Source organism: Papaver somniferum, chromosome 6 (assembly GCF_003573695.1).
Source record: "Papaver somniferum cultivar HN1 chromosome 6, ASM357369v1, whole genome shotgun sequence".
Taxonomy (NCBI): Eukaryota; Viridiplantae; Streptophyta; class Magnoliopsida; order Ranunculales; family Papaveraceae; genus Papaver; species Papaver somniferum.
Window position 1 is genome coordinate 176,655,183 of NC_039363.1, and position 72,089 is coordinate 176,727,271.

The 72,089-nt window shown below is 37.5% G+C and overlaps 3 protein-coding genes and 1 pseudogene across 9 annotated transcripts; 1 reads left to right on the plus strand and 3 right to left on the minus strand.

Annotated features, from left to right (window-relative positions):
- Window positions 1–22,657: 22,657 nt before the first annotated feature.
- On the minus strand, window positions 22,658–30,214 carry LOC113291880 (annotated as a pseudogene).
- Window positions 30,215–40,764: 10,550 nt separating this feature from the next.
- On the plus strand, window positions 40,765–42,811 carry LOC113290217 (glycine-rich cell wall structural protein 1.8-like). Of its 5 annotated transcripts, none has more exons than XM_026539804.1 (3): window positions 40,765–41,440; window positions 41,498–41,602; window positions 41,693–42,811. In XM_026539804.1, the coding sequence occupies exons 1-3, from the start codon at window positions 40,804–40,806 to the stop codon at window positions 42,499–42,501; spliced, it is 1,551 nt and encodes a 516-aa protein (XP_026395589.1). In that variant the 5' UTR covers window positions 40,765–40,803; the 3' UTR covers window positions 42,502–42,811. The 5 variants fall into 5 exon arrangements, with proteins under 5 accessions (XP_026395589.1, XP_026395588.1, XP_026395585.1 ...); XM_026539803.1 differs by having other exon boundaries at window positions 40,765–40,993; window positions 41,060–41,440; window positions 41,498–42,811; XM_026539800.1 differs by having other exon boundaries at window positions 41,498–42,811.
- A 2-nt stretch (window positions 42,812–42,813) lies between these two features.
- LOC113290219 (F-box/kelch-repeat protein At3g06240-like) lies at window positions 42,814–45,695 on the minus strand. 3 transcript variants are annotated; one of them, XR_003331504.1, is made up of 4 exons: window positions 45,565–45,695; window positions 43,401–44,753; window positions 43,134–43,253; window positions 42,814–42,915 (listed from the first exon to the last, which is right to left on the minus strand). XR_003331504.1 is itself a non-coding variant. In XM_026539806.1 (4 exons), exon 3 carries the CDS (start codon window positions 44,518–44,520, stop codon window positions 43,444–43,446), a length of 1,077 nt encoding a protein of 358 aa, XP_026395591.1. In that variant the 5' UTR covers window positions 44,521–44,753; window positions 45,051–45,174; window positions 45,565–45,695; the 3' UTR covers window positions 42,957–43,253; window positions 43,401–43,443. The 3 variants fall into 3 exon arrangements, 2 of the variants coding, with proteins under 2 accessions (XP_026395591.1, XP_026395590.1); XM_026539806.1 differs by lacking the exon at window positions 42,814–42,915 and adding an exon at window positions 45,051–45,174 and having other exon boundaries at window positions 42,957–43,253; XM_026539805.1 differs by lacking the exon at window positions 42,814–42,915 and having other exon boundaries at window positions 42,957–43,253.
- Window positions 45,696–59,847: 14,152 nt separating this feature from the next.
- LOC113291881 (F-box protein CPR1-like) lies at window positions 59,848–61,014 on the minus strand. Its single transcript, XM_026541364.1, has one exon. It carries the CDS (start codon window positions 61,012–61,014, stop codon window positions 59,848–59,850), a length of 1,167 nt encoding a protein of 388 aa, XP_026397149.1.
- Between the last annotated feature and the right edge of the window lie 11,075 nt (window positions 61,015–72,089).

Below are 72,089 nucleotides of genomic sequence, written 5' to 3' on the forward strand. Positions count from 1 at the left end.
AGAATGACCATTATTCTCACTGTGGTCAATTATGTAAGTCATATCTGATTGACTTAGAGGATCCGCAATTATTTAGGTTACTACTTTGTGATTCCAAGTTCTTATTTGAGTTTTTCCAGACTCTAGGACCTAATAATTTGGATCCAACCTATGAAGAAACGCAACCAATGAAAATATTCTATTTAGACCCTTTCATAGAACCTGAACCTCAACCGCAATTAGCGATAGTTTTCAGGAAACTAGGTAAGGGCATGCTTTTCTTGTCAACTTTCTTGGTTCACTGCAGTTTCCTATGGTCAGCTCTTTTTGGTTTTGAAGACCCACAATTATTTCGACTGTTACTTTATGGTTCGAGTTGACCAATCCTTTTCTAAGTCTGGCTGAAGACTTTAAACTTAGCACTTATTGGGAGGTATCCCATGCTCATGCAACACGGTAATATATTTCCTTAATTCTTTCGCTTCAAATGCTAACAGTTTCTCCTTGTTCATGCTTTTAGTTTCATCTTTAGAACATTGAGGACAATGTTAGATTTAAGTTTGGGGGCATGGGAGAAACTTTTTTGTTGCAATAAATAAACTCCAGAGCCTAGAAATTTATGCGTATTGAGGTAGGCACTAACTAATCTAAGTGGATGGAAGCATGTTGGTTGTAGGAGTTGAGGAACCAATCTGATTAGATGGAAACATCTAGAAGAGTCTATTCATAAAAGCACAGAGCTCAGGTGTTAGAAATAACATGATAGTTTCACCATATTTCGTTGAGTCCTTTTCACTTATATTTTTATTTTTTCATTTTAAACTATGTTTCTCTAAGTGATTAGGTGGGGCACACGATTCAAGTTGTTACCACTGCTAGGGTGAATTAGAGTGATTGAGTTACTATAAAAAAAAAAAAAGTTAAGACCGGACCAGTTAGACCAATCGGAATAAGTATTAACACTTGGATAGAAATATGCGTGTGTTCTCCCTGTTTCCGTCGCCTAAGCAAGCGTGGAATGCAGGACCCGTGGGAACTATCGTGTAATCTGCTGACAAGAAGCATGCGCTTGGATCAAAAAGATCTATTCCTGCCGTTAAGTTAAAAAAATAAAAAAAAATAAATGGTTATTGTTATGTGTAGTCAACTGCTTGTTCCCTTGTATTTGCCAGTTTGTTGATCTAGATTTAAGTTATTGACCGCTGGTTCCCTTGTATATGCCAGTAGTGTTGATATTAGTCAGACCGGTATCTCAGTCCATTAGGATAGGTTCATTTTAGCAGTGGCCTTCAGACAGATATGTGAAACATTGATCATTTGGTCAACATCAACACCATCTATGTTTTTCTATTTACATCTCTTAATCTTTCCATGTGATTAGTTTGACTCCGAATATGATGTCCATAGTGCAACTATCTGAGTAGAGCTATGTCACTTATATATGAATTTTAGTATGCTTGAGTGCAAACTCGTGTACATCAATTGGAATTTCGCATTAGGGTACTTCCTCTTGTAGTCAATAAGTATGCCAACCAAGGAGATTCTTTAGTGCCTTCCAAGGTTCGTTGTAGATAGCTAGGGTATGGAGTAATGGTTTTGTGGGCACACCTCTGGTAAACCCTCCCGAGATTAACTCGGTTTTATTTATTTTTTATTAGTTTTGCTCGAGGACTAGCAAATAATAGGTTTGGGGGTATTTGATAGACATATTTTTGTGTCTAATTTGTCCTCAATGTCTGTATTGTTGGAACTCTATTTTTGTACTAATATTGTGTTTTTATGTATTTTTAGGAAATAAACATTTTTGGAAAATTCGGCTCGAAAAGTTGATTTTGTCACCCGGAGGACAAGTGTTATTCGGACTCTCTCTTTTGGATAAGGGTAATCTAATTACTAAGGGGCACCCCAAGGTCACCCCAAGGCAGCTGCTATTCGCACCCTAGTTATGGTTATGGGGGAGGACATCTTCTTCCCAAATTCAAAAAATAAAATTGGCGGGAAAAATTGTTATCAACTGGCAGATTTAGGGTTGGAAGTTTGGACGGGATTAAAGGAGACTCAACGACCCAAATTGATTGGGTTTGTTCCTAGGGCCTAGACAGAGCTAGTATGGGTGTTCAAATCGAGTTAGATTGGGTTGGATAATCGTGGGATGCGAAAACAGGGAAGTTGAGTTATTCTCGGCATTTTCTTGTTTATATGGAAGTTACGTGACCAAATGGGTAAGAAGTTATCCTGTTTGATTTGAATACATCCTATGAAGATTTGGAGAGGTTAAAACAAGCCAGCAGACGCGTGCATGGAAAGAAAATTTCTTGGGAATATTTTCATTCACTGCCGAGTAATGGAAAGATTTTTTGTATTAATGAGAAGTTATTCTTGGTCCAAAGGTGTATAAATATAACTCTTGGGTTAGAATAGAGGGTGTCGAGAGTTGGAAGGAGAAGAGAGGAAGCTGCAGAGGAAGAATCACGAATTCTCTCTGCTGCTGCTACTGTTCGTGATGAAGATGAAGAACATGAAGAACGGACTCGCAAGGGCAGTGGTTTATCCATAGTGAGAAAGACTCACAAGCGTGGGTCGTAGGTGTGGGTCGTAGAACCACAACGACAATAGCACTTCTCTTTTATCGTTCATTTGTGACGCTTACTGTGGGTCGCAGATTACAGTTTTACACCATTTTCTCCTTTTCTCTTCATTGTAAACACCATGTGAGCAATAAATAAATATTTTGAGCGTGTTTTTATCATGATGAGCTAAACCCAACACTGGGACGACGGAGGAGACCGAGCTTCATACATGGATAATGTAATTAATTCTTTTTAAGACTTTTGCATTAAAAATTAATTGAAATATGATTTGATTAAATTGTGTGTTATTTGATTAGATGGGTCATGCTTAGCTTAGGTGATTTGATGTTCCATGCTTAACATTTACAAGCAATTTTTTGAGAATCTACTTTGGCAAAATAAGAGTCCATATAACTTATGTTTTGAGCGATTATTGTCGAGAATAATTCATTGAGCCATATTTTATGAAGATTGGCTGAATCATTAGTCCCAGTACTCTTTCCCATATTTTTAATATTTCTTGTATATATTTTTATTTTTAAATCTTTACAAGTCTGAGCAACGAACTTTTACTACCACTTTCAAAACTATAACAATAACCAATATCAAAACCGAAACTACAAGTAGTTTTATTTTGATGTGTTACTAAGGAAACAATTGTCCGAAACAAATTTTCCAATTTAGTTTAGCAAAACAAAAATCAACTAAGCACCTTAGTCCCTTTGCTAAACCGTTTGTTCAAAAACATCCGCTTAATTCGATAAGACCAAAATAAAGATAACTCTGTTTTTCTCATCAGGTTCTAATTATCCATAAACTTAGACCTTTCAATTTTAAACAAGACAAGTACTAGGTTAGTTAACTAGAATTTCTTGTTAAGGCATTCGATTAGACTTAAATAACCGAAACCTCACTTCGATAAGTCTAACTAAGATCATAATTAACTTAGTTTCTCTTATCCGGAATCGAATTGGATTAAACAACTCATCCCGTACACCTTTTATTTCGTTAAGCCATAAATAATTCATACAAACCAACATAAATCAACTTGCATCATTATTCACCTCAACCGGAAGCAATTGAAACAACATAGACATTAAAAGCACCGCAATTGCATCGAAATTTTGTAAGCCTAAACAATTGATACCATACAATAAAGCAAGATAACAATAGTTTTTCTTAACCGGAAACAATTGAATCACACACACCCACACACAAAACATGGAATAAACATCAATTGAACCGAAATTTTTGTTAAGCAAAAGCAATAAATATATATAATATAAACTCAGGCTTTTCTTAAACATGAAAACAATTAAATAACAAGATTGTTACCTCAAATTTCGCATCCTCTTCTCCAATATGTTTGCATCTTCGTCCAGGGATAATTGATATCGAAATATCATCATTTTGTCATCCTTATGCAAAAACAAAAGAATAACAACAACCAACCTTTACCAGAGAAAATCACACACATCCACACACACATCATGGAATAAACATCAATTGAACCGAAATTTTGTTAAGAAAAAGCAATAAATATATATAATATAAACTCAGGCTTTTCTTAAACATGAAAACAATTAACTAACAAGATTGTTACCTCAAATTTCGCATCCACTTCTCCAATATGTTTGCATCTTCGTCCAGGGAGAATTGATATCGAAATATCATCATGTTGTCATCCTTATGCAAAAAAAAATAATAACAACAACCAACCTTTACCAGAGAAAGGTTGAAAATCAGTTTTAACAATTGCAAGCAAAAGTTGAAAACCGTCAAAACACATATGCTTTTATGCTAAACCAAAACCGATTCAACATATTGTGATTTTTTCCCATATTGTTTCTACCAGAACCCTTCATGATTCTTTGATAAATCCTACCAACATGGTCTAGAACTTAATCCTGCTAAATCAAAAAGTCACCCAAATCACAAGGGTTCACAACATTATGAGATCGAATATCAAGGTAGTAAAACCGAGATCAAACATCCCATAAACCAATTTCCAATACACCATAAATATTCAACATAAAATCAAGTATTGCAATTACCTAAATCTTGTAGGAAATTGAATTATCAAAACAGCGTAAAAATAATGAGGTCATTCCGAGTTCGGACAAAGAAGTTATGGGAAAAACAGTTTTACACTTCTTCGTAAGGGGACCTCTCACTAGGATTGGTTCCCTCACCATGACATGGTACTAGGATCGGTTCCCTCATCATGACAGGGTACTAGGATCGGTTTCCAAGAGTTACTTGTGACAGATCACAACACTAAATTTTTTTCGACATAACTTTTGCATACGATGTCCGAATTCAGTGATTTTTGGCTCGTTTTAACCGTAAAAACAAGAGATACACATATATGATCAGTAGATATCAGCATAATAAACTCATAATTACTTTTTATATCAAAACCTCAAATATAGATAGAGAAAGTATGAGTATAGAAGAAAAGAAATCTCCTAAAGATGTTAATTAGTCATTTGAAAACTTAGAGATCATGTGCTCAGTTTCATGTGATTCCTCACCTTTCAAAAAATTGAGCAACAAGTTGAGTATGCACATTATAACACAACTAGGTTATGTTGATTTGATCCTTTTCCTGTTCGTCACGAGTGACTAAGACAGAATCATCATTCTTGAACTCTTGCTTGGTTTTTTTTCTCTTGTTCCATCTCTTGTTTTTCTTCTTTGACTTGTGATGAAGAGTTTCATTATCACAACCTTTACTAGTACAAGAGATTTCAGACATAATGTCTTTCTTTAGCCTTTCAAGAAGACTCTTGTAATTATTGTCACCAACAATTAACAGTTGAGAGTCATTCTTGTGACTAAATTTTGGTCCCTTCTTGGATATGGAGGACTTAGGTACCCATTTAGAGTTGGGTTTCGCAGAAGCAACTTTCTCCTTCATACCATTAGGAACATTGTCCTTTTTAATATTTGCGACACACCCTTTCTCCAATTTGGAACATCAGATCGTATTTTTGCATTTAAAAAGTCATCTCTTTTTATATAATTGGTCTTTTATGAAATGACCTTGTCGAGTGATATGAAAAATTTGAACTATCATTATAATAATTCTTTTGCCTAAACTTAGGACAATACCGATTTGGGTTCTTATGAGAAGAAAACTTATCCAATTCGTTTGATACAATAGAAAACACATCTTGAATCTTACGAACATTGCATCCCCATTGCAAGTGTCCTTTATTACCACAATAATAACAATGCTTAGTATAAATATACGAAGTATGAGTTTTGATGTTACCTTTTTGTGGATCCTCTTGCATTGGAGCTCGATGAGTTTTCTTCTTATTCTTCTTATTGTTTTTGTTCAACGTTGTTGCTTTCTTGACATTAACAAAAATGTCTTCTTTGATTACTGCTGGTTGAACACTATTCTTAGGCTTGTCAAACTTTTCTTCTTTGTAAGAAATATGAGCATCATTGTCATCAGAGGAAGCCTCTGGTTTAGAATATTTTTTAGCTTCAGCAAATTTTACCTCTTTGATAATATTTGAAGCATCTATTCCCATATAGCCCAATCCTTGTGTATCACGATGATTTGTATTTGCTTCTAACATTGAGGTTAATTTGTTTGAGCTAACATTGAACTTTTTAAGGTCCAAATTTTCTTCTTCTAATGTCTTGATTTTATCAAGAGCACTAGCTAGATCAGCCTCAAGACGTATTTATAGTGAGAGATATTCTCCTTCTTTCTCTTCAAAGTTCTTTTGTTGAGAGTTAATCCTTGCATCAGATTGAACAAGTTTTTCTTCAAGACCCTGTATTTGTTAAGAAGTATCTTCCCTAAACTTCTTGTGATTTTGATACATCCTTTCACATTCAATTTTACTTGCTTTAAATCATCCTGATTTTTCTCAAATACCTTTTTGTAAATAAGAAATTGTTCTGAGTATACCTCTTTCAGCAAGTTATGCTCTTCATTGAGATTTTCAAACTTTAAAGTTAAATCTCGTTCTCTTTCAAGTGTTGAAAGAATATCATTAGAACAAATAAGAAATTGTTTGCTCAATTCCTTTAGTTCAGATGTTTTTACACTTGATATTTCATCATAAATCTCCTGTATAGAACTCAAGGATATCTTGTCATCAAAAAGAGATTTTTCGGAGTCTGAATCATTGATCGCGAATACAAGGCTTAACTTAATCTCCTCTAGATAACCTTCAGACTTATTCTCAGAAGAGCAAGTAGAATTTGATGAAGAAGCTCCTTTTAAGCATTTCTTAAAATCAAAACTTTCAACGTCTTGCGATACGTTAACTGAGTCTTTCTTTAGTTTTCGCTCTCGCTTAACTTTACATTGACCCATGTCTTATAGGTTGGATCGCATCAAACAAAGATTGTTAGATATTTTTGTGTTTGCCTGCTCTGATACCAATTGAAAAGGCGAAAGTACCCAAATACACCTCAAGTTAAAACTTTTCCTACCTCTAAGTCCTTTCTCCGAAAGTGATTGTCTATGGACAGAGTCGAGACAATACAACTAATCGGTTCACACTTCGTGTGATCGTCCATGGATACGAGATCGAGACAATACAACAATTAAGTATGTTACTTGATAAAAAGGTTCGGACTTAAACAAATACAATAGGATTCACTTATCAAGTAAACAGGAACTAACGTTTGTGTAATTTACTTCAATTATAATAAAACAATTATAATGCAGAAATATAAAGTAGATGACACAACAAGATTTTGTTAACGAGGAAACTGCAAATGCAGAAAAACCTCGGGATCTTGTCCATAATTGAATACTCTCAGGATTAAGCCGCTACACAAAATTACACCTAACTTCGTATAGTTGAGACCAAGCAACTAAACCTATAGTTCACCTAGTTCCGTCTGTATTCCCACACCTCCAACTTATAAATAAGTCACGTACTTGGAACAATTATTTTGGTTCGTATTCCAAACAGTAAAGGAACAACAAATCTGTTTGGTATCAACTCTCTTCAACCAAGTGATATGAGTCGGACAAAGGCTCTTCCGTTTATCTTAACATAAACTCCTTCATCAGGTCCTTAGATCTATCTTATGTTCAATTACCGAAGTAATCGTTTAAGATTAAGCCAACAACACTCTTAATCCAAAGAATTGTGTTGATGCCGATCTACTCAATTAATCAATCCAATCTACCACAAGGATAAACCGATTATTAATTGGATCCTCTTTTACCGAAACAAGTATTGTGCACACCAAAGATTATAAATCCAAGTTAGATCTTCAATATCTTTTTTATCTTCAAATCTTCTTAAATCTTCAATAAAAACCTGAACACAATCACTTGAATCTCTTGTGATCAATCACGCATAGAACGGAGTCTGTTAACAATGGATTATCACAAGATCGTCTTTAGAACTAACAACAGTCTAAAGATCCATGTCGAAACTCTGAACTAGTTTGAGTGAATCTTATATCAGAAGAAAATCTCAAGCATAAAAAAACTAGGTTCAATCAGATTTCAACCACCATTAGTCAATCAAATCAATCGAAAACAAAATATAAACCGCAATTATCTAGTTTCCCACTAACGGTACACGCTAGAGCTTCTCAATCCCAAAGAAGACTTTAAACTGAGCGGCCATAAGATATTTCGCCTAATTAGGTTACTCTCCTCTCCGAATAGGCGTCTACACTAGTAAAAACAACAAAAGAGGAAGTCTGTTGTTACGAAGGATTGGTTTGATAGAAAGGCAAACTTCAAGTATTTATAGACAAGGAAGTTTGGACACCAAGGAATTTCCAAAACCGAAAATATTCTCAAGATATTCATTAGAGCACAAATTCTCTTTCCATAATTCCTGGAAATGCTCTATCCAAAAATAATGATCGAAATCTCTCGGAAAATCTAATTAGTAAATGCACATTACTAATTCTTATATTTCCCTACAAAATGAAATTAATAACCTTAATTAAAAGATTCTTAACTTACTTATGTTTCGATCCTGGGATTCTCTTCCCTTAACTATTAAGGAATAACTTTGAACAATTAAAGAAATAAACATTCATAGCACGTGTTCAAAGTATGTCGACATCCTTACTTTGTAAGTTATCTTTCACACTTACAACGTTGAAACCGATTTGCCACACTTCCAAACAAGTTTATAATTGGTTCATATGACTTTCAAGAACTATGCGATTGATCAAACAAACATTCAACCACAATCATGGGTTTAACGTTTCTACAAAAACAAGTTTCGGTTCTACATTCCATGTGAGTATTGTGCATAGTCACACTAGCTTTCCAAAATTCGGTTGACTAGGTACTAGGATCGGTTCCCCACATATATATGGTATCTAACTTATATGTGTTGCACATGTCCATAGGATCGGTTCCCCTTTGCCTAAAAACATGTTGCACATGTCTATAGGATCGGTTCCTCTTTCTGCTACAAACCTTGCTGCACCCCATACAAGGATCGATTCCGCTTTGTGATGTACTGCACCTCTTACTAGGATCGATTCCCCTTTCCCATATTTGGTCAGAAATAAAATCACAAACCCGATCATACCATCTCAGGTGATTACTTAAGATCAGTTTTACTAATAAAAGTCATCCCAATACATAAGTCAGGCCTTTGTGAATAGTTCTACCAAGAACACAAACAAGTTGTGAGCGGTTATACTCAATCACACATATTGGTTGTTCATAAGATATGCAATGAATAACAAAACCAATAACACCTGGCAATTTCCTTTTCGGTTCACAAACAAGTTTATGAACTTACTTCCTTATAACACATGTAAAACATTGTTCCCTAGGATGAAATCCTCACCTCATACCCATACATGCATAATCAAAATATCATTCAAATGATTATGGCGATGTCTTATCTAAAAAGTTTAATGGTTAAGCAATAAACCTCGTATTGTATTCCTTAATACTATGTTTATCTAGAGTTCAAATATGCTTCGCAGTTTTGTTTTCAATATGCATGACTTGAAAGATACGTTAGGGAATGAAACAGTTCAAGTCAAATATCAATAACCTCAAGTGGAAGGATGATTGTTGTCGTTGTAGCTTCTTGCTTCTTCACATCTTCAAGACTTCGCAATACTTGTAATGTCTCATATCATAATACTTTCAAGCTAACCTATACGAAGTTGAATCTAGTAGATAATCAATCAACTCTTAACATGAGTTTTGATTCACTAAAATATGACAACCAAACTTGACATACCAACGCTTGGTGGGTTCAACCGAGCCATGCTCTAACAAAATTATCTCTTCCCATTCATGATTCATCCATAAAACCAAGGAAAACAAACCAAGTTTCTTCCCTGTTCTCCTGTCTTGAATTTCACCCATAACAGCATAAATTCTTAAACTCTTTTCTTTTACTGCCAACCTCCGGTTCAGATGAAACCTATCTTCGCATTCTTCTCAAAACTAAAAGGTTGTCTCCCCTCATCTCCGTTCATCATCAATTTGAATAGCAACATCTACTGCTTCTTCACTATTTTCCGGCGTAAAACAAAATCCAAAAACATCATAGACTCGTACATAAGTCTGCGGTGTTGTTCGTGCCTTTGTGAACCTATCACATCCCTTCGAAAATATCCACAAGACCCTTGTTTTCCGGTGATAGGAACTGGTGCAGTCGTTTGGTCCATGAGGAAGAAGTGGGGGAGAAGTTGGTTTCTCCCGGTCCTGACATTGATTTAAGATAATTATGTGTCCTTTAGCAAAATTAGGTTGTTCTTTAGTAAACTACAATTGTATTTCACTGGATGCTTTCTTGAGACAATGTTGCTGGTGCTCTAGTAATCTCTATTTCCGATGCATTGTAGACTCATTTGCTATGCTTCGGCTCCATCAACTCTTGAGCTTGCCAAATAATGAATTAAGCTCTGATTTTCATGGTTTCTCATCACATGACTCTAGAGTACCAATAAAATGTAAAACGAGCGTAATATATAAAATTTACAAGAAAGTATAACCGATTGATAATAAAGTAAGGTGTTTTAGGCATGTATCAGTTTTCCCAAGTCTTACAAAGTTTAAAGATCCTAGAATGTTTTGCTAGGGAGTCTGCTGGATTATTAAATTTTATCCTAATGAATTTCCATTTCCATAGAGAATTATTGCGAAACTTAGTCCTATGTATGAAATGATAGATTGGTTCTCCTACGCTGCTTTTTCAGGGTCTTGGGTCACTGCCTCCACCACGACATGCACGTCTATCTCAAAACTAATATAGAGTATGTTAAGTTCTTCAACCCACTCCATGTCTTGCAGCAATCCTTCGCTTTCAGCATGTTCCGTACCTATATGTCTATCTACATAGGAGCACGTACTTTGCCTGCTCGAATTTTCTTGCACAATTTCGAAGAATTAGTCCAATTCCAAAATGGTTTTTATCAGTTTGTTTAAAAGTTGCATCATAACATATAGAAAAGTAAGGACTGTCGGGTGGTATCCAATGGTTTTGGGCTGATTCGTGGCTGGTGACATCTCTGTACACATGAGTAAGCTTTTTTTTCTCCCCTTGCCCGTAATCATGTTTAGCTGCTGTATAATTTGTATAACTTGTACCGGGTTTGTTTTCACATTTTCAAACACATACTTACATTGTGCTTTCCAGATTTTCCAAATTGTATTAGCCATTTTGACTACCCAGTCATCATCCAAACCATTCATATCATCTTCAAACCAACTACTGATCCACCCAATAACAATATTATTTTTTCTTTGTGCACTCCTGCTAGCACCTGGAGTATATAAGAGAACTGCTCTTGAAAAGCACATTTTATATGGGATGTTGTTTCTATGCTCCGATTTCAAAGCTTGCAATTTTCACCGTTGTACTGCATTGCTCGGGCCAATTTTTCATTGCTAGGAACAATATCAGTGATGCACTTCCAGAGAAAATGTTGGATGGTTAGTAGAGTATCGATCCCCCAGACTTTCTTGTACATTTTTGTTTTATCCTTATAATAAAATTTCTGCATGTTGGTCTTGATCTCCACCAAGCAATGAGCTTCCCATTGCGAGTCAAAGTCCATTTCATCCTATCTGTATTGGTTGAAGGAATACGAATTTGAAGTATCTTATCTGCATCATCTTGTATGAACAACTTAATTTCTTACCAAATATGCTTTCCACATTTTTGTGTGAGAATCAATAAGATCACTAACCTTAGTATAGTTTCTTGCTTCCTCATTAGTGAATGTTGCAATGGGTCGGTTATGTAACCCTTGGACCCAATTATCCTTCTAAGGCTGAATACTTGACCCATCTCTCACTATCCAAAAACTATGTCTTGTAATAAAATCCATACTACCTTGTATACTCGACTATGCCCAAGTAGATTTTTTTTTCTTCTTTGCATGTAATGCAGATGTAATTGGAAAATATCTTTGTTTCGGGCAAGAGGCCCATAACTGATCTTGTTGGTGACATAATATTCATGCAACTTTTGCTAGAAGGACTTGATTGAAACATACTAAGTACCTAAACTCCACTCCTCATGTAGCTTTATCTCGGCTGATTCTAGGCCAAGAAGCTATGTAAAGACCCCTTCCATCTTGTTTGTTCCGCCAGTAGTCTCGCTGCACCTTATCCATTTCATTAATAGTTGTTTTTGGTATCTTGAAAACTCCCATGTGATGATATGGCAGAGCATTCAACACAAGCTTTATAATTACAGACCTCCCAGCTTGTTTTATGAACTTCCCATGATTTTTTTTGAGTTTATTCTTCATATCACTGACAAGTGAAGTAAAAGATAGAGTTTCTTTTATTCTTTAACAATAATGGAATGCCCAAGTATTTTTCCTTCAAACTCATTTTATTCATTCGTAGTCTCCTCAACAGAATTCTACAATGTCTTGATGGAAAACGTTTTGAGAAAAAGACAACTGATTTCTCAAAGTTTATTTATTGTCCCGAGACTTCACTAAATTTTTTGATGACTTGCAGCAGGTTATTAACATTGTGCACATCTTCCTTGACGAAGAGTAGACATTCATCCGCGAAAAGAAGATGTGTCACTTGAGGAAAATTTCTTGCAATCTTTATTCCTTGGATATCACCTAAGATTTTTACATGAGCTAGAGCCCTTGTAAAAACCTTTATTGTTATCAAGGTCAGATAAGGTGATAAAGGATCACCTTGTCAGATTCCTTTTATTGGTTTAAAAGGCTGAAAAGGTGACCCATTAAGCAATATCTGAATTTTAAAGTAGAAAGACACTCATGAACCAGATTGCACCATTTTTTACAGAAACCAAGCTTCAGCATAATATCATTAAGAAAAATTCAATCTACACGATCAAACGCCTTACTCATATCTAACTTCATGGCCAAATAGTTTTTCTTAGTCTTCTTTTTCTTTATGCAGTAGATCAACTCGTGTGTCAAAGTGATTTTATCACTAATTTGTCTACCTAGGACTTATGCAGCTTGGGGGAGATAAATTTGTCGATATGATCCTTCAATCTTGTTGTCATTATCTTTGTAATCAACTTGTAGGTAGAATTTATTCTCCTAGTGTATGTGGGAGATTTATTTTTGGTATAAGACATAAGTTGGTCTTATTCATTTTCTACAATAATCTTACCGAAATAAAGAAAGACCATTTTGATTAGATATTCTCGTACCACTGCACATTGAGACTGGAAAAACCCTAGAGGAAAGTCGTCCGGTCCTGGAGCTTTCCACGATTGTATACATTTTAACATAGTTATGATTTCAGCTTCGGGTACTCTTGTGGGGTCATCATTATCATCATTTGTTATGCATTGTGGCAAAAGATCTAATAGAGCATCCTCAGTTGGACGACTTGGGTACTCATGATGTTTTTGAAGTGTGGGTTTAGAAACTCTTCAAGATAAAAAAATCTCGGTGCACCAACTTTCGTCCGGTCTCTGTAAAATCACTATTCTGTTCCGAGCTCTTCTCTTGTTTGCCTGTAGATGAAAGTTCTTGGTATTCTGGTCAACCTCATTAAAGAGAGTTTTCTCTAGATTTTTATCTGTGAAATTCCTCCTCACGAACATGGTATTCTTCAATCTCTTGTTCAATTTCCTTTAATAGTTGAGTATTGTCAGTGACTTGGTTTTGAATGTTAAACATCAGAAAGTTTTTGTTGTAGTTCTTTAAGATTACCTTGAATATTTCCAAAGGTTAATTTGTTCCATAACGATAGCGATCTTCTTGTTTCAGACAACTTTTTATCCAACTGAAATCAGCTGACCCATTGAAACTTCTTGACTAACCATTGTTTATCTCAATTGTACGCGATCTGTCTCTTACCCAATATTAAAAAAAAATCCAACTTCTAGAGATGTGAACATCATTACGAGACAAATCTAGCAATATAGGGCAATGATCTGACCCCAATAAAGGTAAGTGTTTAAGACAAGTTTCTAGAAAATATATCAACCAAACAGATTTTATTAGAGTCATATCTAGTCTCGTCCTAATTTTTCCCATGCCGTATTTGTTGCTAATCCAGGTATATAGGTTCCCATGAAAACCTAAATCTATGAGACCAATATCTAACACAATTTCAGATATTTTGGAAGCATGCGAAGTTGATCCATAGCTATTATTTTTCTCATTATCATGCAAGGTGAGATTTAGATCTCTAATGAGAGCCCAAGGTGCAGTGATATCATAAGTTTCACATATGTTGAAGAAAATCCCATTGTGCATTTCTCTCTTGAGAATAAGGTGATCCGTAGACACATGATAAGAGTCATTTGGTTTTGGTTTTATATGGGTTACTATTAACAAGACAATAGATCATATTATTATCATAATAAATAATTTCTATTTCAAATCCATCCTTTCACAAGAGAAAGATTCCCCTAGCTCATCCTATAGATGGGACGTAAAAAAAAATTAGGAAATTTAAGTTTTATGAATCATAGGATCTTATCTGAGTTTATTTTTGTCTCTTGAAGAAAGAGAATATCTGGATTAAGCATTTTATTCAAATCGTATGCATAGTTTCTTGTTTCTTTGTTTTCAAAACCATTACGATTCCAAGCAATAATTTTCATGACCAAATATGCAGAATTATGTAAATCTATATTCATCCTATTATGAAATAGGGACTTTAAAAATTAACCATTAAAAATAAAAGATGCATACTTTTAACTTTTAATACAAATATTAGAATTTAAAAATATTAAGAAAAGTTTGTTGTATACCTGAGTAGAGTCTCCATGATAGTCACTTGTGGGATCAAAATGCATTTCCTCTGAATTATTGTGATCCATCCCAGTTGATGTGTTGTTATTCGTACTAGTGTCTGGTGGGTTGGCATGAATGTTATGAGAATTCATGGAGGCTCTTGATTAAGAATAAAATTTCTCATTCTTTTAGACTGCCTATGTTCATAAGCCACTCCCTCATCTTCCAACTCCTCAAAAATAGAATTAAATAAGCTTCTATTATAGTTTCCTTCATAAACATCACTCTCCTCTTGAAGTAAAGCCTCATATGCAGCAGTGTATAAGCTATCCAGATATAGTGGATGTGATGTGTGCAGACATGTATTATCCCGATAATCAAAAACAAAATATTTGTCACAAATCTTCTTTGGTTGTAATTCCCAGTGATATAGTATCCAGACGTCTTATCCAATTATGGTTTTCCACCAACCTCCACGATGTAAAGGTTTTTTGAGATTTATTTCAATCTTAACCTTCATAGTACTCCCATATCCTGGTGTGCAGCTTTTTGGTTTGGTCCATATATTCTTTCCATTAAAACCAATAACTCCGTCTACCACACTGCTATTTTAGATGTTTAATCGTGAGATACTTGAATTGTATGTTAAACTCTTGATGGGAAAAAACATAGTCCTTAGCTGAAGTACCAGCTACAAACTTTTGAACTGCAAACAATGCTTCTCATGCGATCCATGGTCTATTTCGAATGATTTCATCTTGCTCTTCTTCATTGTTCAACATTACAAGCATTAAGTTATGACCCATGACCCTTATTTCTTTGTTTCTGTATCTCTTCCATAGAGAGTTAATATGATGATTCTCATTTCTATCTTGTCTTTGTGAATGAGTTTTCCTAACAAAGTATGTGACCACTCTTCTGCTGCCTCATTGACGGTTCGAGAAGAATATATATCATTTCTTCTTTCAGTGGGTATCTCCATAGACGCATTCTTCAGTTTTCATGATAATTGGTTGTTTGCTCGATTGTTAGAGATTGAATCCATTATGGGTTTTCATGTGAGTAGGTAAGGATAAGTATTGATTTAAAGAGGATGAATTTTGCTTTGATATATTTTATGAGAAGAGGTTGAACCCTATCATACCATCTCAGGTGATTACTTAAGATCGGTTTTACTAATAAAAGTCATCCCAATACATAAGTCAGGCCTTTGTGAATAGTTTTACCAAGAACACAAACAAGTTGTGAGCGGTTATACTCAATCACACATATTGGTGGTTCATAAGATATGCAATGAATAAAAAAACCAATAACACCTGGCAATTTCCTTTTTGGTTCACAAACAAGTTTATGAACTTACTTCCTTAGAACACATGTAAAACATTGTTCCCTAGGATGAAATCCTCACCTCATACCCATACATGCATAATCACAATATCATTCAAATGATTATGGCGATGTCTTATCTAAAAAGTTTAATGGTTAAGCAATAAACCTCGTATTGTATTCCTTAATACTATGTTTATCTAGAGTTCAAATATGCTTCGCAGTTTTGTTTTCAATATGCATGACTTGAAAGATACGTTAGGGAATGAAACAGTTCAATTCAAATATCAATAACCTCAAGTGGAAGGATGATTGTTGTCGTTGTAGCTCCTTGTATGAACAACTTAATTTATTACCAAATATGCTTTCCACATTTTTGTGTGAGAATCAATAAGATCACTAACCCTAGTATAGTTTCTTGCTTCCTCATTACTGAATGTTGCAATGGGTCGGTTATGTAACCCTTGGACCCAATTATCCTTCCAAGGCTGAATACTTGGCCCATCTCTCACTATCCAGAAACTATGTCTTGTAATAAAATCCATACTACCTTGTATACTCTACTATGTCCAAGTAGTTTTTTTTTTCTTCTTTGCATGTAATGCAGATGTAATTGGAAAATATCTTTGTTTCGGGCAAGAGGCCCATAACTGATCTTGTTGGTGACATAATATTCATGCAACTTTTGCTAGAAGGACTTGATTGAAACATACTAAGTACCTAAACTCCACTCCTCATGTAGATTTATCTCGGCTGATTCTAGGCCAAGAAGCTATGTAAAGACCCCTTCCATCTTGTTTGTTCCGCTAGTAGTCTCGCTGCACCTTATCCATTTCATTAATAGTTGTTTTTGGTATATTGAAAACTCCCATGTGATGATATGGTAGAGCATTCAACACAAGCTTTATAATTACAGACCTCCCAGCTTGTTTTATGAACTTCCCATGATATTTTTTGAGTTTATTCTTCATATCACTGACAAGTGAAGTAAAAGAGAGAGTTTCTTTTATTCTTTAACAATAATGGAATGCCCAAGTTTTTTTCCTCTAAAATCATTTTATTCATTCGTAGTCTCCTCAACAGAATTCTATAATGTCTTGATGGAAAACGTTTTGAGAAAAAGACAACTGATTTCTCAAAGTTTATTTATTGTCCCGAGACTTCACTAAATTTTTTGATGACTTGCAGCAGGTTATTAACATTGTGCACATCTGCCTTGACGAAGAGTAGACATTCATCCGCGAAAAGAAGATGTGTCACTTGGGGAACATTTCTTGCAATCTTTATTCCTTGGATATCACCTAAGATTTTTACCTGAGATAGAGCCCTTGTAAAAACCTTTATTGTTATCAAGGTCAGATAAGGTGATAAAGGATCACCTTGTCAGATTCCTTTTATTGGTTTAAAAGGCTGAAAAGGTAACCCATTAAGCAATATCTGAATTTTAAAGTAGACAGACACTCATGAACCAGATTGCACCATTTTTTACAGAAACCAAGCTTCAGTATAATATCATTAAGAAAAATTCAATCTACACGATCAAACGCCTTACTCATATCTAACTTCATGGACAAATAGTTTTTCTTAGTCTTCTTTTTCTTTATGCAGTAGATCAACTCGTGTGTCAAAGTGATTTTATCACTTATTTGTCTACCTAGGACTTATGCAGCTTGGGGGAGATAAATTTTTCGAGGTGATCCTTCAATCTTGTTGTCATTATCTTTGTAATCAACTTGTAGGTAGAGTTTATTCGCCTAGTGTATGTGGGAGATTTATTTTTGGTATAAGACATAAGTTGGTCTTATTCATTTTCTACAATAATCTTCCCGAAATAAAGAAAGACCATTTTGATTAGATATTCTCGTACCACTGCACATTGAGACTAGAAAAACCCTAGAGAAAAGCCGTCCGGTCCTGGAACTTTCCACGATTGTATACATTTTAACATAGTTATGATTTCAGCTTCGGGTACTCTTGTGGGGTCATCATTATCATCATTTTTTATGCATTGTGGCAAAAGATCTAATAGAGCATCCTCAGTTGGACGGCTTGGGTACTCATGATGTTTTTGAAGTGTGGGTTTAGAAACTCTTCAAGATAAAAAAATCTCGGTGCACCAACTTTCATCCGGTCTCGGTAAAATCACTATTCTGTTCCGAGCTCTTCTTTTGTTTGCATGTAGATGAAAGTGCTTGGTATTCTGGTCAACCTCATTAAAGAGAGTTTCTCTAGATTTTTGTCTGTGAAATTCCTCCTCACGAACATGTTATTCTTCAATCTCTTGTTCAATTTCCTTCACTAGTTGAGTATTGTCAGTGACTTGGTTTTGAATGTTAAACATCAGAAAGTTTTTGTTGTAGTTCTTTAAGATTACCTTGAATATTTCTGAAGGTTAATTTGTTCCATAACGATAGTGATCTTCTTGTTTCAGACAACTTTTTATCCAACTGAAATCAGCTGACCCCTTGAAACTTCTTGACTAAGCATTGTTTATCTCAATTGTACGCGATCTGTCTCTTAGCCAAGATTAAAAAAAATAATCCAACTTCTAGAGATGTGAACATCATTACGAGACAAATCTAGCAATATAGGGCAATGATCTGACCCCAATAAAGGTAAGTGTTTAAGACAAGTTTCTAGAAAATATATCAACCAAACAGATTTTATTAGAGTCATATCTAATCTCGTCCTAATTTTTCCCGTTCCGTATTTGTTGCTAGTCCAGGTACATAAGTTACCATGAAAACCTAAATCACTGAGACCAATATCTAACACAATTTCAGATATTTTGGAAGCATGCGAAGTTGATCCATAGCTATTATTTTTCTCATTATCATGCAAGGTGAGATTTAGATCTCTAATGAGAGCCCAAGGTGCAGTGATATCATAAGTTTCACATATGTTGAAGAAAATCCCATTGTGCATTTCTCTCTTGAGAATAAGGTGATCCGTAGACACATGATAAGAGTCATTTGGTTTTGGTTTTAGATGGGTTACTATTAACAAGACAATAGATCATATTATTATCATAATAAATAATTTCTATTTCAAATCCATCCTTTCACAAGAGAAAGATTCCCCTAGCTCATCCTATAGATGGGACGTAAAAAAAAATTAGGAAATTTAAGTTTTATGAATCATAGGATCTTATCTGAGTTTATTTTTGTCTCTTGAAGAAAGAGAATATCTGGATTAAGCATTTTATTCAAATCGTATGCATAGTTTCTTGTTTCTTTGTTTTCAAAACCATTACGATTCCAAGCAATAATTTTCATGACCAAATATGCAGAATTATGTAAATCTATATTCATCCTATTATGAAATAGGGACTTTAAAAATTAACCATTAAAAATAAAAGATGCATACTTTTAACTTTTAATACAAATATTAGAATTTAAAAATATTAAGAAAAGTTTGTTGTATACCTGAGTAGAGTCTCCATGATAGTCACTTGTGGGATCAAAATGCATTTCCTCTGAATTATTGTGATCCATCCCAGTTGATGTGTTGTTATTCGTACTAGTGTCTGGTGGGTTGGCATGAATGTTATGAGAATTCATGGAGGCTCTTGATTAAGAATAAAATTTCTCATTCTTTTAGACTGCCTATGTTCATAAGCCACTCCCTCATCTTCCAACTCCTCAAAAATAGAATTAAATAAGCTTCTATTATAGTTTCCTTCATAAACATCACTCTCCTCTTGAAGTAAAGCCTCATATGCAGCAGTGTATAAGCTATCCAGATATAGTGGATGTGATGTGTGCAGACATGTATTATCCCGATAATCAAAAACAAAATATTTGTCACAGATCTTCTTTGGGTGTAATTCCCAATGATATTGTATCCAGACGTCTTATCCAATTATGGTTTTCCACCAACCTCCACGATGTAAAGGTTTTTTGAGATTTATTTCAATCTTAACATTCACAGTACTCCCGTATCCTGGTATGCAGTTTTTTGGTTTGGTCCATATATTCTTTCCAATAAAACCAATAACTCCGTCTACCACACTGCTATTTTAGATGTTTAATCTTGAGATACTTGAACTGTATGTTAAACTCTTGATGGGAAAAAACATAGTCCTTAGCTGAAGTACCAGCTACAAACTTTTGAACTGCAAACAATGCTTGTCATGTGATCCATGGTCTATTTCGAATGATTTCATCTTGCTCTTCTTCATTGTTCAACATTACGAGCATTAAGTTATGACTCATGACCCTTATTTCTTTGTTTCTGTATCTCTTCCATAGAGAGTTAATACCTTCTCTGATGATTCTCATTTCTATCTCGTCTTTGTGAATGAGTTTTCCTAACAAAGTATGTGACCACTCTTCTGCCGCCTCATTGACGGTTCGAGAAGAATATATATCATTTCTTCTTTCAGTGGGTGTCTCCATAGGCGCATTCTTCAGTTTTCATGATAATTGGTTGTTTGCTCGATTGTTAGAGATTGAAGCCATTATGGGTTTTCATGTGAGTAGGTAAGGATAAGTATTGATTTAAAGAGGATGGGTTTTGCTTTGATATATTTTATGAGAAGAGGTTGAACCGTTGAAGATATATATGCTTCCAAAATATCTTCGAGGTTAACTCAGAATCCCAAGTATAACGCATATTATCTCTGTAAGGTGATGAAAAACACTGGATATGTTGGTTTGTTATAAGAATAGTCTGCATTGTTCATTGTTCAAAAACACTGGATATGTTGGTGATGAAGTACCAGCTACAAACTTTTGAACTGCAAACAATGCTTCTCATGTGATCCATGGTCTATTTCGAATGATTTCATCTTGCTCTTCTTCATTGTTCAACATTACAAGCATTAAGTTATGACCCATGACCCTTATTTCTTTGTTTCTGTATCTCTTCCATAGAGAGTTAATATGATGATTCTCATTTCTATCTTGTCTTTGTGAATGAGTTTTCCTAACAAAGTATGTGACCACTCTTCTGCCGCCTCATTGACGGTTCGAGAAGAATATATATCATTTCTTCTTTCAGTGGGTATCTCCATAGACGCATTCTTCAGTTTTCATGATAATTGGTTGTTTGCTCGATTGTTAGAGATTGAAGCCATTATGGGTTTTCATGTGAGTAGGTAAGGATAAGTATTGATTTAAAGAGGATGAGTTTTGCTTTGATATATTTTATGAGAAGAGGTTGAAGATATATATGCTTCCAAAATATCTTAGAGGTTAACTCAGAATCCCAAGTATAACGCATATTATCTCTGTAAGGTGATGAAAAACACTGGATATGTTGGTTTGTTATAAGAATAGTCTGCATTTATGATTGTACTAGGTTTTCCGGTATTGTATGCATGGGTATTAGATTGGGTGGTATTTTTGGTAGCTCTAGATTAGGAAACAGAAAGTATCCTGAGTCGCTGAGTTACTGACCATTTGAGAATTTGCTTGAATTAGGGCTGTATCCTAGCAAGATTTTAGGGGGAAATTGACTTTTTTTGAATTGGCAAAAATTTGGTATGGTATCCAGACTGGATTTTTATAGTGTTTGTAACGACTTGAGAAGTTTCTAATCCACTAGTATGAATCGCCACAGCTAAGATATCTTGCACCACTACATTCCACACCACTATATTTAATTCCGAAGCAACCATCTAAAACTCTACCATTGGATACCACAAATGGCCAATTAGAAGATCTACCCAAGATATAAAAATTACCCGGTCATAACAGAGGAAAGATTAGTTTCAATCACTGATGCAATGCATAACATAAACTACAATACGAAGCGTGGAAAATTTGATCGAAAGAAAATGTCAGAAAGAGAACTATCTAGTTTTAACACGTGCCTCGGTTCTCGATAACACGTGTTTCGAAAACGACGTAACAAAGGAGGTAACTTTGTTTCTCTAGGGAACCGGAAAGGAAAAGGGTATTCAATTTTCTTCTTCTGCATTAGAATGAAGGGTGAGAATGGGTTCATTAACAGTTTCACAACAATGCTCTTCTACTGATGGCTCTAGTAAATACTCCCGAGTATAAGATCCCAATGCTGAATCTATAACTCAACAGAATGGATTGCCTGATCTCCTGTCCCGTGAAGAAACTTCTTCAGACGAGGAGAATAATGTTCATTATTGTGGTGTGTTACTTATGAAGAACGAACTCCCAGCTGATGGTATATTTTCTTTCTACTGCATTTTCTTTGTTGTTTTTGTTTCTATTTTCTGCTTGTCTGTATTTGTATCATTGTTTAAAGATAATCATTCTTCAATTAAGCCTTAGTATACAGTAGAAGTGTATATATGTCTAAGAATTTGTATAGTTGAGTTTCTATGAAATTCCTTGTCTTCACAGGTGTAATAATAATCTATGAAATCAGCAGATTGTAATTTCACTCCCCAAGAAAAATCAAAACCTAAATAAGAGAGAGCGCTGAAGAAAAGAGAACTAGAAAGAGCAAGCTAGGAAATTAGTTCTTAGAAAAGAGAACTAGAAATAGCAAGTCTTTCCGAAAAGAGAATTCCATCTTATTAGTTCTTAGAAAAGAGAACTAGAAAATGCATGGGATGGGAAGCATATGCTTAAATGCTGATAAGATCCATATTCTTGTCCTCTTTTGGTCTTTTACCTTTGGTACCTCTAGTTTAGTGTCACAGGGAGGCGAGGGCGAAGGTGAACTTCAAGCGGTGTAGCCTTAGGCATGGTTAAACCTGAGCCTTCTGTCATGTCAACTACTAGTCTGTTTGACTCATTCTCGAAATCGAATGCTTGAAGTATGCGAGCTAGTGACATGTGAAGTGTCTGGAGAGCGAAATTGATCCCTGGGCACATCCTTCGTCCTGACCCAAACGGTGTGTACTCAAAATGTTGACCCATGAAGTCAAGATTTGCTGCTTCACCACCAGCACCACCATCGAGTTGTTGAAGAGATCTCTCTGGCCTAAATTCTAATGGGTTTGACCAGACTCGAGGGTCACGATGCAATTTCCACAAGTTAACCAACACACTTGTGCCTGCTCTGATTTCATACCCACCGACATTGCAGTCTTCGATAGCCTCGTGGGGTACAGAGAGTGGTGCCACTGGGTACAACCTGAGTGTTTCCTTGATGATTGCTTGGATGTAGACCAGGTCAGCACTGTCACGTTCCTCTTACTTTTCTTTCCTTGCCGACTTTGGTGTCAAGCTCGTTCATGGCCCTCTTTAAGACACTAGGATTGTTTAGTAGTAGTGAGACAGCCCATGTCAATGTCAATGGTGTAGTGTCTGATGCCGCTATTATAAGTTGCTGCAAGATGAACATAACCAAATCAACTTAACTTAGTTATCACCTATAAGGTTTGATCACTATGTAGAAGATATAGAGAGAGGATAACAGATGACAACTGTTCCATGGAATTGTTTTCTTCCATCATAAAGGTGAAATACATCCTAATCTTGGATGTCGAACTGACAAATTTTGGTAAATCTTTTCTCTTAATTTTATTCATGATACTTTCATAGATATTTATACATTAGGTTCTCCAAACTTACCTAAGACACTGATTTGAGACTTTCCTTATAAGTCTCACAATCATGACTTACATAACCAATCCTTTCCTAATATATACCACTTACCTTATCAGTCTCAAGTTTGTGACTGATATGGACAATACTTTCTATATATATATCACTTACCTTATCAGTCTCAAGTCCGTGACTGATATGGGCAATACTTTCCATAGACTAACCATTACGGTCTTGGAAAGTATTACCACTTTCCTTAATACCCCCCCTCAAGACGGAGCATGCAGGTCACAAATGCCCATCTTGGACAAAAGACCTTGAAACTGAACTCGGCCTAATGCTTTGGTGAAGATATCCGCCAACTGTATTCCTGTGGGCGTATACGAGGGAGAAATAATTTTCTGTACTATCGCATCCCTGATGATATGACAATCCACTTCGATATGTTTAGTTCTTTCGTGAAATATGGGATTCTGAGCAATATACAATGCCGACTGACTATCACAAAAGAAGACTCATTCCCTGTGTATGAATTCCACGAATTCCCAATCACCTAGTAATTGCTTCAACCACTTCAATTCACAAGTAGCTGCAGCCATAGATCTATATTCTGCTTCAGCTGAACTCCGAGAAACTGTGTACTGCTTTTTAGTCTTCCAAGACACTGGTGAATCTCCAAGAAGCACAAACCATCCTGTCAACGATCGTAGTCAAAGGACAGCTTGCCCAATCTGAATCACACCATCCTTTCAAACTTAAACTACTATCAGAGCGCAACAAAATTCCTTGCCCAGGATTCTTTTTCAAATATCTTACTACCCGAAGTGCAGCTTTCCCAATGTTCTTGTCTTGGATGCTGCATAAACTGTGACAAAACTATGCACAGAGTAAGCTAGATCCGGTCTAGTCACAGCCAGATAAATCAATCTTCCGATCAATCGTCGATACCTTTCTGCATCACTCAACAACCCCTGTTGCTAAAGCCAAACGATGATTAGTTTCCATTGGAAACTCTGCGGTTTTGCTCCTAACAACCCCGTCTCCATAATAATGTCTAATGCATATTTCCGCTGACAAACATAAATGCCTTGTTTACTGCGAGCAATCTCCAAGCCCAGAAAATATTTTAATTTTCCCAAATCTTTCATCTTGAAACACTGTCCCAAGTATGTTTTAAATTTATTTACTCCACTATATTATCTCCTGCAACAATCAAAATCCACATACACCAAGACATTAAGTTGCATCTTTCCGTTTATCATAGTGAAGAGAGAATAGTCTGAATAAGATTGCCGAAAACCATAATTCTTCAAAGCTGTTGATAGTTTCGCAAACCAACAACGTGGAGCTTGTTTCAAACCATACAATGATTTCTTCATTCTACATACCATATTAGGATTGCCTTTCGCAAATCCAGGTGGTATTTTCATATACACCTCTTCCTCCAAATCTCCATGTAGAAACGCATTGTGTACATCCATCTGATGTACTTCCCAATTTTTAACAGCTGCAACAGCTAGAAAAGTGCGCACTGTTGTCATTTTTGCTACCGGTGCGAAGGTCTCTTTGTAGTCTAAGCCTTCCACTGATGATTTCCAAAGATCACCAATCTTGCTTTTAAGCGAACCAAATTCCCATTTTCATCATACTTCTCTGTATATATCCATTTACTTCCTAGTGCTCTCTTCCCCTCCGGCTTCTTGCAAAACCCAGGTATCTTGTTCTTCTAGTGCTCGTATTTCTTCTTCCATTGCTTTCCGCCATCCTGGATGTTCATTGCTTCTTTAAAATTGCGAGGTGCTGAACTCGCAGTTATAGCTGCAAGAAATTTCTTATATGGTGTAGAAAATTTTTCACAACTAACATAATATGTCAAAGGATACGGCGTACCTGAGGAGGATGATTGTGATGTATGAAGATGAGATGGACCATTTTCTCTAGTGGTGTGCGTCACAAAACCCTTAAGCCTACTCGATGGAATTTTCATACGCTTTCCTTTGCCCATATCACCTTCTACAGCAACACTATTACCCGGACTGACTGCTTCAGCAGTCTCTCTTGGACTGCTGTACGTTCTCTTCCGTCGCATCATATCTTGAACTCTTTCACCATCTCCGTTTGTCGCAGTTCATCAGGCATACCACAGCGTCTCCTGCTGTTGCTGTTATGCCTACAGCGTCTCCTGCTGTTGCTGTGACACGGTACTGCCACACTCTCACTTCCTGTTGCTGTTGCTGTACCTCTTCATCATCGCTCCAGTCACACGCTGGATTCAACTGAGCAGTCTCAGCTGATAACCAATCCCTCGGTCTCAATATAATGACCAGGCTGATCACTCGCAGTGCGAGTTGTAACTGTCGACTGCTGCACCACAGACGTTGCATTCTTATATGGGAAACTATTCTCATAAAACTGGACATCTCTTGACACTAAGAATTTTCTTTCATCCAAGTCATATACTTGCCATGCCTTTTTACCAAATGGATATCCAAGAAAAACACACCGCCTTCCTCTACTTGCAAATTTATCCCCTTTGTTATTTTGATCATGCACATAACACAGGCATCCAAACACTTTCAACTGATTATACGGAGGTTGCTTTCCAAACAATATTTCATACGGCGTTTTATTTTCCAGAATAGGTGTAGGAGTACGATTAATCAAATACGCAGCTGTCAATGCGCATTCTCCCCAAAACCGTATTGGCAAGTTGGCTTGAAATCTCAAAGCCCTTGCCACATTCAATATATGTTGATGCTTTCTCTCCACTCTTCCATTTTGTTGCGGAGTGCCTACACACGATGTTTCAAACACTATCCCATTAGTCTTAAAATATCCACGCAATGAATTAAACTCAGTACCATTATCACTTCTAACAATTTTGATATCTTTATCAAATTGTCGTTTCACAAGAGCTATGAAATCAAGAAACGTTCGTTCAACTGCAGTTTTATTTTGAAGCAAATGAATCCACACACCTCTTGAAAAATCATCTACTATTGTTAAAAAATACTGTGCTCCACAAGACGATGTAGCCCTATAAGGACCCCATAGATCTATATGAATCAATTCAAAAATACAACTGGCTTTACTTAGACTACTAGCAAAACTACTTCTATGTTGTTTCGCTCTTGGGCAAATATCACAAACTTCATTATGCTTCTTCAATCTACTTATACCCGGCAACCTTTGCAATACTTTTTCTGATGGATGTCCCATTCGTCGATGCCACAGCTCGTATGATGCTCCACTGACTGCCATAACTTCAACTTGAGGCACACCACAGAAAATGTATAGTCCACCTTGTCGTTCACCCATTCCAATCACCTTCCTCGTCAACCGGTCCTGTATAAGACATAAACTGTTAGTACATTGTACCGTACAAACTAATTCATCAATAAGTTGTGTGACAGAAATTAGGTTACAGGTTATTTGAGGCACATAAAGCACATTATCAAGTCTCAAACCGCCCTGTAGAATAACAGTCCCTATTTTCTCAGATTGTGCATATTTCCCATCTGGGAGTCCAACAGTACACTTCACAATATCTTTCACATCAATCATGTCATCTCTTCTACACGTGACATGATTTGTAGCTCCCGTGTCAATAATCCAATTCGGTTTAGTTTGCTTACCTTGTAGTTGGGACGTATTTTTCTTTGCATTCAAAAACTCAAGCACCTGTCTGAGCTGTGTTGCGGTTACTCCCATCAAATCTGAGCCGTCTGAGGAATATGTGTTATTTGACTGCTTTGTCTCTGCTATATTTAGATTATGTGCTCGAACCTGATTTCCCGTTCCTTGTCCTCTGCCTCCTCTTCCATTCGCAAAACCACCACGTCCTCTACCACCAGTTCTTCCACCTCTACCATATCCTCTTCCACTTCTCGGTTTATCTCCCCACCATTCAGGGTATCCAATAAGCTGAAAACAACCTTCATCCGAGTGTCCTTGTCTGCTACAGTGCTTGCAATATTTATTTGGATCATAGTGTTGTTGAGAGGACGTTGATCAGATTGTACCTTGAACGCCATCACATTGTCATGAACTTCCGGTGTGGCGGCTACATCTCCTTTCCTAAGACGTTCCGAGTTTATCATTGTTTGATATGCTACATCTATTGAAGGCAGTGGATCTCTTGCCAACAACTGTTCACGCAAGGGACCATAGACAGCATCTAGTCCAATTAAGAAATAATGTAATAAATCTTCTTCTCTCAAAGTACTAACCTGTGTTGCAATATCACATTCGCACTTGCCACACTTGCACGTTGGTACCTTCATATATGTGATCATCTCATCCCATATCTTATTCAATCTTCCAAAATAAGCAACCACACTTTCTGTTTGCTTTTGTTTACATTCACTTAAAGATGTCTTCAGCTGGCATGTCCGTGTTCCACTTACAACACAAAACCGTCTCTTCAAGTGGTTCCATAACAAGTTTGCATCATCAAAGTCTCCCAAACTGGATCTAAGTGACGGCTCCAATGTGTTACTGATCCAAGAAACAAGCATCGACTGAATTGCCACCCATTCTTCCAACTGTTCACTTTCTTTAGGTTCTTTGATTGTTCCATCAATAATGAAACCAAACTTCCTCTTAGCTATTAATGATCTTCTTATGGCTCTAGCCCATTCATCATAGTTATGTCCTTTTAGAACAACCGGTGTGATAATTATACCTGGACCATCACTTGATCCTAGATGATATACTGGATTCTTCTTTTGCGTATCATATTCTATATTCTTGTCTTGCTTGATTCTTCATCACCACCCATTTTTTTTTTTTTTTTTTTTTCAATCAACTGGCTCGTGATGCCATGACAAACTTTGGTAATTTTTCTCTTAATTTTATTCATGATACTTTCATAGATATTTATACATTAGGTTCTCAAACTTACCTAAGACACTGATTTGAGACTTTCCTTATAAGTCTCACAATCATGACTTACATAACCAATCCTTTCCTAATATATACCACTTACCTTATCAGTCTCAAGTTTGTGACTGATATGGACAATACTTTCTATATATATATCACTTACCTTATCAGTCTCAAGTCCGTGACTGATATGGGCAATACTTTCCATAGACTAACCATTACGGTCTTGGAAAGTATTACCACTTTCCTTAATACGAACCTAGTTAGAAGTCACACATTTAATTGAATGTTTAAATATTCCTTGCTTGGATTTTCACTCGGAGCAAGCTAGTGGATGGCAGTTCATCAATTGAGACGGAAGTTCATCTTAAATCTGTTTAGTTTCTCCTGCTTACTATACTGTTACTGGGCACATCTTGACATAAGATCCTCAAATTACAACAGCGCTTTAGAGATGCTCTAAGAGCTAGTTATTTCGGATGGTGTATATCTTTGTTGTGAAGAAGCAACACAAGTTATAAAAGGCTGTTAGGGGATTCTTTTTGTACAATGGTTAGATAAATTTTCTCGGGTGTTCACCTTTAGGTGTCAGCGGAATATTTTATCATAAATGCAAATGGATAATCCTTCATTTGTTTAGTACTGTTGATAAAGTGATTCCTTCAAGTATATAAATATATATCGTTTCATTATACTGCTAGCTAATAAACTAGATGAATATTTACAGTCATTGTCCAGGGCAACGTACCAGACAGGTGGCTTTGATGACAGTTTCCTGACTATAGCTGACGAAAAGCTCGTCTCTTTCTTCACCAAGAACTGACAGCAACACGTCCATGAAGTCATTATCATCATGATTGCTTCGTGGCGCTGTGCTTGAAAGAGTTTGTGATCTCCTTTCTTGTTTATGCTCTTCGAGCCATTTGTCAGCAACTAAGTCCATCTCCTTGGCTATCCTTTTCATGTGTTTCTTATTTCCATCTATGTCTAACCTCCCAAGGAAAGGTAGAACATCAGATGCAACAGAAACCCCCGCTAATTTGGTGAATTCTGTGATAGTCTTGTGTAGTTTTTGGCCTTCTGCTATATCTTCGTCATTGTCGTCTTTGAGAAGAAGGGTCTTTCCTATAACCATCCTCAACACTGCATTCATGGTTAAATCTCCGAATAGTTGGCTCATGTCAACTTTGATCGAAGTAGCTGCTGCACAGCTCTGTTTCATTTGGTTTGCCGTTTTCATCCAGCATCCATGTAATCTTCTTATACAGTTGTCAATCTCCGAGTATGGTACATGCTTGAGAAACTCGAGACGCCTACGGGAGAGTAGCTGGAGGGTACATATCTTACGCATCTCATGCCAGTAAGGACCATAAGAGGTGAAACAAAACAAGGCAGATGTGAGGTACTTGCCTGCAGCACTAGGTGGTCGATTAGCGAGGCACCTGTCGTTGGTAGTAAAGCATTCTTTAGACAACTCCCAACTGCTTACAACTACAGTTGGGTACATACCGAACCGGACCATGAATATAGATCCATATTTGTCAGACATGTCTCTGAGAATTTTGCACAAAAAGGCTTTGGTCCTACTAGCTGAGGAAGACGACCTACTATAGGCCATGCACCTGCAACTTCAGGTAGTGGTACGGATGATAGTTTAGGATTGGTAAGTTTTTTATTGTTGGTTTTTGTGTTCCTGGTCTTTGTAATTAAGATAGACAGATAACAGAAAAGGGATAAGAAAGCTAATAAGCCTGCAATACTTGCAGACCAGAAGTACTGGTTGATGAGAATTGGAAAACCCACCATTTTTACTCGGTGCTGCTGCTGATGATGAAGAGAAGAATATAAATATGGAAGGGTACTTGCATTGGGAAGTAAAACTGTAGCCTGATGGCAAGTTACAATGTCACGTATTGATATTGCAACTTGTCATCAGGCTACGGTTTTATTTCCCAGCTTACGTGCGCCAAGACAGATTTGAGTGACACCTTTAAGTTATGTATCTGTCTGGCGCGTATAGATCCTGGGTAAGGGTGTCACCTTTTAGTTATGAATCTGTCTGGTGCGTGTAGATCCTGGGGAAGGGTGACACCTTTTAGTTATGAATTTGTCTGGCGCATATAGATCCTAGACAAGAAATTCACCAAGACAGATTTGAGTGACACCTTTAAGTTATGAATCTGTCTGGCGCGTATAGATCCTGGGCGAGGGTGACACCTTTTAATTATGAATCTATCTGGCGCCTATAGATCCTGGACAAGAAAGGTAAATGCTCATCTTATCTCCAAAGTCTTAACCATATCCTATTTTCCTTTTTCTACATCTCCAGCTGGGAATTCTTTGTTGTGAAGTACGAATAGTAATGATTAGACCTTTACTATTCGTACTTCACAACAAAAAACTCCCAGCTGGAATATTTTCTTTCTATTCGATTGATTGCATATTTTCCTTTTTCTACATCTGTGTATTTGGATGCCCAATTATGGGGTCGTACGATAATAATTATTGCTAAATCTCATGTTTGTGGATATCTGTGAGGTACCAGTTGCCCAATTAACTACTTATGATTTTGTCAGACACAAGCTGGATTAAGAAAATCTTTCAATGGGTTTTTATGACCAAAGATCTGGTCAGCATTATTGTTAGGGTGCTCGTACATTCTTTTGGACCCAGGTTTAGACTGCTTGTATATGTCAAAATGAAAGAAAATGTTGCACTTAGGAAACTTGGGTTTCTTGTTGGGTTTGAACTCTTGCGGTGAAAAAGGATTTGAAATATATGTTGCATTTTCTTTGCTTTGCTTTTGAGTTTCCTTTGAGCATCTATGTGAGGTTGTCTCCTGGTGTTTCTTTCGTTTGCTTAGGCCTCGTGTATTTTCATAAAGGTTTGCTCTTCTAAAATGTTGGTGGTTTGTCAATAGGCTCCTGAAGAACTGATTTCACTGGCAGGTGAAAAGTGGAAGCAGGTGGAGCATGAGAAGACGATGGCTGAGATATTGATGAGGGAGAAGTTTCTATCACTAAATAAGTGAGAACTGGAAAGAGGTTTCTATCACTGCTAGTCCTCTCAACCTAGGGAGGTCATTCTTCAACTTCCACTTCCAGTGTAGATGCTATTGGTGATCAAAGACTTGAAAAGGCTTCGGAAAGGAGATTCCCATTTTATTAGTTCCTACCAAATTAACATGTATACCTAATACATTCTATTTACAGAATAAGAAAATGGTTTGAAAGAGATCTGTGGAAACATAAATGCTTTTAGTTTATACCTCCATATTAGCTATAGATTTTGTTAGAGATTTTCGAGTTCAATAATGCTTTTATTGAATGTCTTCAAAATTTTGTTTACCTGGTCCGCTTTATATGGTTTGTTGTCTATGCCAAGTAATGTCTCCATACAGAAAGATGCAGCATTCCTTTTCAATCCAGAAAACCAACTGGAAAACAAAAAAAAAGGAACCGCAACTATGGTAAAATGCTATATAATCAAGTAGAGAACCAGTAGAACTGTAGAAACTAGAACCTTAATCGCCAATGATGTTCCTTAAGATCTATGTTTAATTTCCTCGTCTTTCTTGGCCATTCGCTTAATGCACCCATTTGAATGATGAAATACTTACCTGAAAAAAGGTTGCGGTGAGCGTGGATCGCAGTCTGACGCTCTCCCAACTGAGCTATCCCAGCAGATGGACTTCCTTTACTAATATTATCTGTCCAATCAACTCAGCCGAAACATTACCCTTAGCCCACCATGTCTAACCAACTTGAGCAGTAGATGCACAAACAAACTCGCAAACATAATTTCCCTCCGAAAAGAATAGCGAAACAAACGCCATGTCTAACCAACTTGAGCAGTAGAGGAGAGGTGCCAAAATGACAAATTTCCCTCCGAAAAGAATAGCGAAACAAAATGACACATTGATATTTCCTTGGGAAAGAAAAAATTGAGCTCGTTTACACAGTAGTAGTAAAATGGAACAGTCAATGACATGGCGATGTTAGCTTTCCTCCGATTTCTTCGGATGGCTCACCCATTAATTGTCCTGAACAGTGAATAAGTGACCCATAGTCTCTAATTACTGCTTGTACACATACAACATGCGTTCACCAATTTCTTTTCTAAATTATCTTGTGTGTTTGTAAGGATTTATGATGGACCAACCAAGTCAAAAGACTAACTTTGGCCGGTGCGTTATTATTCCAAACAATACTGTGAGTGTGAGGGGAGTCCACTAAAGGGTCAAAATATAAGCACCTGACCGCAAATTGGCTTGAATATTTCTCATTTTTGAGGCAGCGAGGGCATGTTTTCGATGCCGGGCATACTACAATTCCAGAAGATTCCGCTTAGAGGTTTGGTTTCCATGGTTTCCTAGTTTCAGTCTTTCTTATTTTTAGGATTTTTTTAGATTTTTTTTTAGTTTTCTGTTTCCTAGTTTAGTTATTCTTCAAGCCTATATAAAGGCTAGATTAAGTCTTGTAAGAGCTATCTATTACTCAATCAAATTATTAAACACAAAACTTATCTTTCTCTTCTTGCTTGAATTCTCTTCTCTTCTTGCTTATAGCAATCTAGTATTGCTTTCTTTTACCTTGTTCCACATTAGTTGGTATCAACCGCTTAGTTTTAGGTTTTCATCCTATAACTTGATCCTTTACATCGCTTCCGCAACACTTTTCAGTCCTTTTTTTTAGTTCCTTTTCGTATACAAAAAAAAAAAAAAAAATATGACTGCTCAACCAGTTACTCTAGCAGCAATCGAAGCTCTCATCAAATCTCATACCGAGATTTTGGCAAAAAACATTACTGAAGCTCTTGAGAAGTCCATGGAGGACAAATTAGGGTTAAGAGATACCAAGCTTGAAACCATGCAGAATCAACTTTTGAAGGTTGCAAAACATATAAATCTAGATTTGGATATGCCTGAGTTTGTAGACTTAGAAGGAAACACTAAAGAAGATATACTTCAGTTTTTACAGAATGATGAAGTACCTGAAGATGTATTGCGTACTTTAAACATTAAGAAACCGTATGAAGGTTTCATAGGTCATTCAAAGAAGAAGATAGTTTCTCCTGCACTTGACAGTGATGATGAAGATGAACGTGAGAACCATCTAGAGAAGTATTGGATTGAAGAACGACGTTTAAAAACTGGTCACAACCCTTACAGTTCTTTACCAGAATATAAACTAAAAGCTGATATTCCCAACTTCTCTGGAAATTTTCGTATTGAAGAACTAACTGATTGGTTCTTTGAGGTAGAAGCTTTTTTCGAATTCATGGAGGTCCCTGAATATTCTAAGGTTAAACTTGTGACATACAAACTCAAAGGAGGAGCTGCAGCTTGGTGGGATAAGATTTGTGATGATCGTAGAAAAGCTAACAAACCGAAAATACATACTTGGAAACGTATGAAAACTTTGATCAGGGATAAGTTCTTACCTAGAGACTTTATGCAACAACTTTTCATCAAATTACAAAACATTCAGCAGGGGGCACGAACTGTTGAAGAATATGTGTCAGATTTTTATAATTTGGTCGCACGAAATCAACTCAAAGAATCTGAAGAACAGTTAGTTGAAAGATTCATTGAGGGACTGAATAGATTAATACAAAATGGTATGACTCATTCAGTTTTTACTATGGTCTAAGTTGTGCAGCAAGCTATTAAGATAGAAAATCGTCTTATCCGTTCTTCTAGGATTTATCCATCCAGACAAGGGCGTTATCAAAATACTTACAGGGGTACCAATTCATCTCAAAACTTTTCTCCATATACTGTTTTGAATATTCCCAGGCCTCCTTATGATGATGTTATCCATTCACATCGACAACCTAGCCATATTGTGCCTTATACTCCACCTATGGCTACACCTATCTTAGCCAATCCAGTTGATCTTCAGCCGGGTCAGCAGTCTCACTCTCTGCAACCAACTCCTCCTACTACAGGGAATCGGTTTCATAACAGGCAACAACAATTTCCACCGCAACAGCGAGCTAATAATGCTTATACAAAATTTCGTGGAGATAAGTGCAATAATTGTCAGCAATCGGGGCACACTTCTAGTGATTGTCGGAAATTCAATGCTTTGATTGGTGAACCTAAGTTCATTAATGAAGTCACTGGTGCGCTTAATGAGTTCGAAGATGAAGAATCACCTGGTGACGACGACGAGTTTGTTGGGATGATTCGTCCATTATTTCTTACTCAACAATGCAATTCTCAGAGACACAGTATTTTTAAATCAAGATGTTATATTTGGAGTAAAATCTGCAAGATGATAATTGATAGTGGCAGTGTGGATAATTATATTGCTGATCACGTAGTTAAGAAGCTTGAACTACCAGTAACTTCTCATCCAGCACCTTACACTGTAGGATGGGTTAATGCCTCTAGCACACAGAAGATTACTCTTCAGTGTTATGTGTCATTCTCTTTTGAGGGTTATGAAGACACAGTTCTATGTGATGTCATTAATATGACGGAAACCCATCTTCTTCTTGGCAGACCTTGGAAATACGATCTTCACGCGGTTCACAATGGATTCGAGAATACTTACACTTTTGTTCATAATTGGAAAACCAAGGTTCTTCGTCCATCCAATTCCACTTCAAACTCTTGTGCGCAGACTGATGCTGTCGTAACCACTGTTATTCGTTCTTTGCACCCACAACATTCTTTAGATTCCCATGAAGATTCTAAGCCTATGATTGAGTTTCCTGCAAAGGTGAAGCCCTTATTATTTCAATATAATGTTTTATTTCCAAATGAACTACCAACTGCATTACCTCCTTTACGGAATATTCAACACTGCATCGATTTTATTCTTGGAGCCTCTTTACCAAACCAAGCACACTATCGCTTGAGTCCTGCTGAACATGAGATATTACAGGGACAGGTAAATGATTTGCTTACAAAGGGTTTGATACGACCTAGCAACAGTCCTTGTGCCAGTCCTGCCTTCTTGGTTAGTAAAAAAGACAATGGATGGAAGATGTGTATCGATTGCAGAGCATTAAATCACATCACCATTCCTTATAGATTTCCGATCCCGCGTATTGATGATATGATTGATTTACTGTCGGGCTCTATTATTTTTACTAAGTTGGATTTACGCAGTGGTTACCACCAAATACGCATTCGAGGTGGAGATGAGTGGAAAATAAAATTCAAGACACGTGAAGGTTTATATGAATGGCTGGTCATGCCATTTGGGTTATCTAATGCACCTAGTACTTTTATGCGACTAATGAATCAGGTTCTCCAATCCTTTCTCAGTAAATTTGTTATTGTCTACTTTGATGACATACTAATTTTTAGTCGGAGTGAGCCAGAACACCTCCAACATCTTTCACAAGTGTTTCAAGTTCTTGCTGACAACTCTTTATATGTTAATTTGAAGAAGTGTACCTTCACGGCTTCTTCAGTAACATTTTTGGGATATGTGATTTCTACTGATGGTATTCATGTCGATCCTTCTAAAGTTCAAGCAATTGAAGATTGGCCAGTTCCTACTTGTATTCGTGATGTTCGTAGTTTTCATGGTTTGGCTTCTTTCTATCGAAGATTTGTGAAGAACTTCAGCTCTATTTATGCATCTTTGACTGACTGTCTCAAGAAGGAGAAGTTTGAGTGGACGGAAGCAATGGATAAAAGCTTTATTCTTCTTAAAGAAAAGCTTTGTACGACACCAATTCTTGCACTTCCGAATTTCAACAAGCCTTTTGAAATAGATTGTGATGCATCTGTTGTTGGTATTGGTGCAGTATTATCACAGGAGGGTCATCCAATTGCATATTACAGTGAGAAGAATTCAGATGCACAAAAGAAATGGTTTACATATGAATTAGAGTTATTGTCTCTTGTTCAATCTCTTAAGCAGTGGCATACTTATCTTATACATAGGGAATTTGTTGTGAACACTGACAACCATGCTTTGAAGTTTTTGAATACTTCTGCTAAAGTTAACAGAATGCATGATCGATGGCTTTCCACACTCAATAAATACACTTTCTCCGTGAGACATAAAAGTGGCAAATTGAATCAAGTTGCTGATGCCTTAAGTAGAAGAAGTCATCTATTAACTACAATTCGTAATGAGAGTTATGCATTTGACTATATCAAAGACATTTATCCAGAAGATGAAGATTTTGGCAAACTATGGGATCAATGCAGTTCTCAAACTCATGGGGTTGATGATTTTCTTATACAATAAGGTTTTCTTTTTAAAGGGAATCGATTATGTATTCCTCAAGGGTCTTTACGTTTACATCTTATGCGAGAATTACATGGCAGTGGTCTTGGTGGTCATTTTGGGAGAGATAAAACCATTGCCCTGATTGAAGAAAGATATTTCTGGCCATCTTTGAAACGTGATGTACAAAAGTTCGTACAAAAATGCATGGTCTGTCAGAGAGCAAAGGGTACCATTCAAAATACCGGGTTGTATACTCCTTCACCAGTTCCTGATGCACCTTGGATTGATATAAGTATGGATTTTATACTTGGTTTACCTCGTAGTGCTAGAGGTAATGATTCTGTTATGGTCGTAGTTGATCGTTACTCTAAAATGGCTCACTTCGTGGCTTGTAAGAAATCAACTGACGCTTCTAATGTTGCTTTTTTGTTCTTTAAAGAAGTAGTAAGATTGCATGGGGTTCCAAAGTCTATCACTCTGACAGAGATACCAAATTTTTGAGTTATTTCTGGAAAAGCTTATGGATGCGCTTAGGCACAGTTCTACAATTCAGCACAACTTCACATCCGCAAACTGATGGACAGACTGAGGTTGTTAATAGATCACTTGGGAATTTGATTAGAGCTAAGTGCCTGGATAATAGTAAGCAGTGGGATGTGTTATTGCCACATATGGAATTCGCTTTCAACACTTCTGTGAATCGTTCTACTGGGAAAATTCCATTTGAGATTGTGTACTCTAAAGTACCTAATCATACTCTTGATTTGGTAGCCTTACCCACCACACAGAGTACAAACACTGCAGCCGACTCTTTTGTAGACAAAGCAACTGAATTACATAATGAAGTAAAATCCAAACTGGAGAAGTCCAATTCTAAATATAAAGAGGATGCTGATAAACACAAGAGGTTTAAAACCTTCAAGGAAGGGGAGCTCGTGATGATACATCTAAGAAAAGAGAGATTTCCAGTGGGTACTTATAACAAAACCAAGATGAAGAAATATGGTCCTTTCAAGGTTTTAAAGAAGATCAATGATAATGCTTATGTTATTGATCTACCAAATGATTGGAATATCTCCAACACATTTAATGTTCAAGAGATTTTTACGTTTCATGGTGACAATGAACTTCTGGTTTGTTTGGACAACTCGAGGACGAGCTTTACTCTAGAAGGGGGGACTGATGCAGGGCATACTACAATTCCAGAAGATTCCGCTTAGAGGTTTGGCTTCCATGGTTTCCTAGTTTCAGTCTTTCTTATTTTTAGGATTCTTTTAGATTTCCTTTTAGTTTTCTGTTTCCTAGTTTAGTTATTCTTCAAGCCTATATAAAGGCTAGATTAAGTCTTGTAAGATCTATCTATTACTCAATCAAATTATTAAACACAAAACCTATCTTTCTCTTCTTACTTGAATTCTCTTCTCTTCTTGCTTATAGCAATCTAGTATTGCTTTCTTTTACCTTGTTCACATTAGTTTTGAATTGTGATTTGCCTCCACAAACCAGCCTATTCTCCCCAAGAGTGCCTTTCATCGTGAATAAATATAAAAAATACAGGTCTGACGCAGTTTAAAGTACTTACATCGGATTTCCAAAAGACCCTTACTAACGAAGGTATCCATACATACATGCATGCATGTGATGTGCTCTAGTATCTTTGTTTGCTTGTAGTGAAGTTCGGCACTGCACAGTTTTAAGTACTTCTAATTTAGTCGGTGAATTAATTAAATATACATAGTGCAAGTAGAAAGAGCAAAGTATGAGTGGGAGTTGGTTTGACAAAGAAAATATCGCCTCCTAGTAGTCCTAGTGGAAGTGGCAGACAGTGTCCGTAAGTAGAGAGCTACACATACAACTTATCCACATCTTAAGTCAAGACTAATCATGGATTCATACCAAAATTTCTCCTCTAACACTCACTAAATTCAACCTAATATTTACCCAAAAGCAGAAGTGAGAAGTTAACTAACATTAAGAAGATATTTAATTATATATTAATATCAACCCACTAGCAAGTTAACCCTAGCCACGACATCGATTTGCCTCGTCATGGTCCGTTAATTTGAATTATTGGCAATGCTAATTAATCATATCTACCCAAGTGTATACTACATTTACTTTAGGGATGAAGAAATCCATCTCTTTTATAATCTATATAATTGCTCTTATGTACATTTTTTTTGGGGTGAGGTCAAACTCGCAATCACTAACCATTGCACTACTGAGTGGTTCCTGCACGTATGTACGTAAAATTTCATTTTTTTATGGATGAATGGTTAACACCTCTTCCATTGTGTATATCCGCACATGAAAAAGCAATGCAGGTAAGTGTACAAATTCAAATAAAATAATATGATTAGAAAATTAGTGAAATCCAACCAATTAAGCATAATGAATTGAAGAGTAGTTAATTGTCTGGTGGATTTTGCACACATATGTATCCATATCTTTTGTAGCATCTCTCATCCATTATTTGTACGTAGCATTGCTACTGTTGCAGGGAGGATCGAAGAAAGATAAGATCTTAGGTAACCAGTCATCATGCAACCATGCATGGTGGGAAATCGAAGTTGCTTGTTACTCTCAAGTTTTGCTCAAAATATATCAACCATTTATTGGTTAGGTACATGGCTTTTACGTGGGATCTACTAATCCTAAAAAGGTTCGCCATTTTTAGATATAGGGCTTAGATGGATACGTAACACCTATTAGAAGAAAAAGACATTGGGGACAAAATTAAATTTTAGATGTAGGACTGAGATAGATGCGTATTATCTACTAGAAAAAATACTAGGGACAAAATTTAGGTTTACATGTAGGACTCACACGGATACGCAACACCTATTAGAAAACAATGTCAGGGACAGAACTTAGGTATAATGGCTCTGAAATGATACTACATTAGAAATACAAGCGGACATTTGTAGGGTCAATCATTTCCCAACTGGATTCCCTAATTGCTCGTCGATGGATTGGCCAACCAAGAACCATGATGATAACGAAACTTATCAGTTTTCACATCGCATTCATGTAATACAAACATTCTATACTACTTGAAAGACCCATTTGTATATTTGAGGTTACGTTCACTTACTACTTTACAAATTTATTTTTCTATACCTCGTCTGCTCTCACATAATGAGCATCTCCCTGGCATGTCTAATAATAATCTTGGCTCTGGCCACTGGTAACAAACATTGCTCTGGTCGAAAAATGTAGGAGAAACCTCATACTTAGCAGCCGGCCGGGTGAACATAACTTTTGATGGCAAAACTACCGAAGTACATACATCGATGAAAAAAAAAACTCCTAGTAAACATATTTAGTAGCAGCTAAGGTGTCCCGTAAATGCGCATATTATGGCAGATGCAATGGGTATAAAACTTGAAAGTAAAAACAATCCGTACATTCATTGCTTATAGTGGGTGCAATGTGGCCTAAAACATATCCTCAGGCTGCCTCTGTCTCGTCTGTCCTTCCTCCCCTAGCTTCTACCCCTTTGAGCCATAATGGACATATTGGTGGTTTATGCTTCAGGAATCCCACTCATTCTGTGAATGATAACGTGTCGTCGATCTATCCTTACCATGGTGGAGACTGGAGAGTCTGCTGGAGACTTTCATGAAAGTGCTTCCCCACATCCCCAATTAATGAAATAAATTTTTAGGGCTTACAGCATTCAAACTTTGTTGCTGTTACTGCGAATAATATACTTCAAATGTGTGCATCAGTTGTAGATCTTTGAACTTAACTGCTCAAAGAAATTGCAGGACAGAACAAACCCTGTATATCCCAGTGTTCTTCAAGTGACGACGAGTAGCGTCATTACTTCCCAAGTGTTCATCATCATATAATAGATTTAGGTTGTTTTTTGTTCCGTATCTCCTCGAACGATTGTACATACATGACCCTGAACACCTTAAGATTTGTCTAAAGATATCTGTTTTTCCTTAAATTAATAATCACAAATTTGGTTTCGATCAAGAAAAAAAAAAAAAAAAGTGGGTGAAGTAGGTCCAATAGAATGTCCAGACCCTACCTTGCATGTGCTCTCTCACTCACTGACTCTCTTAATTCTAAAGTTGCATGCAACGCGGTTCAGATGTCGTTTCTAAATTCCCCTATAAATACCAGTCCAACTTACCTTGGAGTCTCATCAGTCATCTCAGATAAGTTCTCAGAGTGTTGCTGAATAGAATGGCTACTCACAAAAGAGCTACTGTTAGTGTTGTTTTCTGTGTCCTGTTAGGTTTAAGCATTTGCTCTACAGCTAGAGTTCTCCTCAACCAAGAAGAATCTGGTGTCGACTCCGGTGTAGAACATGCTGGTGGAGAAGGGGGTTATGGAGGTGGAGGAGCCTATGGCGGAGGAAGTGGTGCAGGGTATGGTGCTGGTGGAGGAAGTGGTGCAGGGTATGGTGGTGACCATGGTGCTGGAAGTGGTGCTGGCTATGGTGCTGGAGGTGAACATGGCGGTGGCATCGTAGGTGGAGGAGCTGGCAGTGGTGCGGGATATGGTGCTGGAGGTGAACATGGTGGAGATAGTGGAATAGGTGCTGGTGGAGGTCATGGTGGTGGCTCTGCTGGTGGTGGTTATGGTGGAGGAGCTGGTGGAGCTCACGGTGGTGGCGCTGGTGCTGGAGGTGAACACGGTGGTGGCGCAGGTGCTGGTGGTGGTTATGGAGGAGGAGCTGGTGGTGGTGCTGGTGCTGGAGGTGAACACGGCGGTGGCGCAGCTGGTGGTAGTTATGGAGGATCTGGTGGAGCTCACGGTGGCGGTGCTGGTGCTGGAGGTGAACACGGTGGTGGCGCTGCTGGTGGTGGTTATGGTGGAGGTGCTGGAGCTGGTGGAGCTCATGGTGGTGGCGCTGCTGGTGGTGGTTATGGTGGAGGAGCAGGTGGAGGTGCTGGTGGAGCTCACGGTGGTGGTGCCGGTGCTGGAGGTGAACACGGTGGTGGCGCTGCTGGTGGTGGTTATGGTGGAGGAGCTGGTGGAGGTGGTGGAGCTCATGGCGGTGGTGCCGGTGCTGGAGGTGAACACGGTGGTGGCGCTGCTGGCGGTGGTTATGGTGGAGGAGCTGGTGGAGCTCACGGTGGTGGTGCCGGTGCTGGAGGTGAACACAGTGGTGGCGCTGCTGGCGGTGGTTATGGTGGAGGAGCTCACGGTGGTGGTGCCGGTGCTGGAGGTGAACACGGTGGTGGTGCTTCTGGAGGTGGTTATGGTGGAGGAGCTGGTGGAGCTCATGGTGGTGGTGCCGGTGCTGGAGGTGAACACGGTGGTGGCGCTGCTGGTGGTGGTTATGGTGGAGGAGCTGGTGGAGCTCATGGTGGTGGTGCCGGTGCTGGAGGTGAACACGGTGGTGGTGCTGCTGGTGGTGGTTATGGTGGAGGAGCTGGTGGAGGTGCTGGTGCTGGAGGTGAACACGGAGGTGGCGCTGCTGGTGGTGGTTATGGTGGGGCTCACGGTGGTGGTGCCGGTGCTGGAGGTGAACACGGTGATGGTGCTGCTGGTGGTGGATACGGTGCTGGAAGTGGAGGAGGAGCTGGTGGAGCCCATGGTGGTGGTTACGGTGCTGGAGGTGAACATGCTGGTGGAGCTGCAGGTGGTGGTTATGGTGCTGGAAGTGGCGGAGGAGTTGGTGGTGGCTACGGTGCTGGAGGTGCTGGCGGAGCTCATGGTGGTGGTTATGGTGCCGGAGGTGAAGGAGCTGGTGGTGGTTCTGGATATGGTGCCGGTGCCGGTGGAGAACATGGTGGAGGTTATGGAGCAGGAGGTGAAGGAGCTGGTCACGGTGGTGGTTCTGGATATGGTGCCGGTGCCGGTGGAGAACATGGTGGAGGTTATGGAGCAGGAGGTGAAGGAGCTGGTCACGGTGGTGGTGATGGTGGCTACTGAACATTGCCATGAAATCGCCATCCTGCCAATGGACTTAAGAAACAAATCTTCTTCTGTTCTTCATTACCAAATACATAAAGTATAATATTATCAATAAGAGTTTGAATAGGCAGAAGTTCTAAAGGATAGTTGAATTGGTACAGACTGATGCTCTAGCTTATTGAAAATGAATCATGAAATTATCAAATTAATTACTTAACCATTCCATGGTTAACGGAATTAATGGGCAATACTGACAGGGATTCACTGTACTTCTGTAAGACTATAATTTTGAATGTATATCACCTTTTCTGTCAATATGGTGTTGTTACTTTTGTTGAGAATCTTTGTCTGCTGTGATCAGTCATGGGAGCCTGGAATTTTTGTTTGCGACTGTCTAGGAAGAACAAGTTCTTTGCCAAAATTCTCATGTTTCTGAACCAATTTAACAAATTTGACATAGGGGAGCAGAAAAATTCAATAAGAAAATACAGACATTGATATAAAGATTTAAAAAGTATGACATGGTTTCAGAAGATAGACGTTTTGGCATTGCGAGTTTTAGAAAATTTTAATGTTAAGAAAGGATAAATGATGACATTGCAGTGTGCATATTCAATTACAAGGATAGAATTATGAAGGTACAGCCTTACAGATACAGCAGCATGAGCTTTTACATGTCTCTACAGGCTATAGATAGACGAAGGTGGAGGTACTGTTACGCCAAAAGCGCGCCATTCATGATGCGCCCGGCGCCTCACCCAACATGGATACTGCAATCATATTTAAAAACCACATTAAAGAATTTGAGAACTTCAGATAATTGGATGATGATAAGAATTGAATTGAAAATCAATTAAGAAATACGCTACAGGATCAATAAGCAAAAAACTATCACGTTTTTCTTACAAGCTTTATACCTTTCTTGTTTCAATTGATTCTTCCATATGTGCTCCTTCCTGTCTATGTAGCAGAGTTAAGTGAGACTAAGGTTTCAATATAATTCAGCGCTGATGTATAGTCCACAGGACTACAAACATTCAGGTGTCTCGAACTTCCATCTTTTCGATCATGTAAAACCGGAACACCCTGGAAACTCCAGAATAAAATCTTGTCATTCGTTAAAGACATTAATGGATATTCTATGGTACCTCCCATAACCGTAGTGATCTTAGTCCAAGATTCGCGAACTCCGTAATCTCGCATGACCCATACTTCAGCAGGATATCCAGTGTTTTTGTCTAGAGCAAGTACACAAAGGCATCCTTCTAAAACTCCTACAGCCGAAAACCAATGACCGTTATCGTCCAAAGGTTCTCTTGGTAGTTGCAATTCATTGAATTTCTCACCGTTGATCTCAAAGGAGATTACCAAGTCTGAGGACGGATTGTCGCGCCTTGCGCCTAACCAATGAAGAGCTCCACTGATAAGCACCCCAGACCCACCATAAAACCGATAAGGGACGGTTCGGATGCTATCCCATGAATTTGATCCCGAAGTATATACTTCAACCAAGGATAGATCATCCACCACAATTAGCAACTTGTAATCATCTGTCTTGCAATCATAACCAAGACCATATGTTTCTACATCCTCCTCTTCATAATTATTAACATTCGGTGTTTCGGGTAATCTCTTGTATTCATTAGCAGCGGGGTTCCAAATACAGTAGAAATCATTATCAATCCTAATACAAACCAAACCATTATAAGAACCCACTAGTTTAATTTTAGAAGCTGATGACTTGAACGGGTAATCCATCTCATTAACATCAATATCATCAAATTCAGATAACGAATCATGCTTTATAGAGTGTACGACAGAAGTAGTAGACTCCGAATCCTCATAACCAGCAAGCATGAGACTAGGGTTGTTCTTTTTGACAGTAACATTAAGGTGGGACCGAACAAAAGTAGGGCTAGAAGTAAGGGACAACCAAGTTTTGCAAACACACTTACAGACAAATAGTGATTTAGCGGGTAACCTTGAGAGGAATTCATGGTCGAAATCCTCTGGAAGACGGCTTGAGAACGTCGACATTGCTTGGCTCCTTTGCTCGTTACTTTCTGTGGTTTAGCTTCGGGAGGAAAAACTAGGGTACTATATTTTTAGCTCAGAAACTGTATAATGAATCATTAATGTGAATCCTTATGACCTTTCACCATAAACTGCAGTGAATGAATAGGTTGAGTTGATGAGTAGACGAAAAGTCTCTAAATGTCAAAGAGCAAACCTGGTACATCCTAAATGTCAATGGTCTTGATCTCATGGAACTGCAAAATAATCAATAAGAAGAACCATTAAACCGTATATAAGTATGAGAAACAAAGTTCTAACAACTGTAATCTCACTAAAGACGATCCATGCTTGACCTAGAAACTTTGTTGACTTTAACACAACAACATCATTCATCTCAAAGCAACAGCAAATATAGAAAACATATGTAGTCATCCAAGTATCCCAAAACACTAAAGGGTGTCAATGTGTCATCTAAAGTTAAAGAGATAGGCAAAATGAGACGATGTGACCGTGTTGGGGGAAAATCTGATGGTAAGACTCAGGGTACAAACCAGAATACGCAACACAGAGAGTGGCTTAACTCCAGCATTTACGCAATTCAGTGGGCAGATGCGATTCCACATCTTCTTCTCAATCCACATACAAACAGTGCAAACTATACCAAAGCAGCATCACCTACACAAACTATTCATTAGCATTCTATGATTATGTGATCTGCTGAGAGTCTGAGACAACAATTACTATATCCTAACAGGTTGGTTTGGTACAGCTTTTTCCAAATCTTGAATTCCATAAACTCTATACTTGTCTAAACAATCAGAATCATCAGCCATTAAATTCTCTTCATCAAATGGAATTCCCTTTCTCAAACTGATACATGATTCTTTGTAAAATCCAAAAACCCATATTCAAAATCAATAAAATTAACAAACAGAACAGAAAAAAAAAACTGTAAAGAAGATAATCAGTTACAGCATAAGAACCCTATAATAACCTAAAATAGAATGAGATACGAATCAATGAACCAATTAGATTGAAAAAAACAAACAGTTAAAAGAACATTACCTGATAAAATTGATTTGATGCCCATAATTGGTTAACGAACGACAATAATATCCCGAAATTGGAGGAGGGTAGGTGGTGGAGGCGGAGAAAAGAGGACGAGAGATATTTCACTTAAAGTGTGACGAAGGAGGCGCATAGCTTTTTTGTTCGAGCAACATTAAAGGGTGGGTATATTTCACTTCTTTCACTAAATGGGCGGGCCGTTCAATTTGGGGGCTCGTATGGCTTGGCCTCTAGTGACTTGGTCGTTCAATAGGATGATCTGGCGTCCCTCTCTTCACTGTCAGTACCCGACAATCTGCATAATTCAGGAGTGGCAGATTGAAGGTGAATCAGTAGCACCAAATTCTTGGATGCCGTTGTTCATCCCTTGAATGAGTACCAGCTGTAATATACACAAAAGAGAGATCTAATTTTGGCATAAAAAAGAAAACCTCCAAAGTAGTTCAGCTTTAACAATCAACAGTCTCATTAGCTAAGAATAAACTTACAACTTTCCAAGTTCATTACAAGCAATACAGTTGGATGCTTGCTAATTAAGTTCATTTCATTCTGAAAAATTAGTTAAAGTTTCAGAATATTTTGTTGGAGTTAATTTGTTCTAATCCTAACAAGTTGCACACTCTTTTTCTTAAGAAGTTCATTACGTGATCCTTGGGCACTTTCTTGATCACCTAGCGCAGAGCCTCAAACTTCCCCTACATCAATCTCATGGCCATCTTCCTCTCATGCTCTCTCTGCTTCAACTTTTCACCTGCATTTGAACAATAAAATTGTTGGTTAAACTTCAACATAGAAGTCACTAACAAGCTGGTTAGGACAAGATTAGGAAATTGATGTAATCCTAAGGGAATTAGAAGTCATCTAGTTCTAAGAAAAGGAAAGACATGTAATAAGGTAATAGGACTAGGAAAAGGAATTCATAGTTCTATATATATATGATCACAAAAGTTGTGGTTGATCATATGAGCAAGATTAGAGCTTGTGTTTAGTTTTGAGAGATTTTCTAAACATCAATAAAGAGAGTTGTCTTTATATAAGCTAAGTTTCATCTTGCAATTGCCATTAATTGGTATCAGAGCTTGTTTCTGAGCCATGGAAAACGAAACCACCATTGTGGGTGCAAAACAGTTCACGCCACCATCAATACAAGTTCCAATCCTCAACGCCACAAACTACACAGTATGGGCCATGAGAATGAAGGTACTGATGAAAATCTACAAAGTTTGGGAAACAATTGATCCTGATACATTGGACCCAGACAAAAACAATGTTGCCATTGGATTACTCTTTCAAGCAATACCAGAATGTCTTGTTCTACAAGTTGGTGAACATGAAACTTCAAAGAAAATTTGGGATGCAATAAAGGCACGTAATCTCGGAGCTGATCGAGTTAAAGAAGCCCTCTGGAAACCTTAATGTCTGAATTTGAAAGAGTGAAGATGAAAGACACTGATACCATTGATAGCTTTGCAGGAAAGCTATCAGAGATAGCCTCAAAAGCTGCGTCACTTGGACAATCCATTGATGAAGATAAACTGGTAAAGAAGTTTCTCAATAGTTTACCAAGATCCAAGTATATTCATATCATAGATTCTCTCGAACAAGTCTTAGATTTAAAGAAGACTAGCTATGAAGATATAGTTGGAAGATTGAAAGCATATGAAGAAAGAATCCTTGATGAAGAAAACAATGGAGAAACTCAAGGAAAACTCTTGTACACAAACTCTTACTAAAAAAACTCTGCGACAAGAGGAAGAAGTCGTGGAAGAGGTGGTAGAGGAAACAGAGGCCGAGGAAGGGGAGTAAGGTTTAACTCACAAGATAGAACAACAAGTCGGAATGATCAAAACCAAGGGAAAGAAAAGAAGGATAGATCAAACATTATTTGTTACAGATGTGATAAACCAGGACACTTCTCCTCTGTATGCCCTGAAAGAATACAAAAGATGGAAGAAACAAACAAGAATGAAATAAGGGAAGCAGATACGTCTCTTTTCATGCACGAAGTTGTATTCTTAAACGAAGGGAACCTAATACCAAAGAACTACGAATCAAAGGATGGAGAAGAAGGAATCTGGTATTTAGATAATGGAGCCAACAATCACATGACTGGTAAGAGACACTACTTTTCTGAACTCAATGAGAAAATCAAAGGACAAGTGAAGTTTGGGGATGGATCTTCTGTACAAATTGAAGGGAAAGGATCAATTCTATTTCAGAGCAAGACCGGAGAACAAATGCTTGTCACAAACATCTACTTCATCCCAAACTTACAAAGCAACATTCTAAGTTTAGGACAAGCTACAGAAGTTGGATGTGATGTTAGAATGCGACAAGATTATCTAACAGTTCATGACCCAAGTGGAAGACTTTTAGTTAGAGTCTCACGCTCACAGAATAGACTCTACAAGATAAGTCTCATGATTGGAAGGTCATTGTGTCTGAATATGAGACAAGGTGGATTTTTTCTTAAAGATCGCTTTTCAAGCAATATTCAAGAAAAAAGAGGCAAGATTAAGGATTAGAATCTCGCATAGAAGAATATGCTTCCGAAATTATTAACAACACATCGCGAAAACATCACAGAATAATTTCAGAAACGACATAACAGATGACATCAACTTAAACATGAGAAAAGTGTGATGATCTTGCGAAAATTAGGAATGTTGCGAATGTTACATTTGTAAGCTTGCGAAAATACCGCAAGCCAGATCCGAAATTAGGGGAAATGTTAGTTGTACATTAGCTGTCATCCACTATGTAAACACCTATATAAAGAGAAAGGCAAGAGAGAGAAGGAGAGAGATAATCAGAAAGAGAGACACACTTTAGGAGAGGATACATTCTCTAGAGAGATTATCTCCTTCTTCTTCCTCCTTCAAGAACCTAGAGCTCCAAATACTCATTAATGGAGTCTCCATGTAATCAATATGTAATTACAAATAATCATAGTAAAACCTAAACCCGTGGATGTAGATCAAATTGATCGAACCACGTAAACCTTGTGTCTCTTTATAATTTTAGCATTCTTATCATCATTTTTATGTTTAGATCTACAAATTATTACAAGGGGTGTGTTGTAGGATTTCCTGCAACTACAAGAAAAGAGTTAAAACTATTACCTCAGTTTTTGAAAAAGATACTATCACTTTTTCAATTTGGCCTATTTAAGCTAAAATAAAAAACTAAAATGAAAAAAATGAAAGCATCTCTTTTACAAAAACGGAGTGAGTATTATATTACAGAAAGTGAGTTTGACAAGTTGATCTTGAGCTTATGGTAAAAATTCATATGAAAGTGGTCTAAATTTGTACACGATACAAACCATATTGATATGGAATTTAAATACGGTACTATATAGTGAGGGAAATATAGACGACAAAATATTAAGTCTACCAATAATTAACAGCTGCAAGGTCTTAGAGATGAGTGCTGAGACAGATCCCAGGTCGAGATTGAGATCATCACGTTCGAGTCCCGAAAACAAAGACCAAAACGTGTGCAAAACCTGCCCCGACAGCGTAGCCACCGACTTACTCCCCACCGAGCAAACTCGGCCCCTATGAAACCCATGTTAATACTAAGACTAAGATTGTAACCGGGAACGTAAAGTATGAGAAGACTCTGACGTCATCTCCACGTGGAAACGAGTAGTCACTCATCAAGCACACATTTAGCGTGATAATCACTCCATATATATAACCAGAGAGGATGATGTTGTAACTAAGATTGTATTCAGATTATATATGTTATCTCTCTCGTGATTCCTTCAAACTCCTTTCTATTCCTTCGAACTCCTTTTTGGTCAATAAAGAATTTGGTGTTACCGAGTTTTGTACTCAGGACCCTGGTATCACCACCCAATGACTTTACCACTGTATTATAGTGACACCGACCCATTAAACTTTGAAGAAACAATCTAATGGACTGCATTCCAAGCCGTTGTTTTTTTTTTCTTCTGCAAAACTCTCTAGGAGCATTTATTAAAAAGGTAAACAAAAAGAATGAGAGGGACTAGGCCAAAACCTCAAAGACAGGAGAAGAGAAGATAAAAATAAAACTAAAACAACATCATACAAATTATCTAAAACGATAAACTGAAAGACTTGATTTGTCATTACCCAAAGCCGATCGAATAAAATGTTGTGGCTCATTCCACCATTGCGAGCATGTAGATGCATGCTCCCCACTTAGTTAGTAAATTCGCTACAACATTACCCTCTCTATAGATATGAGGGTACCTGAGCTGAATTGTCGATAAAAACTTCATACAGTTAGCCCAGAAAAACAAGCATCCCAAGCCGTTAGATAAATGATTCAGTTCAATTCAGATGCTTTATGGATCGTTTGGTTTTTTAATCGGTAACCCCTGTAAAGATGGAGGAGATAATTTTTTTTTTTTTTGAAAATAAATTTTGGAGGGTCTTCCCTCCCGTCTAAAATATGATCGGGCCACATAAATCCCATCTCTATTTTCTTTGACGCGTATATAAATTAAAAACTTGGTCGGTTCAAATCCCATCAAATGTATATTTTTTTGAGAAAAAGTAGAAAATGATAAATAGTTACGCAATGAAGCAGTTTTTTTTTTCTTGAAGGAAACATCTTGATTTCATTAACAAAACAAGAATGAATACATCCTGTTCAAGTACATCAAAGATGAAAACAATGATAAAATACATATATCTCGTTTCTTAGATGAAATAAATATTTGAAACATTCTGCCATTTGAATTCTTCTTCTTCATTAAGAGTAACATGTCCCAGAGGGGAGTAATTTGCGCAACCCATCATTATCACGATCACCTCTACTAGCCATTGATCTTCCCATAACTAGAGAATTTCGACCACTTCTGGTAAATCGTCATCGATGATGTTGTTGATATGAATGATCCATTCAAAAGAAACACCATAATGGCTAACAAAAACATCTAATTGACTTACAGAAGCCATTAACGATAAAATCAATTGAAGATAAACTAAAAACATTATTCACAAACCCTAGAATCACTTAATATCGATAATTTTATTCATACTAAAAACTAATAATAATATTTATAACCAAATCTGTCAATAGATCTGAAGATTTTAGACAAATCTGACAGATTTGGGTTAAAATCAAAAATATTTTTGAAGAACTTGATTTGGGAGAAAAACACAGTTATTTTTGAGAGAGAGAGATAGAGAGAGGGAGAGCGAGGAGCGTTTGTTCATCTCAATGAAGCTTTTTTGAAAATTATATTTTCCTACCGACAAAGTATGTTGCATCACCACATTGTAGCCAAACTGCGAGTTCTTGGTATACATCGGCAAATTCATCGAGAAATTTATTTTCAGATTTATATATGGCTTCTCTTATTCATAGCCCACGTTTTTATTAACCAAAACCCATTTGACTTTGGCCAGTAAATATTGACCAAAATTCTAAGTTTGACCTTTTATATCATTATTCATAGCCCACATTAAGTAAACGGGTTAGTGAGTTGGTGAGTCACTTAGTCAGCACCACAAAATTAAGTTTTTGATGTATCCATGATAATCAACATGGTTCGAACTGGAAACCAAAGGTATTAATGATTCAAGAATCACTAATTGTTTATAAGGAAGAGATAATAATTTATTGTTATGAAGTTTCTTCCAATCAAATCTAATTAAAGAGTTCTTTTGTTCACTTTAATGACATAGCATAAATGGTTATCATCATCTCATTACAATCACATAGAATCTTAAGTTTCATTACAGAAGAAAGAGAACTCATTACATCCAATTAAATAGTTTCAGGTGATTTTCAACAATTCACCAAATCTGAAATTACACGTGTAAAGAGAGAGAGCTGTATGATCATGTGAACAACACGTGAGAACCGTAGAGTGTTAACCTACACTGCAACAAATCGTATCCTACACCACTTCAGTCATATCCTGCACCACTGCATTGGTTGTGCTAATACCCCCCCCCCCTCAAGCTCATGAGTGGAGCAAGCACACTGAGCTTGGCACGTATCATCTGAAATCTGGGTCCTTGAGAGGCCTTTGTGAAGATGTCTGCTAACTGATCAAGAGTATGAACATAAAATACATCCAAAGCTTTGGAGTGTACAAGCTTTCTGACAAAGTGAAAATCTAGGTGAACATGTTTCATTCGAGAGTGCATGATATGATTAGAAGCAAGATTGATGGAACTGATATTGTCACACCCTAGTTTAGGTATTCCAGAAATTTGAAAGTGCAAGTCTTGTAGAAGAAAACATAACCAAACCACTTCAGCTGCACTGCTGGCTAGAGTACTCTATTCAACCTCAGTGCTAGAGCGTGCTACTGTTGCTTGCTTTTTGGAAGACCATGAGATGATGTTAGAACCTAAAAATATGCAGTACCCACCAGTTGAGCGCCTATCATCCTTGCATCCTGCCCAGTATGCATCTGAAAATCCTAATAAAAATTTATCCCCTTTGGTGAAGTGTAGACCATAACTGCTTGTTCCTTTGATTTAGCACATAATTCTCTTTGCAGCTAGCAGATGAGGTGTTCTTGGGTTTTGCATGTGCTGGCATACCACATTGACTGCATAAGAGATTTCATGTCTTTTCCAAGTCAAGTAATGAAGAGCTCCCACCAATGATCTATACTCTGTTGGGTTTGAAATTAGATCACCTTCATCCTTGGTGAGTTTTTCAGAAGTGGCAAATGGAGTTTGACAAGGCTTGCAACCTTCCATGTGATGTTTAGTCAGCAGATCCACTACATATTTGGTCTGAGAAAGAAACAATGAGTTGGAATTTCTCTTCACTTCAAGGCCCAAGAAATAATGTAAATCCCCTAAGTCTTTTGTGGGAAACTGTAGCTGGAGATGAGCAATGACTGTTTGTAAGAATGCAGGAGAGATGCCTGTGAGAAGAATTTCATCTACATAGACCAAGGCTACTGAGATATGTGTACCATATTGATGAAAAAATAGAATTGGATCAGAGACAGAATTGACAAACTTGAGAGTTAAAAGTGCAACACTTAGTTTAGCATACCAGGCCCTAGGTGCCTGTTTGAGTCCATAGATGGCCTTTTGGAGGAGACAAACATGATGAGGATTGTATTCATCAACAAAACCTGGTGGTTGAGTCATGTAGACCACTTCCTTCAAATCTCCATGCAAGAAAGCATTGTTGATATCAAGCTGATGGATTTGCCAATTGTACTGCACAACCATGGATAGAATAACTCTTATGGTGGTTGGTTTATCCACTGGGATGAAAGTTTCTTCAAAATAAATGCCTAGTTGCTGGTGATACCCTTTGGCAACTAGTCTAGCTTTATGTGTGTCAATGGTGCCATATTCCTTGTACTTGATCCTAAAAACCCACTTACATCCCACTACATTTTTAATTCCAGTTGGATCTACCAGTGACCATGTACCAGCATCATTTAAGGCCTTGTACTCTCTTGCTGATGCTCCTCTCCAGACTTCCTCTTTGTGATCAGTACTTATGCAAGTTGGTACTATATTAACTTTGCTAAGAAGAGCCATATCCATAGGATACAATGTGGGAAAATAAGATTTTCTGACTCTAATGCCATGTTTACCCCTAGTAGTCATTGCATGATCATTGACTGTGATGGATGGAGATGAGTTTAGAGGTGCACTGAGTGCAGTATCAAGAGTAGGAGAGGCAGGAGGAGAAGGAGTAGGAGATGTAGGAGTAGCAGGAGTGGAAGATGCAGAGGAAAGAACCTTGTAAGGAAAGGAACCTTCATTAAAGGACACATGCCTAGAGATGTAAACAGTGCCAGAGTTAGGATCTAGGCATCTGTAACCTTTGTGTTGAAGCCTGTAGCCAAGGAAGATGCATTGCTTGCTTCTAGGATCAAGTTTGTTTGCGGTGTAGGGTTTAATCCATGGATAACAGGCACAACCAAAAACTTTGAAAAAGTTGTAATCAGGCACTTTGTGAAAAAGCATTTGAAAGGGAGATGAGTAGTTGATAGACCTAGTGGGAAGTCTATCTATTAAGTAATTTGTAGTATGCAATGCATCAACCCAATACTCATGAGGAAGACCAGATTGAGATAACAATGTTCTAGTGATGCCTAACAAATGTTTGTGCTTGACCTTTGCTACACCATTTTTCTCAGGAGTATGGGGGCATTAGCTTTCATGAGTGATACCCTTATTTTCACAAAAAATAGATAAGAACTTATTTGAGAATCCCCACCATTATCAGTTCTTATACTTTTTATTGAGTGAGAGATAAGATTTTCAATGCTATGCACAAAGGAAGTAAAGAGATGCTTGAAGTAAGATTTAGCAGGCAAAAGAATAATCCAACAGTATTTAGAATATTCATCAATAATATTGGCATAATAAAGGTTGCCAGAAACTGAAGCAACTTGACAAGGGCCCCAAAGGTCCATATGTAATAATTTTATAGGTTTAGTTGTAATAGTATTAGAAAGTGGAAAGGGAAGTTTTTGACTTCTACAGATTTTGCAATTTAAGCAAGAAAAATATTTATTTGAAACATTAGATAATTGCAGTAAATTACAAAGCTTCTGAAGTATTTGAAAACTGGGATGGCCAAATCTTCTATGAAAAAGAGCACTATCACTGGTAGTGGAGGAGAGAGCAATAAAAGCTTTGTTGAAGGATATTGGATAGAGGCCATTTCTATGTTGTCCTTGGAAAATAGTCTTCCCAGAGTTCAGATCCTTCACAGAGAAGCCATGAAAATCAAGAGTTAAGGAGCAATTATTGTCAGAGGTAAACTTGTGAATGGACAGTAAGTTGTGTGAGGCATGAGGAACAACAAGGATATCATAAAGATGAAATGAATGATCATGAATGAATTTACTAGAGTGTCCCTTGTGAGTTATAGGAATACCTGCACCATTTGCAATTTGAATTTGTTCACTGCCATCATATGACGTGATCTCTTGCAAGTTGGTGGCATTTGGAGTAATGTAGTTGTTTGCACCACCGTCAGCAATCCATTCCTCAGTGTCAAATATTTCAGCAACAGCAAGCGTTGCACTTTAGTTGGATGGAGGTGCTCTGCCTTTGTAGGAGAAATTCAGTATTTCTATGCAATTGGGTGCCAAGTGATCCTCTCCAAGACATAGGTGACATTGTTGCTTCACAGATGAAGGATCTCCTCTACCAGTAGGGAATCTGTTAAAGATAGCAGGATTTGGATAACAACCACTACCACCAGAACCTCTACCTCTGAAGGAGCCCCTAGAGTTGTAGGATGGACCCCTGTAGGAACCTCTACCAGAATGTGCCACGAAAGCTTTGGCATCATTTTCAAGTTTGAGTGTAGCTGACCTTTCACTAATAACAACCTCTTCACTAAGAAAATTGTTGTGTAATTCAATACTAGTTATAGGTGGGTTGCGATGCCTCATAGAAGTAGCAAAAGGTATATAATCAGAGTTTAAGGCTTTAAGAGTAATAACAACCAATTCCTTATCAGAAATAACTTCACCAGCAGCAGCTAATTGATCAGATAGCATATTGATTTCATTGATTAAGGCAGGTATAGTTTTGGTACCTTGAGTGAGAGAGAGCAACTTTGTACGCAGTTGAATTGATTGAGTGGAAGAATCTCTTGCAAAACGCTCTTCAATGCTGGTCCATAGATCATGAGAGGTGGTGGCTTTGAAAGAGTAAGGAATAACTGAGTCTGAAATTGTTGAGTGAATCCACATCATAATAGAAGAGTCTTCATCCATCCAGTTTGTGTAAAGTGAATTCTCAACTCCATTCGCTTGATTCCTTGGATTTGTGTACTGTGCTGGACATGGGTATGAACTATCAAGATACTTCATAAGCTTATATTTCTGAATTACAGGATTCATGAGATGACACCAGGTAATAAAGTTATCCTCCTTAAGCTTGAGAAGAACAAAATTGTTTAACTGATTCAGAGGAATGTTAGAGAACGAGTTTGATGTAGGGTTCTCCATGGTTGACTAAGAAGAAAAGTGATTGAGAACGTAGATCTAAAATTGGGAACAAATAAGTGAACAGATTACGAAATTGAAAGTATAGTGTAGTAAATGAGACAGTATTGATACTAGATCGAGAAAACTTGAACAAACTGCAGAATTAAATGTTGAAATCAAACAAAAGAGGAAATTTCTTCTCTGTAATGAATAAGGTGGAAAGAAGAAAATTAAAGACGAATCGGAAGCTTGGATCGATTGAGAGTTGAAATAAATTCTAACCTATCTAGTACTATAATGACATAGCATAAATAGTTATCATCATCTCATTACAATCACAGAAAAGCTTAAGTTTTATTACAGAAGAAGAGAACTCATTACAGCCAATTAAATAGTTTCAGGTGATTTTCAAACAATTCACCAATGCTGAAATTACACGTGTAGAGAGATAGCTGGCTGATCATGTGAACAACACGTGAGAACCTTAGAGTGTTAACCTGCACCGCAACAAGTCATATCCTGCACCGCTGCATTGGTTGTGCTGATACAATTAACCTACCCATGGAAAGAGATAATAGAAAAATAAAAAAGATATTTAAGGTGTTGTTGTGTGATTGATGAACAATTGCACTTTCGATCGAAAACTAAAAAACGAACAAACAGAAAAATAAGTAAAACTTGCACGATTTGTAGACTTGTTGCGAGTTGAATTTGTTACAAATTAGGAGTGATTTCTTAAAACACAAATTAACGATTTACGAATGAATATAAACTTTTGGGTCGAGTGATTTTGTCAAGAGTTTGAAGAAAAATAATAACATGTTAGTATTTATTTGGGTTACGGGGAAGAAGACAATGGGAAAAAAAATCTAGGGCTATTAAAATTTGCGGGCATCCGACTCAAAACCAATTGGTAATTAGTGGAGCGGCCCTTCCATATTATATTTAAGTTAATTAAGCGGATTCTACCGATGTGGAATTATTGTCCTTTTACACGTCCCATCACGTGTAAGGCCAGTTATCCGGCCTACCACGTGGATCTACGTACGAGTAACCAGTCAATCGGCAACATGTGTACATGTAAGTGACCAAATCGGGGGTAACACCTCGGCCAGTATCGGCCTACACCCTGGGTACACAAGTGACAAAATCGGTTAAACACTTCGACCAGTAACTCGGACTACATCCGACGTACGCAAGTCTGGGTCTGAGGCTTAGCTCTGATACCATGTTAAAGTTTGCAAGCATCCAACTCAAACCCTGACAATTAGTGGAATGTCCCTTCCATATTATATTGAAATTAATTAAGCGGATTCTAACGATGAGACGGTTGTCCTTTTAGAAGGGCTGGTGTTTAAAATTGGTGATAGCTTTGAATCGGCTATATCCCAACTGAACTTGCTATGAAATCGATATTGGGATATGATTTGGGCTTAGAAATAAAATGGGCTATATACAAAAATGTGGGTTATATTTAAGAAAAGCCTTTATATACACTGCAGTTAGGAAAGTAAATCTGATCTTTATAGAAAACTGGAAAAGAGGGAAAAGGAACCAAGGGTTTACAATGTTGGAAATGAATTTGGGGTTAACAGTTAAATGGGTATCGAGGAAGGATTGAAAATGTTTAAGACTCGCTCAAAGAACTCTGATCACTCAACTGTGGTTGGGAGAAAACAAATTTTATTGATTACAAAAAGCTTGGTCGTACAAGACCTTACTTCTTCACAAACACTCACTCACTGACTTTACTACCCACTTTGGGTTTCCACTCAGCTACTCAACTATACCTCACTTTGGGTACTCGCTCAATTAAACCTATACCTCACTTGGTGTCTTCACTCGATTACCCCTCATCTATGCTCTCTACTGCCCTATTTATAGGGAGCTTTCAACCGACTTTAACTACTTGTCTAGAATATCCACTAGTCAACTACTTTTTACATCTGACTTTGACTCTTGATTTTTCTAGTCTAATTGTACTCGTCACATTTCTGTTCCATTTTCTTACCAGCTTTGACTCCTACTGGATCACTCCAGACTTATCCATTTCCCACAAGATTTCTCTAGTATTAGTCGGCAGAGAGTATTTTTATTTTTGTACCGGTGAAAGTAATTACTGTTTGGTCAAAACATACCAGAATTAGGAATGTAATTAAAAATCTCTGTTATTGTGTTGACATTGAATTAAACATTAGTCTTTGGGTATTCTAACTAGTTAACAATACTAGTTGCTCGATTAACTACTTATGATCGTCGCACGCTCGTATATTCTTTTGGACGGTAATAGTCAGGTTTAGAGTGCTCGTATATATGTCAAAATGAAAGAAAATGTTGCACTTAAGAAATTCAGCTTTCTTGTTAAGGTTTAATTCTTGCTGCGATTTTTTTTTGGACATATATGTTGCATTTTCTGTTCTTTGCTTGAGTATCCCTTGAGCATTTATGTGGTCATTGCATAGTGTTTGTTTCGTTCGGTTAGGTGTTGTGTATTTTTCGTAAGGGTTTGCTCTTATAATGCTTAGGTAACAAAATCGGTGGGTTGTCGATAGGTTCCTGAACTGCTTACACTTGGTATTCTGTTGCTCAAATGCAGGTAAAATTTTGAAGCAGAGACAGTATCAGCAGAGGATGGCCGAAATATTGACGGAGAATGTTTGAGGCTCTGCGTATGGTGACCATGGAAGTGCCCGAAGATCAAGTAATTAATTTATTGAAAGAAACGTAGTTCGGATACAAATTAGAAAACAATGTACTGGCAAAGACAGTCTGAATCAGAAGATCAGAATCATTGTTAATGGTAATTGTAAGTTTTCTTGAATGCCTGAAATCACCGTTCTTGTTAGAGGAATCCGGAGAGTGAAGTCCTGGTGAAGAAATTTGAGACGAGGATTTCATCGCAAGTCTTTGTGCTGAAATCACCCTTCTTGTTAGACTCTTACTATTTTGTCCCTTGGCCTTCTTGCACCATAAGCCAGCGCCTGCTCCACCTACCCTGATGACTGCAAACAAATTTTCTTTTTGTCCCCTGATAAATAATGGATACAGCTCACTGCTCATACATACGCTTCATCAACAATTAGAGTACGATGTCTGGCCTGAAATCCGGCAAAATCAGCAGATGCCTAAGTAGCCGAAACCTTTGCAAGGTCAGTTTGCACGCCTCTGTTGTGATTTAATAGTAATTTCATGTGAGCACTGAAGAAGAGAACTGGAACTAGGGAATTGGTTTTTCAACTCCCACTTCCAGACCAGAGTAGATACTATTGGCGATTAAAGGCTTGAAAGGGCTTCGGAAATAGAGTCCCATTTTTATTAGTTCCTATTGCCAGATATAACTTACATAATCAGAAAATAGATTTAATAGACTTGGGAATTGCAAGTGTATCAGTCTCAGAGACGCTAAATTGTGTCTTTTCATTTTACTTTCTTCATTAAAATTTCGTCATAGGGCTCTATACCCCCAAAATTCCTATAATCTCTGAATAGCCTTCACTTTTTAAAATATTTGTCTTTAATCCTTTAATTTCTTGCATTTAGCCCCCCTTTTATAGAAATTTTAGATTTTAGTCCATCCATGTTATCCATTTTTTTTAGCCCCTAACCTTAAAACCTGGCTCCGCAGATAGTCAGAGCATCTCCAATAGAAGGTATACAAAATCCTATGTGGATTTTTAATTTAGTCCTTTTATTTATGTGTCTACATATAAAATAAATATAAGATCTCATATTTAAAAAACCATCTCCTACCGAGCATAATAGGGAAACTATCAATTTTCATGGTCATTTTGTTAGATATAACAAAAGATAGCTCGGAACATATCACAAAAGTACACAATGATGCAAAAGAAAGTTGTTAAGCCACGGATGGCCTACTGAATTAACATGTCTCTCACACAGTCTAATTACAGAATAAGAAAACACAAAACTGGTTAAAAAGACCAAAATTAACAATTTCTGGGTGAAAAGGACAGTTAGATTCTGATACTGTTTAAATGGACAAAAATTTAAAAATAGCCAGGATGTAAACAGTTTCATCCTGCCCATTTTCAAATATTTTTTCTTATTTTTAATTTACACAGGATGCATCCAGTTTCATCTTTGTTATTTTTTAAGTTTAAGTCAGGATGAATCCAGTATCATCCTTGCTATTTTTTTTGTGTCCATTTCACCCAAACTAATTTTTACTCGTCCATTTGAACCGTGTTTTAAAAATATTTGGACAAATGACCCATTTTCCGATAAGAAAATAGATTGAATAAATTGGAGAATCTGTGAAAAACACATTCTCAGGTACTCTCTCCTTGTATATGGGTGAAAAGCAGTATGAAATTAAAGGATCAAGATTAAACATGATCATAATATGAGTTTGGACGAGGAAGAACCTTTACGAGCACAGGTAAATCTGCTTGGTTAACACTCATCATATCGCGAGATATACATGTTTTATGCATGTGTTTTCTGGTCACCTTACGTGGCATAATATAATGCTGTTCTCTGTCATTAGTTATACATACTTTCTCTACCAGATGATACTTCCTTGCTGCTTTCTTATTTTTTTGGACCGGTCTTACTGCTTGCTTTCGTAAAGATGGATATTCTTGCTCCCCTTCAGAAGTACCGGGAATTGATACCAGACTCTCCACATAAGTTTCTATACTGCTACGCCATTCTGGGATGTGATAGATCTTGGAAACTTCAGATTTGTAGTGATCATATATCAGAAAATAAGCATCATCACCTGACCGGGCTTCAAATAAAACTTTACCATTCTTGAATTCCCATTTTAACTTCATCGAGAAGTGCTTCACTGTTTTTTCAACAGGAATTTTAGCAATGAACAATCTAGTCCAGGAATCTCTCACCTTGTGATCCTTCATGACCCATACCTCAGTATTATAAGGATCAGAGAAAACCATACAAAGGCACCCTCCTAAAACATGTAATGATATACCAAAAGGTCCAAAACCAAATCGTTCATTGAAATGTGGAGGATGTGGAACTTCTCCGAAATTCTCGCCTTTGATATGGAAAGAAACAATTAAACTGCTAGATAATTCAACAGCGGAACCAGGGCATGGCAATGCTATCCAGTGAAGTGCTCCATTAACAAATGCATCCTGGTAAGAATATATATTATAAGGAAAGATGTTGGGTAATTCCTTCCATAAACCCGACCTTAATGTATAAACTTGAACTCTAGAACCAGTACAAATCCACCCATTATTATTAGTATCATCACCATAGACAAGATTAGCTCTAACAATCTTGTAATCATCTGTATCGCAATTATAACCAAGCCCGTATCCGTATTTGACTGGCGTTGAATCTTTTTTGAACTTCTTTCCTATTTCCTTATAAACTTTCGTAGTCGGGTTCCAAACGCAAAGATTAATATGGCTTCCCTTAGCAGTACAGTTTTCCATCAAAATCAAACCATTACAAGAGCCATGAGTGAAGGTCCTTTGCTGTGGATAGTTACGCGTTAGAGATTTAATAAATGGCAGTTCCATCAAAATTAATAGCCTCAAAGTAATCGCCTTCAAATGTTGTTAATGATGATGAATTTCTAATAAGCATACTAAATTCATTATCTTGACCTTTGATTGAAATACCACTAAACTTACTGCTTTCAATGCTATTTTTAAGATGAGTTTTAATAAACTTAGGGTCATCGAACAGCTTACACCAGTATTTGCATACGCACCTGAATCTCAATATGGATCTTACGGGTAGCCTCCTAAGGATGCCCACGATGAGTTCACCTAGAAAGCTTGACGTAGTCTCTTCTTTTCCTCCATCTAATACTATTCTTGGTGTTTGCGACGATGTTTCTTTCATATTCTTGAAACTGTGATAAGCTTATTAGGGTTCGCTCAATGAAACTGTGATAAAAGCTTGTTAGGATTCACTCAACTGTGAGAATAAGCTCAACGTATTTATACAGTCTAAACCACCAACCGTAGACTAAAGAAAAACCCTAAGATAGTAGTATTACCAAATATATGATCAACACTAAAATTCTATAATTAGGAACATAGCGAGTACAACCGTGGACAGCAAGTAATTAATTTCAATTCATGCATTCTTAGGAACGCCCAAGTGTTATGGTTGGAAAAAATATGATCTACGGCCACGGTTGTTTTATGTCATCATCCCACACCTTTACTCCATAAGACTTTAGCTTAGCCTTAGCGTGGCTTACACTTTCCTTGCCTGTTTACTGTGCCAATCCACCTCTTTCTAGGATCTGAAATTTGCATTCACCTGACTAGTTTCCCCTCAAAATTTACACTTGCTAATGATCTTTTTGTCCCATAAGTCATAGAACACACATTGAACATTTTTCTTTAAAAAAAATAGAGTCCTGTTAATAGGAGGGAAATAGTAGATCTGAGGAGGGAAAGAAATGTACCAAATTGTGGTCAATGTTCCGTCAAAGAGAAACATACTCAAAATAAATCTGTATTTGGGAAATACCAATCCTACCCTAACTAAATTAGGGTTCTAATCACTGACTAATAAACACGGTTTATCGTCTTCTTCTTGTAGCCCAACATTTTTTGTGAACAATCAGGTTATTTCCTTTGCGGAAGTTCTCACAATTGTGATCACTATCTTAATAAAATCTCTAATTCTCAAATTTGTCTAAATCCTTCTCCTATTTCTTAAATTTTGGTGGGAAAATTCTTAATCCCCAACTTTTCCGTCCAAGCATGCTGTGTATAATTGTATGATTATGATTTGCTTAATTTTATTAGCATATATTATCAACGGATCTTTATACTAAAACAACAAACAAGGCACTTGTGATCTCGTTTTATCCCTGATCTTCGTCTTTGTTTATAAGATCATAAGTTTCACCAATTGAAATATAAAAAAGGTTTAATAATGTGATTAGGACTACTTGCACAGTACGCTTACTCTTCCCAATTGCTTATTTTTACTCCAAACTAAATCTAGGTTACGTTAGAAACTTACAGGCATTCTATGTTCTTAGACTAGTGTCGGAGAAGATGCGTGTTTAAGATTTTTTTCACTGTTAATTAGGTGTTTGTTTGTTAATATCCTTAAATCAGAAGGACGCTTTAGACATTTTAATCTATTTTCCAAGAGTCAATCCCTCCCCTAAAAATCCGATACCCTCCCATTAATTCTTCTCTCCTCAAATCCATTCTTCCCTCCTATTAATAGGATTCAAAAAATATTACATTTTTTAGTGCAGATAAATTGTATCGATGCAAATGAAGCTCCAGTCCAACGAGTTCTTAAACAGACTAGATGTACCTGCCTACCAGGATTACCACCATTTAAGTTGAAAGCAAAAGCAGGTAAGCCCAATCACCATGATGAGCAACGTTGCTCCAATCACAAATTCATGGCATTTCAGTGTCCATTCAATAAATAATTTTCATTTTGCCAAAACTAAATTCAGTGTAAAATATCGAGACTGTAAAATTCAAACAGCTATTAGGTTGAACCTTTGGGTAATATCTTTCTTTATGTTTGTGATGTGTATCATTATAGAACCTGTAGTTAACCAAGGATAAGATACTCTGATACTCATATATATATAGAGAGATTAATGAATCATTGACCTAAGAAAATTGTACTCAAATAGCAAAGGATTATATGCAGAAGTAGGCCTGGTCTGGACCCTCACTTTCATTACTAGGCCATTTTTTTTATTTCTTGCAAAACTAGGCAAGTTAAACGGATTCCATCCACTTTAACCATCTCGGTCAATTTATCGCGTTGACTTGTCAATATCTCGCCAAAATATCATATAGGGAGATCTCATACATGTGGTAAGATTACTGAAATGTCCTTCACACGTGTGTGTCAGTCACGTGTTCGATCTCATTCATTCATTCTTCTTCTTCTTATCTTCTTCTTCTTTGTTTTCTTCTCCTTCCGTTTTCTTTCTTCTGCTCATTGGTAAAGAAAGGATTTGGAATTTAATTAGGGTTTCACTGAAAAGATTTGTAGGAAGAAATTGATGATGGTTCTGAAATTGATTGAACATGGGAATTCGAGAAAAAGGGTTTGATAGAAATTGAGAAGCAAAGTAGATTAAGGTTCAGTTTGTGAAGAAAGTATTGATGGTGTTTGGCAGTGATGGTTTCGATAATCGAAGACTAGGGTTGAATTCGAACTGAAATTGGGTTCTTGGTGCTGGTTTTGAATGATTCTGCTGGTGTTGATTGTTCCAATTGGAGATGGATTGACAGAATATGAAGTTAGGGTTTGGATTGAGAAGCTGAGCAGTAAATGAAGAACTGGGTACTGTTGATTTGGTGGATACCGTTGGGATTGAATGGAAGAAATTGAAGTTCTGTGTGTGTGATTCAATGTCAGTTTGTGAAGAAAGTATTGATGGTGTTTGGCAGTGATGGTTTCGATAATCGAAGACTAGGGTTGAATTCGAACTGAAATTGGGTTCTTGGTGCTGGTTTTGAATGATTCTGCTGGTGTTGATTGTTCGAATTGGAGATGGATTGACAGAATATGAAGTTAGGGTTTGGATTGAGAAGCTGAGCAGTAAATGAAGAACTGGGTACTGTTGATTTGGTGGATACCATTGGGATTGAATGGAAGAAACTGAAGTTCTCTGTGTGTGATTCAATGTCAGGTCAATCGAAGAAGGAGAAGATATTGTTAATGTGGATTAAGAGGAATCTGATGCTGCTACTCATTGCAGTGTGACATGAACTGAAGTGTAGAGATTTGCAGGTGGTGATTTTAGTTGAGGTTAATGGTTTGGTTTCAGCTGCAGTTGAGTGCCAGATGGTTTGTTGGTGGTATATGAATTGCGAGAAAGGTGTCACTGCTGTTGGAAATGAGCTGAGCTGCTGGTGATGGATGCTGTGGTGGTCATGTGTTGAGTTGCAATGAAGCTGAGAAAAGAGCATTTGGTTTGTTGTGCTCCAAGGATTGGTGGTGTTGATGTTGCCAAGGGTGAACTCAGAGAAGGTGTAGGTGATGCCTGAGGTTGCAGTTGAGCTAGGAGATGCAGGGATTTGAGTTTGGCAGCAAGGGGATAGTGTTGGTTGGCCTGGAGAGGAGCAGAAAAGTAGAATTGGAGCAGTAAGGCGTTGTGTTTGGTACACAAGAAGGTGGTTGATATTTTTGGTGCTGTGATTTGCTCAAAAGAAGATGGGTTTGCAGTGCTCTTGAGGTGTTGATGCTTCTGGCAGTCGATTGAGCTGGTGGATTTGAAGATATGGTGGTGGAAGTCCTGGTGGTTATCAAGTTACTCAAGGGAGGTGAATTTGTGACAGTGCGTTAAGATGTTTGGAGTTGCAGTGCAGGTGTATGCTGAGCTTAATTAGAACCTGAGAACAAGATGGAATAAGTGAAGTGCAGGCAATTGGAGTTGCTTCTACAGAAGGTTGTGTATGAACTGTTGCAAGTGGATGGAGCTAAGTAGATGCATTACAGAGAAGGATGGAGTTGTTATAAAGTATTGGTTGTGGCAGTGATGGTTGAAACTGTTACAAGAGGAGTTGTGATTGCAATCTGGTGGTGCTCAAGTGGATTGATAGTGGCTCGAGGTGAAGCTGAGTGCTTGGTGTGGTGTTGGCTGCCCTGGTGGTACAAGAAGAAGCTGTCTGAGCTACGGCTGAAGTTGCGGGTGAATATACAGTTGGAGTTAACTTGCACTGATGAATGGATTTTTGAATGCTTGTACTGCCTGGGAATGTGATGAAATTGCAGTGCAGCTGAGAATTACAAGATCAGCAGGTGGAATAAGAGATGAAGCTACAAAATGGCAGTGGTAGCTGCAAGATAAAGAAATGTTGGGCAGTATGGGTTCAAGAAGCTACTGCAATGAAAAGAAGGGATTAGTGGTGTTGTTGTGAATGAGGTCAGTTTGCAAAGAATGTGTGCACTGTTATGAAATGGAGGTGTTTAACAGAAAATGCAGTGGATGCAAGAATGAGTGTGGCGATGTTTAATGTGGTAGTACAGATGAAGCTGATTCAGGTGGAATGAAAGGTGCAGCACTGGTTAGGCCTTGGCCTGATTTAGCTGATAAGCTCTCTGACTCAACCTGACTTGGCTGATTTAACTCACTGATATAACATTAAATCAGTGATACAAAGGACTTTTAGGTCTTTTTAGTTACACCTAACGGTGCTAACTTTCCATCCATCACTTTTGATCAAAACTTGCCTAGTCTAGCAATAAATAAAAAAAGTGGCCTAGAAATGAAAAGCACCAAAAAAACGGGCCTATTTTTGTAAAAAGCCCAATAGCAAAAGAACTCAACTTATAACTGTGGAACCAACTAAAGATACTCCAAACAATTGTTGCCAAACCAGAAACTATATACTAAACATTAAAACTGCACCACATGAAAGATTTAAACTAAAAATAATAACATATGCCAGTAGAAACTTCACATCAAATTAAACTTTATTTACGAGCTAATCATAAAGTTGCTCAGTTTTCTCCATTTTCTTGTCCACTTGCTAGAACTAGAACACCGCTACCACGATGGGAGGGTCGACCGACAAAAAACAATACACGGCTACAATGAAATAATAAAAAAATATTTGTAATCCCGAAGACAGATGCAACCAATTTGCTTTTCTTTCCTATAAACGTGTTTGAAGAAAAAAATTCTTAACAATTTGTTTAGTTCATGAAAGATCAAAAGAAAATAAATTTTAGCTAGTCATGAAAGAAAAAAAAAAACGCCTAATAAAACATAAATCTTACATGGAAATAGTCTAGTGATATCAAAATCATATTCACCTCTAACAAAATCTTATTTAGGCAAGTAACAACTGTAGCTAGAATGGTGAGAGTATAATGAACTGAGCATAATAAGAAAACAAGAAAAGTGTTTAGTTTAGTTTTGTTTAGTTTAGTTTTTTTTTTTTTTTTGATTAGAACAAGAAAAATGTTACGTGCATACAATTTGCATCTAACATTGTTTAGAACAAGATAACATACTGATCTATCAGAGTGTTGAATATTCTCACTCTTGGTCAAGATGGCCGTTGCGTTGACAAAAGTCAAGATAATCAAGAACACTGCTTATCTTCTTAGTTTGGGTCTATTCTGTTAAGATTTTTTGTGATTTACCCCTTGTTTTACGATTGAAATCGTATTCTCCTATTTTTCCTACAAATTCTTACAGGAATCCACTAAGATCAAATCACTGAGTGTTTTTTGAAGTTTGCCTGATTTTATTAATCAACAATCGTTCAGCTTCACCCAATTGAGAACCTCCACCACACAGTTACACCACTTTCTCTACCTCTTTTTTTCCCTCCCAATGAAGCGCCACCCACCTCCATCAACACTCAATGCATGGCCGCCTACTCAAAGAGAAACACAATCATCAACTCCACCATGCGCGCCTGCAGAACCTGCAAAGACAAACCAGATACCGAAAATAATCCAAGTCCCAAGAACTTCCGTTCAAACTAAAGTGAATGTCTCTGCAGGTTCTTCTATACCTTCATCCCCTCAAAACTTTTTTTACACTGAACAACCAACTTTCCCTAATCCTGCTTCAGTCCCCAACCCACCTCAGTCTCAAAAACAAAAAGGAAAAAAACACCAAACAACTTTTGTACCAAAAGACAATCAGAACGAAGAGGAGAATCAATCACTGAATCAAAACAAAAAGGTTTACACTTTAGAAGACCAAGAAAAACTAATCACCAAAAATCATAACCCGGGAAAAGCTCCCACAAATCATCACTACCCATCACACATCAAAAAAAAGAAGAAGATACGTCTCTTTTTCAACTCACTGCAAGAATGCAAGCTCTCATGCAAGAACACGAAGGAAGGAGTATTGTTGTTACAGTACTAGCAGGACAGATATCTTTCTCTGGGATCAAACAAGCAGTCACGAAACATTGGAGCACTATGAAGATTAAGAAGTTCGAAACGTGGCCTAATACAGACAACAAGATCATCCAATGCACATTTGAGCATGCAAGAGAGAAGTTGCAACTCCTACAAACCAAAACGTGGATAATGTCCAACCAGGTTGTCCTCATTGAAGATTGGAGCACATACCTCAAAAACCCTGCAGAATGTTTTAAAACTGCGATTTTTTGGATCCATCTATTAGGGCTGCCTACATACTTCGAAGACGATCCGACGGTAACAGAACTACTCAGTGACACCGGAGAGGTGTTAGAAGTGGATCTGGATTACAAGACGGTAAGAGGTAGAGTGGATATGACACTCTCAGAACCATTCATGCCAGGTATACTCTTAAACGACACTGCAAGAACATGGGTACAGTTTGCTTATGAGCATTTACCTACTCTTTGTTATCGCTGTGGACTGATTGGACATATCTCGAATGAATGTCACGTTTTCATTAACATTGAGGATGCTCCTCAAGATGCGGATCACCCTCTTTTCCCCTACCACCGCCTTAGCAGCAAGATGAGAGCAGCTAGACCAAGACCACAATACTCTTACCTAACTGAAACATCTGCAAGACCAATCTCAGGGTCATCCTCCACCACCCCAACTTCAAAACCAACCCTCCCATCCCAATCATACACCCCACCATCATACCCACCAAGGCAACTTCATCAACAAACACCACCATCAACACCCCAGCAACCACCATCTCAAACCACAACCACCCAGAAAAACACCGTTTCAAAACCAGTTCCGATTCGGCTCACCACCCCAACAATGCAACAAAGCTTTTCTTGGCCCCAACGTCCACAAATCCTGCTGCAACCTAGGCCAATTGGTGTCAGAAGTACACCCTTATCTGATGGCGGAAAATATGCAATTTCGTCTACTGACAGAAGAAACTATGATGATACTCTGTCAAAGCTGCAAAAGGGTAGAGGTATGCAGAATTTTGGAACCGGTTTTGGATCCGGTTTTAAGATTTTTGGTGTCGGGTCAAATAGTATCTCTGAAATAGGATCCAGGTCTGGACAAACCACTGGCTCAGACAACATACCAAACCCTATTCTAGGTGGACCGATCCACTTTGGTATACCCGTACCTGGACCCTCTGAGATGTATAGAGAAGACAAACTCGACTTTTCTAAAAGCATGTACCAGAGCCCACAAAGCAGTACTCAGCACCCTAGTTAGTAAGTTCGCGAATGATTCGCGAATCATTCGCGAATTTTTCCGTATCACGAATTTTACCGTTTTATTCGCGTACGTTTGCAACTCCGAACTCAAGTCGCGTATTATGTGGCATTCCCGGATTATTCGCGAACCGTTCACGAATTTTACGTATTCCGAATGATACGTCCGCTTAATTCGCCATAAATTCTTTAACTTTAACTTTTCAAAAACTCCACTTTTTGGGCTTTACTGCCTTCCGAGCATACACGACCGAATATTAGACGTGTTGTAATTTTTATGAAACAAAAACGACTGAAGAGATTTGAAGGTGAAGGTGAGAGAGATCTCAAACTCACTAACCAAGCATCTAAACCACCATACGACGTCATCTTGGATAACTAATGTTGTATATATTATTAATATCATCATATTAAGTTTATTTTTTCTTTAAATAACTCACACATATGCATAAAAATTGGTCTATGACCTTATAAATACAAATTATTTGTTATATATAGATACCGAATTTTCAGAGCCGAACTCACATTTATAAATCGAATTATACACGTACGTATGCCGTTCCGAATTACTGACGAATCACGTCCCGTTGACCGAATTTTGGACCGAATCTGGATTTTACAAAACCGTATAATACTCGTACGTTTACCGTTCCGTACGTTTGCCGAATCCCGAATTGCTAACTAGGCTCAGCACCATAATCTCAGTGAAACTTGTCGCAGGGCCCACCATCAATCTCATCGGCAAAGTGCTGACATACATCCAAACCAGCTGCACAATTACTTCAATCCTATGTATGCTCAGACATTGAGTATTGCGCTCCATGTTTGATAAACGCATTTATGTGTCTATTTTCATCTCAATTGCACGTATTATTAATATTCGATTTTGTATTTATTTGGCTATTTATGTGTTTGTGGGTGTTTTTGGAGAAATAAGCTTTTGGGGCGAAATTGGCTCAAAAAATGGAATTTGCACATCCGGAGGACAATTACTAAATGGACCCCCTAATTTGGATAAGGGGCACTTACTGTTAATTACACCCCAGAGCATCCTAGTGCTAAAGACACCCCGGTTCGCTTAGGGGGACACCATCTTCCCCATTTGAAAAATCGAATTTGGCGGGAAGATTTTATACTCGTCCGTGTCGCGTCTGCATACTGCATGAATTTTCTGGATCGAGTTTGGTGAGTTTTTGTCGGATTTTCCTCGCTGGAAAGGATTGGTTTGGGCTTGTTAAATCCAAACAGGATTGGTAATTGGATTGGGTTCGAAAAAAGGAGAAGATTTCTACAGAATTTCAACAAAACAAGGGACAATATATATCGGGCTTATGAGAAAAGAATAAAGGTGCATACCGATCGGTTTGAATTTGTTGCGACAAGTCAGGGATGAGTGACGTATTGGAATCAAAAAGAAGGTATGAAATCTTCTGTATATTTGGTAGTTTGATAAAACAGGGAAGGTGAGCTATTACGGGTTTGTGTTGATTCCAAATATGGAAGTTACATGTGGAGATAAGGCTAGGATATCTTCGTGAGATTTTTTTCTATCCTAGGAAGAGTTTGACAACTTACAGACGCGTAGAGAAGAGAAGAAATAGCCAAGTCCCGTGACTTTTGGCCGAGAAAAAAAAAGAATTAGGGTGGAAGAGATTTCCGCGGATATTTTCGGTCCTTTGGTGTATATATAGCTTGGATGAGGTTCAGAGGAAAATTCGAGAGTCGGGGGGTAGTTTCGGAGTAAAAACGAGAGCTGCAGAGACGAGTTCCATCAACAGCAGTCGAGAGGTAGAAGAAGAACAGAACCGTCACTTTTTCTTTCGAACTGTAACAGTTTTGCAATAACTATTTCTGTTAGGGTCTTCTCTGTAACACTCTTCTCTGTAACAGTGGGTTCTGTAACAATTATCACTGTTACAAATACGCTGCTTCATACCTCTTCTTCAATAAAACACCTTTTTGAGTTATGGATTATTATTTTGAGCGTGTCTTCACCATGAAGAGTTAAAACCCAACACTGGGATGACGGAGGAAGCCATTCTCTATGCCTGTGGTAAATTTATTTAATTCTTGTATGACTTTTGCACTATTTTAAATTGATTGATGATTTTTCTTAATTGATTGTGATTTTGTTTGATGACGTATTCTTGGTCTTAGTATTTTTGATACGTCATGCTTGTGATTTACAGTCAATCTTTTATAAAATCTACCTTGGCAAAGAATAAAGAGTCAATATTTATTATGTTATGAGCTATAATTATCTGGAATTGATAGTTGAACCACATGAATATGAGAATCGGTGGAATCTTGAGTCTCATTACCTCTAGATATCGTGACAATCGTGTATATATATATTTTTTTTGTTTTTATTTTTAAGTCTTATCAAGTCCGAGTTGAACGAATCTTATTTACCACTTCTACAATCACATCATCAATTGTCAGCATGGTCATCACTAAAGTAAATGGGATCCCTCATGTGAAAGTTACACATAATCAGATACAAGTCCCAGAACAAGAACCAGAACATCAACCACCACAGCCATCTCAACCACCTCAACCCTCTAAACCATCTCCCCAACTTCATACATACAAGAGAAGACAACAACATCCAAGAAAAGGACTACCAAAACATCTCAACCTCCCACCAACTATGGACTTTGCAGCACCATCACCACCACCAAAGGCAAGGAAATTCCTCTCATTGGCCACCTTACAACCAGAATCAACAAGAGCTCTAACATCTCATTATGAAGTCCCAACTACTAGAAGCAGGAAAACAACAACATCATCAATAGCACAACAACAGAGCAACACAGAGGACAAAGGAAAGAAACTTTCTGGACAACAAGAAGAATCTAGCGAACAACAACCAACCTCACCAGCTTGGCAACTATCTCTGGACGATGAAGAGACTGATGCCGAAGATTCTAGCAGCAGTAAGCGAGTTTCTGGAAAGAGCCAGAGACCGCACCAGAAATGAGTTACGTTGCATGGAACTGTCGATGGATGCATGATTACTTGAAAGTTCAAAAACTGTGTGAATTCAATAGGATTCACAATCTTAGTTTACTTTTCTTGTCTGAAACTCTTTCTGATGCTATGTTTATGTCGACTTTGAAGTCTAGGATAGGTTTAGACGATTGTTTTGCTATCTCTTGTAATGGAAGAAAAGGTGGAGTTTGCCTGATGTGGTCAAATCACCTACAAGTCCAGATAATCCTAGCTAATCAAAGTGTCATCCATGCGTATATCACTCCCCAACCTCCACAACAACCTTGTCTTTTCACAGGAGTCTATGGCTCACCCCAACCTCAGGCGAGATGGGATTTTTAGAGAGACTTCAACAACATCATACCTCATCACAGCCTTCCATGGTTATTAATGGGAGACTTCAATGAGGTTCTGTGTCAAGATGAAAAAAAGGGAGGCAGACTAGTCACCCATGACAAAGCAAAACTATTCAAAGAAGTGATTAACACCAATGGCCTTATCGA

What these genes read in the sequence shown, in the direction of transcription:
- LOC113291881 (XM_026541364.1), bottom strand. Translation starts at nt 61,014, where the DNA reads ATGGAACTGCCATTTATTAAATCTCTAACGCGTAACTATCCACAGCAA.
- LOC113290217 (XM_026539800.1), top strand. Translation starts at nt 40,804, where the DNA reads ATGGCTACTCACAAAAGAGCTACTGTTAGTGTTGTTTTCTGTGTCCTG. An exon ending in TGGTGGTGGTTATGGTGGAG is followed by an intron (nt 41,441 to 41,497) that starts GTGCTGGAGCTG and finishes GTTATGGTGGAG; the next exon opens with GAGCAGGTGGAGGTGCTGGT.
- LOC113290219 (XM_026539805.1), bottom strand. Translation starts at nt 44,520, where the DNA reads ATGTCGACGTTCTCAAGCCGTCTTCCAGAGGATTTCGACCATGAATTC.